This window comes from Anomaloglossus baeobatrachus, chromosome 3, assembly GCF_048569485.1.
Source record: "Anomaloglossus baeobatrachus isolate aAnoBae1 chromosome 3, aAnoBae1.hap1, whole genome shotgun sequence".
Taxonomy (NCBI): domain Eukaryota; kingdom Metazoa; phylum Chordata; class Amphibia; order Anura; family Aromobatidae; genus Anomaloglossus; species Anomaloglossus baeobatrachus.
Genome location: NC_134355.1, coordinates 185908401 through 185979154, shown reverse-complemented (window position 1 = coordinate 185979154; position 70754 = coordinate 185908401).

The following is a 70754-nucleotide window of genomic DNA, read 5'->3' as shown; positions in this document are numbered from 1 at the left end:
TCCTGGGTTAAGGCTAGGGTTAGGGTTAGAAAATGGGTTAGGAATACTGTTAAAGCAGGAGTTAGGGTCAGACCAGTGTCTTGAAATAGGGTTTGTCCTGCAGTTATTCGTAGGTTAAGCCAGAATTTAAGGTTTAGGTTAAGCCAGAGGTGAGGATTAGGGTTGGGTCCTAGGTTAAGGCTAGAGTTATGGTCAGACCGTGGGTTAGTAATAGATTTAAAACAGGAGTTAGGGTCAGACCATGAGCGAGAAATAGGGTTAGTCCAGCAGCTAAAGTTTAGTTTTCCCAGATTTTAAGGTTTAGTTTTGGGTTAGGCCAGAGGTGAGGATTAGGGTTAAGTCCTGGGTTAAGGTTAGGGATAAGGTTAGACCATGGGTTAGTAATAGAGTTAGAACAGGAGTTAGGGTCTGACCACGAGCTAGAAATATGGTTAGTTATACCATGGGTTAGGAATATAGTAAAATCAGGAGTTAGTTTAAAACTAGGGGCTAGAAATAGGATTAGTCCAGCAGTTTAACCTAGGTTAAGCCAGAATTTAAGGTTTAGGTTAAGTCAGAGGTGAAGATTAGGGTTGGGTCCTGAGTTAAGGCTAGGGTTAGGGTTAGACCATGGGTTAGATATAGAGTTAAAACAGGAGTTAGGGTCAGACCAGGAGCTAGAAATAGGGTTAGTCCAGCAGTTAAAGTTAGGTTATTCCAGTATTTAAGGTTTAGCTTAAGTCAGAGGTGAGGATCAGGGTTGGGTCCTGGGTTATGGCTAGGGTTAGGGTTAGATCATGGGTTAGGAATATGGTAAAAGCAGGAGTTAATTTAAAACTAGGGGCTAGAATTAGGGTTAGTCCAGCAGTTTAACCTAGGTTAAACCAGAATTTAAGGTTTAGGTTAAGCCAGAGGTGAGGGTTAGGGTTGGGTCCTGGGTTAAGGACCCAGGAGAAAAAAACGGAGGGAATTCTGCTTCTAAAAAACATCCCTAAACATTTTAGGGAATGTCATGACTGCAATTGGCGGTTACTCAGATTCAGAGGCATTGATAAAGTTTACCTTGGTGCGAGAGGGGGCGATCTCAGAAATGCCATATTTAATAAAGAGGCTAAATGGATCATAACTCTTGATACAGTAAAACTGCGGGGGCTGAATGATATGATCAGCTATAAGCCCTTTTTGATTTAAATGTCTTTGCTCACGGTCTGCAGTTGTTTAGTGGAGGTATTGGTTTGTGGCTGCGTACCAATTGCTGTTTTATATTCTGACATTCTTCTCTTTTTTATCTCTTTCCTATTTCTCTCTTATTATTAATTCATACTTTTTAGAGATGGCGGATTGTATCTGCATATAATGGAGACATTAGAACAGGAAGATATATATGGACTGATTGCGTTATCAAGATCTGGACAAATTGCAACTTAAGAGACTTTATGGACATTACTTTATGGATACCGTCCAACTTGCTATATATCTATTGCTGTAACTATTTTTCATGCTCGGTTCTTATTTGCCCTGTTGCATGCCCTCATTTAATATGGTGGCTATGGACTCCATCCTGTGCGCGCACGGGGCTCTGATCACTCCTCCCCCCTGTGTCTGGTGATCTAATGGTTGTCGGGTTGTGCGCATGCGCACTCCCGCTTCCTGAACGCCGGACGCAGTGGAGGATGGGCATCGGATTTCCGTGGCGTGCCACAATAGGATGGTAAGAATTGTTCATGCTGGTTATAAGCAGCCTTGGATGTCACCTCTGCACCTCCCGATGAAGGGATAAGCGAAACGCGTTGAGGTGCAGGGTGGTGTGTCAGGCTTGAACACGGGAGTGTTCCTGGTGGGTCATAGAACCTTTATATACTTTGGACTTAAGCCATCCTCCTTGCTGAAAGGACGGTTTCTCTCTTGCATTGCACATATTTGAGCAATGGCTCATGCTCACAGGACAGCCTTGTATTATAATCATTTGAGTCCTGTTTCATGCTCATAGGATAGCATATATGGTGATTCTGACATTATGTATGGGTCTCTATAAGTTCACAGTGCATTCTCATGACATGACATTCTGTTTGATTGTTACTTAATGTATTTCACTGCGCTGTTAACTGTATTATGTGAGACTGATATACTGATATACTGCAGTTATGTTGTTTTTGTGGGCTGTGCCATGTACCTATTTCAGCTTGTTCTGCACTGACACACTTCCCTGACTGGCTATGTATATGTTTTTAAGCACATTTTTGTACTATGTGTTGCACACTCTTTGTGTCCCTGAAAAAAACTTTTTATTAAATCGCATTTAAATAAATTTTCTAAAGATTTCTATAAAGAAAACATTGTTTGGTATTTAATTTAAATAGGATTATATGGACAATGATTATGGAGCTTCTATGTAGGTTGTTTTGTTGCTAATGGGGAACCTCCATGCTACATGCTTTATGGTTATCATGGACCTAGTTATTCAATTTTTCTTTGTGTATGTTTTTTTGGGGAATACAGGTCCGGCTATGGATTACCGTGGACGGGACGCGAATTGGGCAGCACAGGTCACTGATGTGTTCGGCAATGGCGGCAACCACACCAATCCCTCACCTCCAATGCAGTACCGTGAGCTTCAAGTAAAATTAAAAAATTTATTGTTTAAACGCAACAAAACCTGGTGGAATAAGGCTTCACTAGAACAGTACTTTGGGAGAGACATTGTCCCAAGAGGTTTACGTATTCAAACATTCACAGCATTTGTGGTCGAAGATGACACATTTAAGGGCAGATGGGAAGAGGCCTGTAAACTGTGCTCCCGCACAATGCTTGAGCTACTTATCGGCCTTGATAAGAAAAGGTTGGCTGAGCTTGAGATTGAGATTGAAAAAGTTAATGTGGAGTTAAAACAAAAGCTATCTGAGACAAACTTAGCGGAGATGGATAAAGAACTTGCGAAGGAATTTGAGCAGTGGGAGATGGACATTAAGCAGAAAAAGGCACATAAATTTAAAAGCGATATTGATGACTATCAAAATGGGAATGTATTTAAATGGCATCAGCATAGAAGTTTTAGATCAGGTTCTACTGTGCACTCCAAATCCCAATCTAATACGGACTCTATTTCCTCCGGCGAGGGTTCATCACAGTTTCGGGGACCCCCTAGTGGTCGCAATCGGAATAACTTCTTTGGCAATAGGATAGAAACCCGAAACTATACCAGAAAGAAGCAACGTCAGGATATGAATAAATCTTCCAACCAGACTGATACTTTGCAGGTAATAAATCTTACTGATAAAGTGTTGACTGAGGACCAACTCTCTGTTCTTGAATTAGGTCCCTCCTTTTCACCTGTCGCGGATTTTGATGTTTTCATTGCTATAAAAGATTTACATTTGTTTGGCCGTAAACTTATGTTTAAGAAATATTTTTTGAAAAAAGATTTGGGATCATACCCGGATCTATCGGCAGAGGACATGGAAGCAGTGAGAGCGTTGGAATCGTTACTGGCTGAACAGGAAGATACGACCATGTCTACCTTTCCTGCAACTATTAAAAAGAGATCCACTGTATTTCCTCCCTTGTCGGCCTGCCCGGTGATTGAGTTATTCACTAAATTGGTGACTCAAGAATTTAGGCGCTTACCACGTAAGCGCACACACGACAACTTGAGCCAAAAACAACGGGTGGCACTAAAAGAGCTTAAAAATATGGATGACGTCGTAATTAAGCAGGCCGACAAGGGGGGTAATGTGGTTCTCTGGTCCAAGGAGCAATATGAAATAGAGGCATTCCGCCAATTGAATGATGCCTCCTGCTACACGAAACTTGATGGGAATCCGTTAAGGAAATATCAGGGTGAACTATATGATCTGTTATTCCTTGCCTTTGAGAGGGACATCATACCCAAATCTGTCTTTGAAGGCCTCCTGACTGAACACCCGGTTATTCCAACGATATACTTTCTGCCGAAAGTGCACAAGAATATTGATTGTCCACCTGGCAGGCCAATCGTGTCCGGTAATGGTAGCCTATGTGAGCCTGCTTGCAGGTTCCTGGACTATTATTTACAACCCCTTGTTATTACCCTCCCGTCCTATATTCGGGACTCCAAGGAGTTCTTGAATCATCTGGAGGGTATTACATTCGAGTCTGACATCATCATGGTCACTGCTGACGTTGAGTCGCTATATACTTCTATAGCCCATGAGGATGGCATTGCTGCTGTGGATTTTTTTCTACGGTCCACTGAGCTGGATGTGCAGCTGATTGATCTCCTCCTGCTTCTACTTATATTTATTTTATCTCATAATTTCTTTTTATTTAAGGACCGTTTCTATCTCCAAGAGAGAGGAGTTGCGATGGGGGCGTCTTGTGCGCCCTCATACGCAAACCTCTTTCTTGGACTATGGGAATGGTCCATATCTTTTCCAGCATCTGAGATGGGCGCAGTTCACATGTGGTTGCGTTTCATCGATTATATTTTTTTGATTTGGCAGGGGGAGATCAATCAGTTGGATATTTTCATGCAGCGACTCAATGACAATATAAATAACATCAAGCTTACTTATGTCTTCAGCAGTGAACAAATCGAATATCTGGATGTACGAATATTGAAGGGGACGGACGGAACACTGTGCACAGACATTTTTCGTAAAACCACGGCTGTAAATTCACTTTTGAGTGCCAGATCATCACATCCAAAAAAGGTGATTAATTCCATTCCTACAGGGCAATTTTTGCGGGCCCGACGGGTATGTTCTGATAATGTCTTATTTGAGCAACAATCTGAGGATCTAAAAAGAAGGTTTAGGGCACGGAACTATCGAGAAAAACCTATACAGGAGGGATATGCCAGAGCAAGGGATACTCCACGTGATGCCCTGCTAAAAACCCACCCTAAAAAGAATGATGATATCGTTCGTTTCATCACTCCCTATCATGGACAATGGAGGGAGATGTTCTCCATTATCAAAAAATATTGGTCAGTGCTTCTCACTGACAATGATTTGTCTCTTATACTTACCTCTGGACCTGCAGTGACGCCAAAAAGATCTAAAACATTAAAAGATCAAATTGTGAAAAGTCTTTATATTCCAGCAGTCAGGAACACCTTTGGGACAAATAGGGGTCCCAGATGGGGGTCACGCTCTTGTGGGGACTGTGGGGCCTGCCCACAGATGGATCGAACGGGTGAATTTTGGGATTCCTCTAGAGAGAATACCTATAGAATTGTACACTCCATAAATTGTCGATCCACTGGGATTATTTATTGGGCAATATGCCCCTGCGGCCTCATTTATGTAGGCCTGACCACTCGGGAGTTCCGGGTACGCATCCTGGAACACATTCGTGATATCAGGAATGCGGCTAAAGTCACAAAACCGGAGGAAATTCTGCTTCTAAAAAACATCCCTAAACATTTTAGGGAATGTCATGACTGCAATTGGCGGTTACTCAGATTCAGAGGCATTGATAAAGTTTACCTTGGTGCAAGAGGGGGCGATCTCAGAAATGCCATATTTAAGAAAGAGGCTAAATGGATCATAACTCTTGATACAGTAAAACCGCGGGGGCTGAATGATATGATCAGCTATAAGCCCTTTTTGATTTAAATGTCTTTGCTCACAGTCTGCAGTTGTTTAGTGGAGGTATTGGTTTGTGGCTGCGTACCAATTGCCGTTTTATATTCTGACATTCTTCTCTTTTTTATCTCTTTTTTATCTCTTTCCTATTTCTCTCTTATTATTAATTCATACTTTTTAGAGATGGTGGCTTGTATCTGCATATAATGGAGACATTAGAACAGGAAGATATATATGGACCGATTGCGTTATCAAGATCTGGACAAATTTCAACTTAAGAGACTTTATGGACATTACTTTATGGATACCGTCCAACTTGCTATATATCTATTGCTGTAACTATTTTTCATGCTCGGTTCTTATTTGCCCTGTTGCATGCCCTCATTTAATATGGTGGCTATGGACTCCATCCTGTGCGCGCACGGGGCTCTGATCACTCCTCCCCCCTGTGTCTGGTGATCTAATGGTTGTCGGGTTGTGCGCATGCGCACTCCCGCTTCCTGAAAGCCGGACGCAGTGGAGGATGGGCATCGGATTTCCGGGGCGCGCCACAATAGGATGGTAAGAATTGTTCATTCTGGATATAAGCAGCCTTGGATGTCACCTCTGCACCTCCCGATGAAGCGATAAGCGAAACGCGTTGAGGTGCAGGGTGGTGTGTCAGGCTTGAACACGGGAGTGTTCCTGGTGGGTCATAGAACCTTTATATACTTTGGACTTATGCCATCCTCCTTGCTGAAAGGATGGTTTCTCTCTTGCATTGCACATATTTGAGCAATTGCTCATGCTCACAGGACAGCCTTGTATTATAATCATTTGAGTCCTGTTTCATGCTCATAGGACAGCATATATGGTGATTCTGACATTATGTATGGGTCTCTATAAGTTCACAGTGCATTCTCATGACATGACATTCTGTTTGATTGTTACTTAATGTATTTCACTGCGCTGTTAACTGTATTATGTGAGACTGATATACTGATATACTGCAGTTATGTTGTTTTTGTGGGCTGTGCCATGTACCTATTTCAGCTTGTTCTGCACTGACACACTTCCCTGACTGGCTATGTATATGTTTTTAAGCACATTTTTGTACTATGTGTTGCACACTCTTTGTGTCCCTGAAAAAAACTTTTTATTAAATCTCATTTAAATAAATTTTCTAAAGATTTCTATAAAGAAAACATTGTTTGGTATTTAATTTAAATAGGATTATATGGACAATGATTATGGAGCTTCTATGTAGGTTGTTTTGGGTCCTGGGTTAAGGCTAGGGTTAGGGTTAGAAAATGGGTTAGGAATACTGTTAAAGCAGGAGTTAGAGTCAGACCAGTGTCTTGAAATAGGGTTTGTCCTGCAGTTATTCGTAGGTTAAGCCAGAATTTAAGGTTTAGGTTAAGCCAGAGGTGAGGATTAGGGTTGGGTCCTAGGTTAAGGCTAGAGTTATGGTCAGACCGTGGGTTAGTAATAGATTTAAAACAGGAGTTAGGGTCAGACCATGAGCTAGAAATAGGGTCAGTCCAGCAGCTAAAGTTTAGTTTTCCCAGATTTTAAGGTTTAGTTTTGGGTTAGGCCAGAGGTGAGGATTAGGGTTAAGTCCTGGGTTAAGGCTAGGGTTAGGTTTAGACCATGAGCTAGAAATAGGGTTAGTCAAGCAGTTAAAGTTAGGTTATCCCAGATTTTAAGGTTTAGGTTTGGGTTAGGACAGAGGTGAGGAGTAGGGTTAAGTCCTGGGTTAAGGCTAGGGTTAGGGTTAGACGATGGGTTAGGATTAGAATTAAAACATGAGTTAGGGTCAGACCAGGAGCTAGAAATAGGGTTAGTCCAGCTGTTAAAGTTAAGTTTTCCCAGTAGTTAAGGTTTAGGTTAAGCCAGAGGTGAGGATTTGGGTTGGGTCCTGGGTTAAGGCTAGGGTTAGGGTTAGACCATGGGTTAGGAATAGAATTAAAGAGGAGCTAGGGTCAGACCAGAAGCTAGAAATAGGGTTATTTCAGCAGTTAAACTTAGGTTAAGCCAGAATTTAAGGTTTAGGTTAAGCCAAAGGTGAGGATTTGGGTTGGGTTCTAAATTAAGGCTAAGGTTAAGTTAGACCATGGGTTAGTAATAGAGTTAAAACATGAGTTAGGGTCAGACCACGAGCTAGAAATAGGGTTAGTCCTGCAGTTAAAGTTAGGTTATCCCAGAATTTAAGGTTTAGGTTAGGGTTAGGCCAGAGGTGAGGATTAAGGTTGAGTCCTGGGTTAAGGCTAGGGTTAGGGTTGGACCATGGTTTAGGAACAGACTAAAAACAGGAGTTAGGGTCAGACCAGGAGCTAGAAATATGGTTAGTCCAGCAGTTAAAGTTAGGTTATGTTACGGGGGGCTGTCTGATAATAACTTAAAGGAGTATCAGACAGTCAGGGTCCACCGTGCAAAGACTCTGCTGCAGACTATGGCAGAGTGCAATACCTCTGTTAACTCACAGAAGGATATAATAAGTAAGTAAAGCAATTCCTCCCTTACTTGGAGGGTGTGTGGAATGATCTCTGTTAATAATCCCAGAGACAAAGGCAATGTGTGCGAAATAGCACCTACCTAGGTCCGCTCTTCTAGTGGTGCAAAAGAGACGAACAGCAGCGTAAGCCGCACAAAGCTCCTACCTGCGTTCGCTCCACTAGTGTGTGAGGACACGAACCACTAGATATAGCACCTGCCTAGGTCCACTCTTCTAGTGGTGCAAAAGAGACGAACAGCAGCGTAAGCCGCACAAAGCTCCTACCTCTGTTCGCTCCCCTAGTGTGCGAGGATACGAACAACTGCCAGACGCAGTATAAGGAACGTTACCCTAGCGGCAACGTCCACCTACGAGTCGAACCACAAGGCCCAGCCAGACCATGTGCCTCAGGCACCTGCCTATGTCCGCTCCCCTAAGAGGTAAGGATACGGACAGCAGCCGAAGCTGTAAGGTATAAGAACGCTACCCTGCCGGTAGCGCTCACCTAGCATAGACAGAGGAATGCCTAGAGGAACGCGCACAGAGCGTCTACTCTTATGCATGAACCAAGAGGACTGAGCGCCATGCGGCGTGTGTCAGGGTCTTATATAGACTCTGTGCCTCATCCAAGATGGAGGACACCAGAGCCAATCCGCTGCCAGAACGACAGGAGTGACGTCATGCTGACCTATCACCGAGCAAGGCATCACAAGCACATGACCAGCGACCAACTGGCATAGAAGGTGTCAGAGACAGGTGACCTCGTGTCAGCGATGATGTCACCCGCACATGTGCAATGGCTCCAAGATAGGACCTAGTCTCCGGCGCTCGCACATGTGCAGTAGCAAGAAATCTGGACTTAGTCTCCAGCGCTCGCACATGTGCAGTAGCAAGAAATCTGGACATAGTCTCCAGTGCTCGCAGCAACCGTAACAGGTTATCCCAGATTTTAAGGTTTAGGTTTGGGTTAGGCCAGAGGTGAGGAGTAGGGTTAAGTCCTGGGTTAAGGCTAGGGTTAGGGTTAGACGATGGGTTAGGGTTAGAATTAAAACAGGAGTTAGGGTCAGACCAGGAGCTAGAAATAGGGTTAGTCCAGCAATTAAAGTTAAATTATCCCAGTAGTTAAGGTTTAGGATAAGCCAGAGGTGAGGATTAGGGTTGGGTCCTGGGTAAAGGCTAGGGTTAGGGTTAGACCATGGGTTAGGAATAGAGTTAAAAGAGGAGTTAGGGTCATACCAGGAGCTAGAGATAGGGTTAGTCCTGCAGTTAAAGTTAGGTTATCCCAGTATTTAAATTTTAGGTTAAGTCAGAGGTGAGGATTTGGGTTGGGTCCTGGGTTAAGGCTAGGGTTAGGGTTAGACCATGGGTTAGGAATAGAATTAAAGAGGAGCTAGGGTCAGACCAGGAGCTAGAAATAGGGTTATTTCAGCAGTTAAACTTAGGTTAAGCCAGAATTTAAGGTTTAGGTTAAGCCAGAGGTGAGGATTTGGGTTGGGTTCTAAATTAAGGCTAGGGATAAGGTTAGACCATGGGTTAGTAGTAGAGTTAAAACAGGAGTTTGGGTCATACCACGAGCTAGAAAAAGGGTTAGTCCAGCAGTTGAACTTAGGTTATTTCAGTATTTAAGGTTTAGGTTAAGTCAGAGGTGAATATATCTCTAGCCAATGGGTTGTCTAATCAAACATCAAAGGGGAATTAGCAATTATGAAGTACCGAATTCTTCAATTAAAATTTAACCTTTATTATTAAATTCATTAAAAGGTCCTCAACCAATAAAACCAGACAAACAATACATATAAAGTATGGCCCCTCCAGACAAGGAGACACGTGTAGGCCAATAATTCAGCTATTACCGCTATAGTGACTGAAATTATCTCACCAGATGACTAGATGCTTGTCAACATCAAGGTCCAAGAAAATAATTGGATTAATCTTATCAATTAATTCAAATACTGATTCGTTCAGACCATCCCATGGCAGAACCTTATAAGTAAAGAATATACCTCCCGACGCGATTCATTCTGAAAGAACTCTTCAGGGGAGCTTAAGAATCCATTCCGGGTCTCATAAAATCAAGAGCCCGTTATATCCAATAGGCATGCTGAAAAACATACAAAATTGCATACAAAACAGCAATAAGCGTCAGTATGTCAGCTAATTTACATAATCACATATAGAAAAACTCACCAGTGGACCCAGACTCATCACAGAGTCATATACACGGTGAATCCAAATCAGGTCCCATACAACATGGACCCAGCACCTGATCATGCTGAAACAAACAATGATGGAAGTGAGTGCCAGCATGTCTGGAGGATTCTCCATAACGCATGTCTGCAGAAAGTTAACTCACCATGTGGCAGGAGCGGTCGTGCTTCTTGCCCTGTCAAAAGAGCCACCGCTGACTGCCAGACTTTTAAATGCTCCCACACTGCAGGACCGTCTGACGCTATTTCCGCCTACCCGGTCACATGATCGCAGCCGGGTATCAGCGTCATGATGGTAAGCTGCAGAATTGTATCCGTCCAGCCGGTCACATGACCGCGGTCGGATGATTCGCGTCATAATGTTTACATCGTTACTGAGGTAACGGACTGTAGGAGCGTCTGATGCTATTTCCACCTAACTGGTCACATGATCGCGGCCGGATATCAGCGTTATGATGGTAAGCTGCAATAGCATACAGAATTGTATCCGCCCAGCCGGTCACATGACCACGACCGGATGATTCGCGTCATAATGTTTACATGGTTACTAGGGTGACGGACACCGTCCTCACTCCCATGCACCACGTGACACTATACCATACTGCCGGGACGGATACATCCAATATCACAGACACAACACAGAATGCAACAGCGTTCTTTCTTTGCTATCGCTGCAAACAACATCATAAAATAATCCTCCTCCTTCAGGTGACTATTAGATAGCCTGCAAAAAGTATTGTTTGTGCCAAATTACAAACTTATAAAATATAACCTGTGTATGGAACACCATTACCCCTCAAAAGAGTGGGTTTGACCAATAATTTCACAGGTTATTAGGTGACTGCATACTGTGTAACCAAAGATAATAGCCATATCACCACAACCACTAAGACACACTTGTGGAGAGCAATAGTTCCACATAAGAAGCTTGTCACCCATATGCTATTTCAGTTTAATATCAATTCAAAACAACAATATCAATCTCAAGGGGTCAGTTTACAAAGGACTCAAAATGTATAAATCACTCATTAACAGTGGCCACTGATAAGGTGTCAAGGGCACTGAAATGTCACCCCTCCAGGCACATCGACCATATCAAATCCTCTTGCAGAATAGAACCCACGAGGGAGGATAAAAGAGAAAAGAAATCCACCACCAAAGGGGGGGGGGAGTTAGTGGGACTATTTCCTTTCCCTTAAATCTATTTACTACTCATGTCTGGCCCTACCTATCATGTGGGGGTCGGCGCCATAATGAAGGACGGTGTGTAGGCGCCCCCACTCGGCCGACGTCTTACCCTCCTAGCTATAATTCAACTCCAACACCACTAGAGAAAGGGTGCAAAGGATAGTTTTTCATTCAAGCCCTTTGGATGGAGTGTCTTCAACCAATAAATCCATCTGGATTCCTGCTGTAATAGTCTCTTATCCCAGTCTCCTCCCCTTGGTGAAGGTTTGACATGATCGATGCCCTGAAATGCCAAAACAGTATGATCTCCATTATGTATGTTATTAATGTGCCTCGCTAATGGTGTATCATTGCCTAGTCTGATATCTCTCAGATGTTCTCCAATTCGTCGTCTTAGCTCCCTACGAGTCTTACCTACATATTCAAGATGACATATACAGGTCGCCTTATAGATTACACCACGCGTTTTACAATTTATGAAGGACCTAATATCATATTCCTTTCCGGTGACCTGACTGAGAAATTTATTTCCAACCATGATAGAGCCACAGGCCACACATCCACTACACCTGTAGCATCCCTTCAATGTTGGAACGGCCTCAAAATGGTTCTTTGGGGCCAGATAACTGTGGACCAGCCGGTCCTTCAGTGACTTTGCTCTCCTGTAGGTGATAGATGGTCCATCAGCAATCAAACCACCTATATCACCATCCATTTTTAGAATAGGCCAATATTTTACAAGGATATTTCTCACATCATCTGCCCCATTATCAAAGGTTGTTATAAACCTCATCACTTCCTTGTCATCATCCCTCGTCGATCTTTTTTGAGGATATAAGAGGTCTGTTCTTTTAACCTTCTTAATATCGGCAGCCGCTTTACTAATCACCTGTCTCGGATACCCTCTTTCTAAGAATCTTCTCTCAAGATCCTCAGACTGATTTTTGAAGTGCACCTCATCAGAGCAGTTTCTCCGAATTCTAGAGAACTGTCCTTTTGGAAAGCCTTTCTTCAGACTCAGTGGATGATTGCTTTCCCATTTTAGCAGCGAATTCGTTGCAGTGGGCTTACGGAAAGTACTCGTTGTAAAAGTACCCTCTGAGTCTTTCTCAATCAGCAAGTCCAGAAAAGATAGTCTGGACCTATTCATCTCAAAAGTGAAGAAGAGGCCCAGGTTATTGTTGTTCAAGTCATCCATGAACCTCCTCAATTCAACTTCACTGCCCTTCCACACCATGAAGATATCATCAATGAATCTGTACCAGATTCCGATGTGTTCATTAACAGACTCACGGTCTTCTCTGAAGACCACCGTTTCCTCCCACCAGCCCAGGAGCAAGTTTGCGTACGACGGGGCACAGGGGCTCCCCATCGCTGTGCCCCTGAGCTGGTGGAAGGTGTGGCCATCAAAGGAAAAAATGTTATGTGTCAGGCAGAATTTGAGGATATCCAGGACAAAGCGAGTATGTTCTTCACATTGTATTCCCCTGCCTTTGAGAAAATATTGAGTTGCCATCAATCCAAGGTCATGACGTATGGATGAATATAGAGATTCGACATTAATACCAACGAGAAAATCTTCTTCCTCAAAGCTAAGTCCTTCCAATTTTCTCAATAAGTCAGTCGTATCTGACAAGTAGGAGTCCAATCCTAAGACAAATGGCTTTAAGATATCAACGAATTCGCTGCTAAAATGGGAAAGCAATCATCCACTGAGTCTGAAGAAAGGCTTTCCAAAAGGACAGTTCTCTAGAATTCGGAGAAACTGCTCTGATGAGGTGCACTTCAAAAATCAGTCTGAGGATCTTGAGAGAAGATTCTTAGAAAGAGGGTATCCGAGACAGGTGATTAGTAAAGCGGCTGCCGATATTAAGAAGGTTAAAAGAACAGACCTCTTATATCCTCAAAAAAGATCGACGAGGGATGATGACAAGGAAGTGATGAGGTTTATAACAACCTTTGATAATGGGGCAGATGATGTGAGAAATATCCTTGTAAAATATTGGCCTATTCTAAAAATGGATGGTGATATAGGTGGTTTGATTGCTGATGGACCATCTATCACCTACAGGAGAGCAAAGTCACTGAAGGACCGGCTGGTCCACAGTTATCTGGCCCCAAAGAACCATTTTGAGGCCGTTCCAACATTGAAGGGATGCTACAGGTGTAGTGGATGTGTGGCCTGTGGCTCTATCATGGTTGGAAATAAATTTCTCAGTCAGGTCACCGGAAAGGAATATGATATTAGGTCCTTCATAAATTGTAAAACGCGTGGTGTAATCTATAAGGCGACCTGTATATGTCATCTTGAATATGTAGGTAAGACTCGTAGGGAGCTAAGACGACGAATTGGAGAACATCTGAGAGATATCAGACTAGGCAATGATACACCATTAGCGAGGCACATTAATAACATACATAATGGAGATCATACTGTTTTGGCATTTCAGGGCATCGATCATGTCAAACCTTCACCAAGGGGAGGAGTCTGGGATAAGAGACTATTACAGCAGGAATCCAGATGGATTTATTGGTTGAAGACACTCCATCCAAAGGGCTTGAATGAAAAACTATCCTTTGCACCCTTTCTCTAGTGGTGTTGGAGTTGAATTATAGCTAGGAGGGTAAGACGTCGGCCGAGTGGGGGCGCCTACACACCGTCCTTCATTATGGCGCCGACCCCCACATGATAGGTAGGGCCAGACATGAGTAGTAAATAGATTTAAGGGAAAGGATATAGTCCCACTAACTCCCCCCCCCCTTTGGTGGTGGATTTCTTTTCTCTTTTATCCTCCCTCGTGGGTTCTATTCTGCAAGGGGATTTGATATGGTCGATGTGCCTGGAGGGGTGACATTTCAGTGCCCTTGACACCTTATCAGTGGCCACTGTTAATGAGTGATTTATACATTTTGAGTCCTTTGTAAACTGACCCCTTGAGATTGATATTGTTGTTTTGAATTGATATTAAACTGAAATAGCATATGGGTGACATGCTTCTTATGTGGAACTATTGCTCTCCACAAGTGTGTCTTAGTGGTTGTGGTGATATGGCTATTATCTTTGGTTACACAGTATGCAGTCACCTAATAACCTGTGAAATTATTGGTCAAACCCACTCTTTTGAGGGGTAATGGTGTTCCATACACAGGTTATATTTTATAAGTTTGTAATTTGGCACAAACAATACTTTTTGCAGGCTATCTAATAGTCACCTGAAGGAGGAGGATTATTTTATGATGTTGTTTGCAGCGATAGCAAAGAAAGAACGCTGTTGCATTCTGTGTTGTGTCTGTGATATTGGATGTATCCGTCCCGGCAGTATGGTATAGTGTCACGTGGTGCATGGGAGTGAGGACGGTGTCCGTCACCCTAGTAACCATGTAAACATTATGACGCGAATCATCCGGTCGTGGTCATGTGACCGGCTGGGCGGATACAATTCTGTATGCTATTGCAGCTTACCATCATAACGCTGATATCCGGCCGCGATCATGTGACCAGTTAGGCGGAAATAGCATCAGACGCTCCTACAGTCCGTTACCTCAGTAACGATGTAAACATTATGACGCGAATCATCCGACCGCGGTCATGTGACCGGCTGGGCGGATACAATTCTGCAGCTTACCATCATGACGCTGATACCCGGCTGCGATCATGTGACCGGGTAGGCGGAAATAGCGTCAGACGGTCCTGCAGTGTGGGAGCATTTAAAAGTCTGGCAGTCAGCGGTGGCTCTTTTGACAGGGCAAGAAGCACGACCGCTCCTGCCACATGGTGAGTTAACTTTCTGCAGACATGCGTTATGGAGAATCCTCCAGACATGCTGGCACTCACTTCCATCATTGTTTGTTTCAGCATGATCAGGTGCTGGGTCCATGTTGTATGGGACCTGATTTGGATTCACCGTGTATATGACTCTGTGATGAGTCTGGGTCCACTGGTGAGTTTTTCTATATGTGATTATGTAAATTAGCTGACATACTGACGCTTATTGCTGTTTTGTATGCAATTTTGTATGTTTTTCAGCATGCCTATTGGATATAACGGGCTCTTGATTTTATGAGACCCGGAATGGATTCTTAAGCTCCCCTGAAGAGTTCTTTCAGAATGAAACGCGTCGGGAGGTGTATCCTGTACTTATAAGGTTCTGCCATGAGATGGTCTGAAGGAATCAGTATTTGAATTAAATGGTGAGATTAATCCAATTATTTTCTTGGACCTTGATGTTGATAAGCATCTAGTCATCTGGTGAGATAATTTCAGTCACTATAGCGGTAATAGCTGAATTATTGGCCTACACGTGTCTCCTTGTCTGGAGGGGCCATACTTTATATGTATTGTTTGTCTGGTTTTATTGGTTGAGGACCTTTTAATGAATTTAATAATAAAGGTTAAATTTTAATTGAAGAATTCGGTACTTCATAATCGCTAAGTCAGAGGTGAAGATTAGGGTTGGGTCCTGAGTTAAGGCTAGGGTTAGGGTTAGACCATGGGTTAGGTATAGAGTTAAAACAGGAGTTAGGGTCAGACCAGGAGCTAGAAATAGGGTTAGTCCAGCAGTTAAATTTAGGTTATTCCAGTATTTAAGGTTTAGCTTAAGTCAGAGGTGAGGATCAGGGTTGGGTCCTGGGTTATGGCTTGGGTTAGGGTTAGACCATGGGTTAGGAATTTAGTAAAAGCAGGAGTTTGTTTCAAACTAGGGGCTACAAATAGGGTTATTCCAGCAGTTTTACCTAGGTTAAGCCAGAATTTAAGGTTTAGGTTAAGCCAGAGGTGAGAATTAGGGTTGGGTCCTGGGTTAAAGCTAGAGTTTTGGTCAGACCGTGGGTTGGTAATAGATTTTAAGCAGGAGTTAGGGTCAGACCATGAACGAGAAATAGGGTTAGTCCAGCAGCTAAAGTTAGGTTATCCCAGATTTTAAGGTTTACTTTTGTATTAAGCCAGAGGTGAGGATTAGGGTTAAGTCCTGGGTTAAGGCTAGGGTTAGGGTTAGAACATGAGCTAGAAATAGGGTTAGTCCAGCAGCTAAAGTTAGGTTATCCCAGATTTTAAGGTTTAGTTTTGGGTTAGGCCAGAGGTGAGGATTAGGGTTAAGTCCTGGGTTAAGACTAGGGTTAGGGTTAGACCATGGGTTAGGAATAGAGTTAAAACAGGAGTTAGGGTCAGACCATGAGCTAGAAATAGGGTTAGTCCAGCAGTTTAAGTAAAGTTATCCCAGTATTTAAGGTTTAGGTTAAGCCAGAGGTGAGGATTAGGGTTGGGTCCTGGGTTAAGGCTAGGGTTAGGGTTAGACAATGGGTTAGGAATAGAGTTAAAAGAGGAGTTAGGGTCAGACCAGGAGCTAGAAATAGGGTTATTCCAGCAGTTAAACTTAGGTTAAGCCAGAGGTGAGGATTTGGGTTGGGTTCTAAATTAAGGCTAGGGTTAAGGTTAGACCATGGGTTAGTAATAGAATTAGAAGAGGAGTTAGGGTCAGACCACGAGCTAGAAATAGGGTTAGTCCAGCAATTAAAGTTAGGTTATTTCAGTATTTAAGGTTTAGGTTAAGTCAGAGGTTAAGATTAGGGTTGGCTCCTGGGTTAAGGCTAGGGTTAGGGTTAGACCATGCGTTAGGTAAAGAGTTAAAACAGGAGTTAATGTCAGACCAGGAGCTAGAAATAGGGTTAGTCCAGCAGTTAAAGTTAGGTTATTCCAGTGTTTAAGGTTTAGGTTAAGTCAGAGGTGAGGATCAGGGTTGGGTCCTGGGTTATGGCTAGGGTTAGGGTTAGATCATGGGTTAGGAATATAGTAAAAGCAGGAGTTAGTTTAAAACTAGGGGCTAGAAATAGCGTTAGTCCAGCAGTTTAACCTAGGTTAAGCCAGAATTTAAGGTTTAGGTTAAGCCAGAGGTGAGGGTTAGGGTTGGGTCCTGGGTTAAGGCTAGGGTTAGGGTTAGAAAATGGGTTAGGAATACTGTTAAAGCAGGAGTTAGGGTCACACCAGTGTCTTGAAATAGGGTTTGTCCTGCAGTTATTCGTAGGTTAAGCCAGAATTTAAGGTTTAGGTTAAGCCAGAGGTGAGGATTAGGGTTGGGTCCTAGGTTAAGGCTACAGATATGGTCAGACCGTGGGTTAGTAATAGATTTAAAACAGGAGTTAGGGTCAGACCATGAGTTAGAAATAGGGTTAGTCCAGCAGCTAAAGTTTAGTTTTCCCAGATTTTAAGGTTTAGTTTTGGGTTAGGCCAGAGGTGAGGATTAGGGTTAAGTCCTGGATGAAGGCTAGGGTTAGGTTTAGGATTAGAATTAAAACAGGAGTTAGGGTCAGACCAGGAGCTAGAAATAGGGTTAGTCCAGCTGTTAAAGTTAAGTTATCCCAGTAGTTAAGGTTTAGGTTAAGCCAGAGGTGAGGATTAGGGTTGGGTCCTGGGTTAAGGCTAGGGTTAGGGTTAGACCATGGGTTAGGAATAGAGTTAAAAGAGGAGTTAGGGTCATACCAGGAGCTAGAAATAGGGTTAGTCCTGCAGTTAAAGTTAAGTTATCCCAGTATTTAAATTTTAGGTTAAGTCAGAGGTGAGGATTTGGGTTGGGTCCTGGGTTACAGCTAGGGTTAGGGTTAGACCATGGGTTAGGAATAGAATTAAAGAGGAGCTAGGGTCAGACCAGGAGCTAGAAATAGGGTTATTTCAGCAGTTAAACTTAGGTTAAGCCAGAATTTAAGGTTTGGGTTAAGCGAGAGGTGAGGATTTGGGTTGGGTTCTAAATTAAGGCTACGGTTAAGATTAGACCATGGGTTAGTAATAGAGTTAAAACAGGAGTTAGGGTCAGACCACGAGCTAGAAAATGGATTAGTCCAGCAGTTAAAGTTAGGTTATTTCAGTATTTAAGGTTTAGGTTAAGTCAGCGGTGAAGATTAGGGTTGGGTCCTGAGTTAAGGTTAGGGTTAGGGTTAGACCATGGGTTAGGTATAGAGTTAAAACAGGAGTTAGGGTCAGACCAGGAGCTAGAAATAGGGTTAGTCCAGCAGTTAAAGTTAGGTTATTCCAGTATTTAAGGTTTGGCTTAAGTCAGAGGCGAGGATCAGGGTTGGGTCCTGGGTTATGGCTTGGGTTAAGGTTAGACCATGGGTTAGGAATATAGTAAAAGCAGGAGTTTGTTTCAAACTAGGGGCTAGAAATAGGGTTATTCCTGCAGTTTAACCTAGGTTATGCCAGAATTTAAGGTTTAGGTTAAGCCAGAGGTGAGGATTAGGGTTGGGTCATGGGTTAAGGCTAGGGTTAGGGTTACAAAATGGGTTAGGAATACTATTAAAGCAGGAGTTAGGGTCCGACCAGTGGCTTGAAATAGGGTTTCTCCTGCAGTTAATCGTAGGTAAGCCAGAATTTAAGGTTTTGGTTAAGCCAGAGGTGAGAATTAGGGTTGGGTCCTGGGTTAAAGCTAGAGTTATGGTCAGACCGTGGGTTAGTAATAGATTTAAAGCAGGAGTTAGGGTCAGACCATGAACGAGAAATAGGGTTAGTCCAGCAGCTAAAGTTAGGTTATCCCAGATTTTAAGGTTAAGTTTTGTGTTAGGCCAGAGGTGAGGATTAGGGTTAAGTCCTGGGTTAAGGCTAGGGTTAGGGTTAGACCATGAGCTAGAAATAGGGTTAGTCCAGCAGCTAAAGTTAGGTTATCCCAGATTTTAAGGTTTAGTTTTGGGTTAGGCCAGAAGTGAGGATTAGGGTTAAGTCCTGGGTTAAGGCTAGAGTTAGGGTTAGTCCATGGGTTAGGAATAGAGTTAAAACAAGAGTTAGGGTCAGACCAGGAGCTAGAAATAGGGTTAGTCCAGCAGTTAAAGTTAAGTTATCCCAGTATTTAAGGTTTAGGTTAAGCCAGAGGTGAGGATTAGTGTTGGGTCCTGGGTTAAGGCTAGGGTTAGGGTTAGACAATGGGTTAGGAATAGAGTTAAAAGAGGAGTTAGGGTCAGACCAGGAGCCAGAAATAGGGTTATTCCAGCAGTTAAACTTAGGTTAAGCCAGAGGTGAGGATTTGGGTTGGGTTCTAAATTAAGGCTAGGGTTAAGGTTAGACCATGGGTTAGTAATAAAGTTAGAACAGGAGTAAGGGTCAGAATACGATCTAGAAATAGGGTTAGTCCAGCAGTTAAACTTAGATTTTTTCAGTATTTAAGGTTTAGGTTAAGTCAGAGGTGAAGTTTAGGGTTGGGACCTGAGTTAAGACTAGGGTTAGGGTTAGACCATGGGTTAGGTATAGAGTTAAAACAGGAGTTAGGGTCAGACCAGGAGCTAGAAATAGGGTTAGTCCAGCAGGTAAAGTTAGGTTATTCCAGTATTTAAGGTTTAGGTTAAGTCAGAGGTGAGGATCAGGGTTGGGTCCTGGGTTATGGCTAGGGTTAGGGTTAGATCATGGGTTAGGAATATAGTAAAAGCAGGAGTTAGTTTAAAACTAGGGGCTAGAAATAGGGTTAGTCCAGCAGTTTAACCTAGGTTAAGAAAGAATTTAAGGTTTAGGTTAAGCCACAGGTGAGGGTTAGGGTTGGGTCCTGGGTTAAGGCTAGGGTTAGGGTTAGAAAATGGGTTAGGAATACTGTTAAAGCAGGAGTTAGGGTCCGACCAGTGTCTTTAAATAGGGTTTGTCCTGCAGTTATTCGTAGGTTAAGCCAGAATTTAAGGTTTAGGTTAAGCCAGAGGTGAGGATTAGGGTTGGGTCCTAGGTTAAGGCTAGAGTTATGGTCAGACCGTGGGTTAGTAATAGATTTAAAACAGGAGTTAGGGTCAGACCATGAGCTAGAAAAAGGGTTAGTCCAGCAGCTAAAGTTTAGTTTTCCCAGATTTTAAAGTTTAGTTTTGGGTTAGGCCAGAGGTGAGGATTAGGGTTAAGTCCTGGGTTAAGGCTAGGGTTAGGTTTAGACCATGAGCTAGAAATAGGGTTAGTCCAGCAGTTAAAGTTAGGTTATCCCAGAGTTTAAGGTTTAGTTTTGGGTTAGACCAGAGGTGAGGAATAGGGTTAAATCCTGGGTTGAGGCTAGGGTTAGGGTTAGACCATGGGTTAGGAATAGAGTTAAAACAGGAGTTAGGGTCAGACCAGGAGTTAGAAATAGGGTTAGTCCAGCAGTTAAAGTTAGGTTATTCCAGTATTTAAGGTTTAGGTTAAGTCAGAGGTGAGGATCAGGGTTGGGTCCTGGGTAATGGCTAGGGTTAGGGTTAGACCATGGGGTAGGAATAGAGTAAAAGCAGGAATTAGTTTAAAACTAGGGGCTAGAAATAGGGTTAGTCCAGCAGTTTCACCTAGGTTAAGCCAGAATTTAGGGTTTAGGTAAAGCCAGAGGTGAGGATTAGGGTTTTGTCCTGGGTTAAGGCTAGGGTTAGGGTTACAAAATGGGTTAGAAATACTGTTAAAGCAGGAGTTAGTGTCAGACCAGTGGCTTGAAATAAGGATTGTCCTGCAGTCAATCGTAGGTTAAGCCAGAATTTAAGGTTTAGGTTAAGCCAGAAGTGAGGATTAGGGTTGGGTCCTGGGTTAAGGCTAGAGTTATGGTCAGACCGTGGGTTAGTAGTAGATTTAAAACAGGAGTTAGGGTCAGACCAGGAGCTAGAAATAGGGTTAGAGCAGCAGTTAAAGTTAGGTAATCTCAGTATTTAGGGTTTAGGTTAAGCCAGGGGTGAGGATTAGGGTTGGGTCCTGGGTTAAGGCTAGGGTTAGGGTTAGACCATGGGTTAGGAATAGAGTTAAAACAGGAGTTAGGGTCAGACCAGGAGCTGGAAATAGGGTTAGTCCAGCAGTTAAAGTTAGGTTATCCCAGAATTTAAGGTTTAGGTTAAGTCAGAGGTGAGGATTAGGGTTGGGACCTAGGTTAAGGCTAGAGTAAGGGTTAGACCATGGGTTAGGAATAGAGTTAAAAAAGGAGTTAGGGTCAGAACATGAGCTAAACATTTGGTTAGTCCTGCAGTTAAAGTTAGGTTATCCCAGTATTTAAGGTTTAGGTTTTGGTTAGGCCAGAGGTGAGGATTAGGGTTGGGTCCTGGGTTAAGGCTAGGGTTGAGGTTAGACCATGGGTTAGGAATAGAGTTAAAACAGGAGTTAGGGTCAGACCAGGAGCTGGAAATAGAGTTAGTCCAGCAGTTAAAGTTAGGTTATCCCAGAATTTAAGGTTTAGGTTAAGTCAGAGGTGAGGATTAGGGTTAGGACCTGGGTTAAGGCTAGAGTAAGGGTTAAACCATAGGTTAGGAATAGAGTTAAAAAAGGAGTTAGGGTCAGACCACGAGCTAGAAATAGGGTTAGTCCTGCAGTTAAAGTTAGGTTATCCCAGTATTTAAGGTTTAGGTTTGGGTTAGGCCAGAGGTGAGGATTAGGGTTGGGTCCTGGGTTAAGGCTAGGGTTAGGGTTACAAAATGGGTTAGGAATACTATTAAAGCAGGAGTTAGGGTCCAACCAATGGCTTGAAATAGGGTTTCTCCTGTAATTAATCGTAGATAAGCCAGAATTTAAGGTTTTGGTTAAGCCAGAGGTGAGAATTAGGGTTGGGTCCTGGGTTAAAGCTAGAGTTATGGTCAGACCGTAGGTTAGTAATAGATTTAAAGCAGGAGTTAGGGTCAGACCATGAACGAGAAATAGGGTTAGTCCAGCAGCTAAAGTTAGGTTATCCCAGATTTTAAGGTTTAGTTTTGTGTTAGGCCAGAGGTGAGGATTAGGGTTAAGTCCTGGGTTAAGGCTAGGGTTAGGGTTAGACCATGAGCTAAAAATAGGGTTAGTCCAGCAGCTAAAGTTAGGTTATCCCAGATTTTAAGGTTTAGTTTTGGGTTAGGCCAGGGGTGAGGATTAGGGTTAAGTCCTGGGTTAAGGCTAGAGTTAGGGTTAGTCCATGGGTTAGGAATAGAGTTAAAACAGGAGTTAGGGTCAGACCAGGAGCTAGAAATAGGGTTAGTCCAGCAGTTAAAGTTAAGTTATCCCAGTATTTAAGGTTTAGGTTAAGCCAGAGGTGAGGATTAGGGTTGGGTCCTGGGTTAAGGCTAGGGTTAGGGTTAGACAATGGGTTAGGAATAGAGTTAAAAGAGGAGTTAGGGTCAGACCAGGAGCTAGAAATAGGGTTATTCCAGCAGTTAAACTTAGGTTAAGCCAGATCTGAGGATTTGGGTTGGGTTCTACATTAAGGCTATGGTTAAGGTTAGACCATGGGTTAGTAATAGAGTTAGAACAGGAGTAAGGGTCAGACCACGATCTAGAAGTAGGGTTAGTCCAGCAGTTAAACTTAGATTTTTTCAGTATTTAAGGTTTAGGTTAAGTCAGAGGTGAAGTTTAGGGTTGGGTCCTGAGTTAAGACTAGGGTTAGGGTTAGACCATGGGTTAGGTATAGAGTTAAAACAGGAGTTAGGGTCAGACCAGGAGCTAGAAATAGGGTTAGTCCAGCAGTTAAAGTTAGGTTATTCCAGTATTTAAGGTTTAGGTTAAGTCAGAGGTGAGGATCAGGGTTGGGTCCTGGGTAATGGCTAGGGTTAGGGTTAGACCATGGGGTAGGAATAGAGTAAAAGCAGGAGTTAGTTTAAAACTAGGGGCTAGAAATAGGGTTAGTCCAGCAGTTTAACCTAGGTTAAGCCAGAATTTAAGGTTTAGGTAAAGCCAGAGTTTAGGATTAGGGTTGGGTCCTGGGTTAAGGATAGGGTTAGGGTTACAAAATGGGTTAGAAATACTGTTAAAGCAGGAGTTAGTGTCAGACCAGTGGCTTGAAATAGGGTTTGTCCTTCAGTTAATCGTAGGTTAAGCCAGAATTTAAGGCTTAGGTTAAGCCAGAAGTGAGGATTAGGGATGGGTCCTGGGTTAAGGCTAGAGTTTTGGTCAGACCGTGGGTTAGTAGTAGATTTAAAACAGGAGTTAGGGTCAGACCAGGAGCTAGAAATAGGGTTAGAGCAGCAGTTAAAGTTAGGTTATCCCAGTATTTAGGGTTTAGGTTAAGCCAGGGGTGAGGATTAGGGTTGGGTCCTGGGTTAAGGCTAGGGTTAGGGTTAGACCATGGGTTAGGAATAGAGTTAAAACAGGAGTTAGGGTCAGACCAGGAGCTGGAAATAGGGTTAGTCCAGCAGTTAAAGTTAGGTTATCCCAGAATTTAAGGTTTAGGTTAAGTCAGAGGTGAGGATGAGGGTTGGGACCTGGGTTAAGGCTAGAGTAAGGGTTAGACCATGGGTTAGGAATAGAGTTAAAAAAGGAGTTTGGGTCAGAACACGAGCTAGAAATTTGGTTAGTCCTGCAGTTAACGTTAGGTTATCCAAGTATTTAAGGTTTAGGTTTGGGTTAGGCCAGATGTGAGGATTAGGGTTGGGTCCTGGGTTAAGGCTAGGGTTAGGGTTAGAAAAAGGGTTAGGAATAGAGTTAAAACAGGAGCTAGGGTCAGACCAGGAGCTGGAAATAGGGTTAGTCCAGCAGTTAAAGTTAAGTTATGCCAGTATTTAAGGTTTAGCTTAAGTCAGAGGCGAGGATCAGGGTTGGGTCCTGGGTTATGGCTTGGGTTAAGGTTAGACCATGGGTTAGGAATATAGTAAAAGCAGGAGTTTGTTTCAAACTAGGGGCTAGAAATAGGGTTATTCCTGCAGTTTAACCTAGGTTATGCCAGAATTTAAGGTTTAGGTTAAGTCAGAGGTGAGGATTAGGGTTGGGACCTGGGTTAAGGCTGGAGTAAGGGTTAGACCATGGGTTAGGAATAGAGTTAAAAAAGGAGTTAGGGTCAGAACACGAGCTAGAAATTTGGTTAGTCCTGCAGATAAAGTTAGGTTATCCCAGTATTTAAGGTTTAGGTTTGGGTTAGGCCAGAGGTGAGAATTAGGGTTGGGTCCGGGGTTAAGGCTAGGGTTAGGGTTAGACCATGGGTTAGGAATAGAGTTAAAACAGGAGTTAGGGTAAGACCAGGAGCTGGAAATAGGGTTAGTCCAGCAGTTAAAGTTAAGTTATCCCAGTATTTAAGTTTTTGGTTAAGCCAGAGGTGAGGATTAGGGTTGGGTCATGGGTTAAGGCTAGGGTTAGGGTTAGACAATGGGTTACGAATAGAGTTAAAAGAGGAGTTAGGGTCAGACCAGGAGCTAGAAATAGGGTTATTCCAGCAGTTAAACTTAGGTTAAGCCAGAGGTGAGGATTTGGGTTGGGTTCTAAATTAAGGCTAGGGTTAAGGTTAGACCATGGGTTAGTAATAGAGATAGAACAGGAGTTAGGGTCAGACCACGATCTAGAAATAGGGTTAGTCCAGCAGTTAAAGTTAGATTATTTCAATATTTAAGGTTTAGGTTAAGTCAGAGGTGAAGTTTAGGGTTGGGACCTGAGTTAAGACTAGGGTTAGGGTTAGACCATGGGTTAGGTATAGAGTTAAAACAGGAGTTAGGGTCAGACCAGGAGCTAGAAATAGGGTTAGTCCAGCAGTTAAAGTTAGGTTATTCCAGTATTTAAGGTTTAGGTTAAGTCAGAGGTGAGGATCAGGGTTGGGTCCTGGGTAATGGCTAGGGTTAGGGTTAGACCATGGGGTAGGAATAGAGTAAAAGCAGGAGTTAGTTTAAAACTAGGGGCTAGAAATAGGGTTAGTCCAGCAGTTTAACCTAGGTTAAGCCAGAATTTAAGGTTTAGGTAAAGCCAGAGTTTAGGATTAGGGTTGGGTCCTGGGTTAAGGATAGGGTTAGGGTTACAAAATGGGTTAGAAATACTGTTAAAGCAGGAGTTAGTGTCAGACCAGTGGCTTGAAATAGGGTTTGTCCTTCAGTTAATCGTAGGTTAAGCCAGAATTTAAGGCTTAGGTTAAGCCAGAAGTGAGGATTAGGGATGGGTCCTGGGTTAAGGCTAGAGTTTTGGTCAGACCGTGGGTTAGTAGTAGATTTAAAACAGGAGTTAGGGTCAGACCAGGAGCTAGAAATAGGGTTAGAGCAGCAGTTAAAGTTAGGTTATCCCAGTATTTAGGGTTTAGGTTAAGCCAGGGGTGAGGATTAGGGTTGGGTCCTGGGTTAAGGCTAGGGTTAGGGTTAGACCATGGGTTAGGAATAGAGTTAAAACAGGAGTTAGGGTCAGACCAGGAGCTGGAAATAGGGTTAGTCCAGCAGTTAAAGTTAGGTTATCCCAGAATTTAAGGTTTAGGTTAAGTCAGAGGTGAGGATGAGGGTTGGGACCTGGGTTAAGGCTAGAGTAAGGGTTAGACCATGGGTTAGGAATAGAGTTAAAAAAGGAGTTTGGGTCAGAACACGAGCTAGAAATTTGGTTAGTCCTGCAGTTAACGTTAGGTTATCCCAGTATTTAAGGTTTAGGTTTGGGTTAGGCCAGATGTGAGGATTAGGGTTGGGTCCTGGGTTAAGGCTAGGGTTAGGGTTAGAAAAAGGGTTAGGAATAGAGTTAAAACAGGAGCTAGGGTCAGACCAGGAGCTGGAAATAGGGTTAGTCCAGCAGTTAAAGTTAAGTTATGCCAGTATTTAAGGTTTAGCTTAAGTCAGAGGCGAGGATCAGGGTTGGGTCCTGGGTTATGGCTTGGGTTAAGGTTAGACCATGGGTTAGGAATATAGTAAAAGCAGGAGTTTGTTTCAAACTAGGGGCTAGAAATAGGGTTATTCCTGCAGTTTAACCTAGGTTATGCCAGAATTTAAGGTTTAGGTTAAGTCAGAGGTGAGGATTAGGGTTGGGACCTGGGTTAAGGCTGGAGTAAGGGTTAGACCATGGGTTAGGAATAGAGTTAAAAAAGGAGTTAGGGTCAGAACACGAGCTAGAAATTTGGTTAGTCCTGCAGATAAAGTTAGGTTATCCCAGTATTTAAGGTTTAGGTTTGGGTTAGGCCAGAGGTGAGAATTAGGGTTGGGTCCGGGGTTAAGGCTAGGGTTAGGGTTAGACCATGGGTTAGGAATAGAGTTAAAACAGGAGTTAGGGTAAGACCAGGAGCTGGAAATAGGGTTAGTCCAGCAGTTAAAGTTAAGTTATCCCAGTATTTAAGTTTTTGGTTAAGCCAGAGGTGAGGATTAGGGTTGGGTCATGGGTTAAGGCTAGGGTTAGGGTTAGACAATGGGTTACGAATAGAGTTAAAAGAGGAGTTAGGGTCAGACCAGGAGCTAGAAATAGGGTTATTCCAGCAGTTAAACTTAGGTTAAGCCAGAGGTGAGGATTTGGGTTGGGTTCTAAATTAAGGCTAGGGTTAAGCTTAGACCATGGGTTAGTAATAGAGATAGAACAGGAGTTAGGGTCAGACCACGATCTAGAAATAGGGTTAGTCCAGCAGTTAAAGTTAGATTATTTCAGTATTTAAGGTTTAGGTTAAGTCAGAGGTGAAGTTTAGGGTTGGGACCTGAGTTAAGACTAGGGTTAGGGTTAGACCATGGGTTAGGTATAGAGTTAAAACAGGAGTTAGGGTCAGACCAGGAGCTAGAAATAGGGTTAGTCCAGCAGTTAAAGTTAGGTTATTCCAGTATTTAAGGTTTAGGTTAAGTCAGAGGTGAGGATCAGGGTTGGGTCCTGGGTTATGGCTAGGGTTAGGGTTAGATCATGGGTTAGGAATATAGTAAAAGCAGGAGTTAGTTTAAAACTAGGGGCTAGAAATAGGGTTAGTCCAGCAGTTTAACCTAGGTTAAGAAAGAATTTAAGGTTTAGGTTAAGCCACAGGTGAGGGTTAGGGTTGGGTCCTGGGTTAAGGCTAGGGTTAGGGTTAGAAAATGGGTTAGGAATACTGTTAAAGCAGGAGTTAGGGTCCGACCAGTGTCTTTAAATAGGGTTTGTCCTGCAGTTATTCGTAGGTTAAGCCAGAATTTAAGGTTTAGGTTAAGCCAGAGGTGAGGATTAGGGTTGGGTCCTAAGTTAAGGCTAGAGTTATGGTCAGACCGTGGGTTAGTAATAGATTTAAAACAGGAGTTAGGGTCAGACCATGAGCTAGAAAAAGGGTTAGTCCAGCAGCTAAAGTTTAGTTTTCCCAGATTTTAAAGTTTAGTTTTGGGTTAGGCCAGAGGTGAGGATTAGGGTTAAGTCCTGGGTTAAGGCTAGGGTTAGGTTTAGACCATGAGCTAGAAATAGGGTTAGTCCAGCAGTTAAAGTTAGGTTATCCCAGAGTTTAAGGTTTAGTTTTGGGTTAGACCAGAGGTGAGGAATAGGGTTAAGTCCTGGGTTGAGGCTAGGGTTAGGGTTAGACCATGGGTTAGGAATAGAGTTAAAACAGGAGTTAGGGTCAGACCAGGAGTTAGAAATAGGGTTAGTCCAGCAGTTAAAGTTAGGTTATTCCAGTATTTAAGGTTTAGGTTAAGTCAGAGGTGAGGATCAGGGTTGGGTCCTGGGTAATGGCTAGCGTTAGGGTTAGACCATGGGGTAGGAATAGAGTAAAAGCAGGAATTAGTTTAAAACTAGGGGCTAGAAATAGGGTTAGTCCAGCAGTTTCACCTAGGTTAAGCCAGAATTTAGGGTTTAGGTATAGCCAGAGGTGAGGATTAGGGTTTTGTCCTGGGTTAAGGCTAGGGTTAGGGTTACAAAATGGGTTAGAAATACTGTTAAAGCAGGAGTTAGTGTCAGACCAGTGGCTTGAAATAAGGTTTGTCCTGCAGTCAATCGTAGGTTAAGCCAGAATTTAAGGTTTAGGTTAAGCCAGAAGTGAGGATTAGGGTTGGGTCCTGGGTTAAGGCTAGAGTTATGGTCAGACCGTGGGTTAGTAGTAGATTTAAAACAGGAGTTAGGGTCAGACCAGGAGCTAGAAATAGGGTTAGAGCAGCAGTTAAAGTTAGGTAATCTCAGTATTTAGGGTTTAGGTTAAGCCAGGGGTGAGGATTAGGGTTGGGTCCTGGGTTAAGGCTAGGGTTAGGGTTAGACCATGGGTTAGGAATAGAGTTAAAACAGGAGTTAGGGTCAGACCAGGAGCTGGAAATAGGGTTAGTCCAGCAGTTAAAGTTAGGTTATCCCAGAATTTAAGGTTTAGGTTAAGTCAGAGGTGAGGATTAGGGTTGGGACCTAGGTTAAGGCTAGAGTAAGGGTTAGACCATGGGTTAGGAATAGAGTTAAAAAAGGAGTTAGGGTCAGAACATGAGCTAAACATTTGGTTAGTCCTGCAGTTAAAGTTAGGTTATCCCAGTATTTAAGGTTTAGGTTTTGGTTAGGCCAGAGGTGAGGATTAGGGTTGGGTCCTGGGTTAAGGCTAGGGTTGAGGTTAGACCATGGGTTAGGAATAGAGTTAAAACAGGAGTTAGGGTCAGACCAGGAGTTAGAAATAGGGTTAGTCCAGCAGTTAAAGTTAGGTTATTCCAGTATTTAAGATTTAGGTTAAGTCAGAGGTGAGGATCAGGGTTGGGTCCTGGGTAATGGCTAGGGTTAGGGTTAGACCATGGGGTAGGAATAGAGTAAAAGCAGGAATTAGTTTAAAACTAGGGGCTAGAAATAGGGTTAGTCCAGCAGTTTCACCTAGGTTAAGCCAGAATTTAGGGTTTAGGTAAAGCCAGAGGTGAGGATTAGGGTTTTGTCCTGGGTTAAGGCTAGGGTTAGGGTTACAAAATGGGTTAGAAATACTGTTAAAGCAGGAGTTAGTGTCAGACCAGTGGCTTGAAATAAGGTTTGTCCTGCAGTCAATCGTAGGTTAAGCCAGAATTTAAGGTTTAGGTTAAGCCAGAAGTGAGGATTAGTGTTGGGTCCTGGGTTAAGGCTAGAGTTATGGTCAGACCGTGGGTTAGTAGTAGATTTAAAACAGGAGTTAGGGTCAGACCAGGAGCTAGAAATAGGGTTAGAGCAGCAGTTAAAGTTAGGTAATCTCAGTATTTAGGGTTTAGGTTAAGCCAGGGGTGAGGATTAGGGTTGGGTCCTGGGTTAAGGCTAGGGTTAGGGTTAGACCATGGGTTAGGAATAGAGTTAAAACAGGAGTTAGGGTCAGACCAGGAGCTGGAAATAGGGTTAGTCCAGCAGTTAAAGTTAGGTTATCCCAGAATTTAAGGTTTAGGTTAAGTCAGAGGTGAGGATTAGGGTTGGGACCTAGGTTAAGGCTAGAGTAAGGGTTAGACCATGGGTTAGGAATAGAGTTAAAAAAGGAGTTAGGGTCAGAACATGAGCTAAACATTTGGTTAGTCCTGCAGTTAAAGTTAGGTTATCCCAGTATTTAAGGTTTAGGTTTTGGTTAGGCCAGATGTGAGGATTAGGGTTGGGTCCTGGGTTAAGGCTAGGGTTAGGGTTAGAAAAAGGGTTAGGAATAGAGTTAAAACAGGAGCTAGTGTCAGACCAGGAGCTGGAAATAGGGTTAGTCCAGCAGTTAAAGTTAAGTTATCCCAGTATTTAAGGTTTAGCTTAAGTCAGAGGCGAGGATCAGGGTTGGGTCCTGGGTTATGGCTTGGGTTAAGGTTAGACCATGGGTTAGGAATATAGTAAAAGCAGGAGTTTGTTTCAAACTAGGGGCTAGAAATAGGGTTATTCCTGCAGTTTAACCTAGGTTATGCCAGAATTTAAGGTTTAGGTTAAGTCAGAGGTGAGGATTAGGGTTGGGACCTGGGTTAAGGCTGGAGTAAGGGTTAGACCATGGGTTAGGAATAGAGTTAAAAAAGGAGTTAGGGTCAGAACACGAGCTAGAAATTTGGTTAGTCCTGCAGATAAAGTTAGGTTATCCCAGTATTTAAGGTTTAGGTTAAGTCAGAGGTGAGGATCAGGGTTGGGTCCTGGGTTATGGCTAGGGTTAGGGTTAGATCATGGGTTAGGAATATAGTAAAAGCAGGAGTTAGTTTAAAACTAGGGGCTAGAAATAGGGTTAGTCCAGCAGTTTAACCTAGGTTAAGCCAGATTTTAAGGTTTAGGTTAAGCCAGAGGTGAGGGTTAGGGTTGGGTCCTGGGTTAAGGCTAGGGTTAGGGTTAAAAAAAGGGTTAGGAATACTGTTAAAGCAGGAGTTTTTAGTCAGACCAGTGTCTTGAAATAGGGTTTGTCCTGCAGTTATTCCTAGGTTAAGCCAGAATTTAAGGTTTAGGTTAAGCCAGAGGTGAGGATTAGGGTTGGGCCCTATGTTGAGGCTAGAGTTATGGTCAGACCGTGGGTTAGTAATAGATTTAAAACAGGAGTTAGGGTCAGACCATGAGCTAGAAGAAGGGTTAGTCCAGCAGCTAAAGTTTAGTTTTCCCAGATTTTAAAGTTTAGTTTTGGGTTAGGCCAGAGGTGAGGATTGAGGTTAAGTCCTGGGTTAAGGCTAGGGTTAGGTTTAGACCATGAGCTAGAAATAGGGTTAGTCCAGCAGTTAAAGGTAGGTTATCCCAGAGTTTAAGGGTTAGTTTTGGGTTAGACCAGAGGTGAGGAATAGGGTTAAGTCCTGGGTTGAGGCTAGGGTTAGGGTTAGACCATGGGTTAGGAATAGAGTTAAAACAGGAGTTAGGGTCAGACCAGGAGCTAGAAATAGGGTTAGTCCAGCAGTTAAAGTTAGGTATTTCCAGTATTTAAGGCTTAGGTTAAGTCAGAGGTGAGGATCAGGGTTGGGTCCTGGGTTATGGCTAGGGTTAGGGTTAGATCGTGGGTTAGGAATATAGTAAAAGCAGGAGTTAATTTAAAACTAGGGGCTAGAAATAGGGTTAGTCCAGCAGTTTAACCTAGGTTAAGCCAGAATTTAAGGTTTAGGTTAAGCCAGAGGTGAGGGTTAGGGTTGGGTCCTGGCTTAAGGCTAGGGTTATGGTTAGAAAATGGGTTAGGAATACTGTTAAAGCAGGAGTTAGGGTCAGACCAGTGTCTTGAAATAGGGTTTGTCCTGCAGTTATTCGTAGGTTAAGCCAGAATTTAAGGTTTAGGTTAAGCCAGAGGTGAGGATTAGGGTTGGGTCCTAGGTTAAGGCTAGAGTTATGGTCAGACCGTGGGTTAGTAATAGATTTAAAACAGGAGTTAAGGTCAGACCATGAGCTAGAAAAAGGGTTAGTCCAGCAGCTAAAGTTTAGTTTTCCCAGATTTTAAAGTTTAGTTTTGGGTTAGGCCAGAGGTGAGGATTAGGGTTAAGTCCTGGGTTAAGGCTAGGGTTAGGTTTAGACCATGAGCTAGAAATAGGGTAAGTCCAGCAGTTAATGGTAGGTTATCCCAGAGTTTAAGGTTTAGTTTTGGGTTAGACCAGAGGTGAGGAATAGGGTTAAGTCCTGGGTTGAGGCTAGGGTTAGGGTTAGACCATGGGTTAGGAATAGAGTTAAAACAGGAGTTAGGGTCAGACCAGGAGCTAGAAATAGGGTTAGTCCAGCAGTTAAAGTTAGGTTATTGCAGTATTTAAGGTTTAGGTTAAGTCAGAGGTGAGGATCAGGTTTGGGTCCTGGGTAATGGCTAGGGTTAGGGTTAGACCATGGGGTAGGAATAGAGTAAAAGCAGGAGTTAGTTTAAAACTAGGGGCTAGAAATAGGGTTAGTCCAGCAGTTTATCCTAGGTTAAGCCAGAATTTAAGGTTTAGGTAAAGCCAGAGGTGAGGATTAGGGTTGGGTCCTGGGTTAAGGCTAGGGTTAGGGTTACAAAATGGGTTAGAAATACTGTTAAAGCAGGAGGTAGTGTCAGACCAGTGGCTTGAAATAGGGTTTGTCCTGCAGTTAATCGTAGGTTAAGCCAGAATTTAAGGTTTAGGTTAAGCCAGAAGTGAGGATTAGGGTTGGGTCCTGGGTTAAGGCTAGAGTTATGGTCAGACCGTGGGTTAGTAGTAGATTTAAAACAGGAGTTAGGGTCAGACCAGGAGCTAGAAATAGGGTTAGATCAGCAGTTAAAGTTAGGTTATCCCAGTATTTAGGGTTTAGGTTAAGCCAGGGGTGAGGATTAGGGTTGGGTCCTGGGTTAAGGCTAGGGTTAGGGTTAGACCATGGGTTAGGAATAGAGTTAAAACAGGAGTTAGGGTAAGACCAGGAGCTGGAAATAGGGTTAGTCCAGCAGTTAAAGTTAGGTTATCTCAGAAATTAAGGTTTAGGTTAAGTCAGAGGTGAGGATTAGGGTTGGGACCTGGGTTAAGGCTAGAGTAAGGGTTAGACCATGGGTTACGAATAGAGTTAAAAAAGGAGCTAGGGTCAGAACACGAGCTAGACATTTGGTCAGTCCTGCAGTTAAAGTTAGGTTATCCCAGTATTTAAGGTTTAGGTTTTGGTTAGGCCAGAGGTGAGGATTAGGGTTGGGTCCTGGGTTAAGGCTAGGGTTAGGGTTAGACCATGGGTTAGGAATAGAGTTAAAACAGGAGTTAGGGTCAGACCAGGAGCTAGAAATAGGGTTAGACCAGCAGTTAAAGTTAGGTTATCCCATAATTTAAGGTTTAAGTTTGGGTTAGGCGAAAGGTGAGGATTAGGGATGAGTCCTGGGTTAGAACTAGGGTTAGGGTTACACCATGACTTAGCAATAGAGTTAAAGCAGGAGTTAGGGTCAGACCAGTGGCTAGAAATAGGGTTAGTTCAGCAGTTAAACTTAGGTTAAGCCACAATTTAAGGTTTCGGTTAAGCCAGAGGTGAGGATTAGGGTTGGGTCCTGGGTTAAGGCTAGGGTTAGGGTTAGACCATGGGTTCGGAATAGAGTAAAAACAGGAGTTAGTTTAAAATTAAGGGCTAGAAATAGGGTTAGTCCAGCAGTTAAACCTAGGTTTAGCCAGAATTTAAGGTTTAGGTTAAGTTAGAGGTGAGGATTAGGGTTGGGTCCTGAGTTAAGGCTAGGATTAGGGTTACACCAGGGGTTAGGAATAGAGTTAAAGTAGGAGTTACGGTCAGACCAGGGGATAGAAATAGGGTTAGTGCAGCAGTTAAACTAAGGTTAAGCCAGAATTAAAGATTTAGGTTAAGCCAGAGGTGAGGATTAGGGTTGGGTCATGGGTTAAAGGCTAGGGTTAGGGTTGGACCATGGGTTAGTAAAAGAGTTAAAACAGGAGTTAGGGTCAGACCAGGAGCTAGAAATATGGTTAGTCCAGCAGTTAAATTTAGGTTATCCCAGATTTAAAGGTTTAGGTTTGGGTTAGGCCAGAGATGAGGAATAGGGTTGAGTCCTGTATTAAGGCTAGGGTTAGGGTTAGACCATGGGTTTGGAATAGAGTTAAAACAGGAGTTAGGGACATACCACAAGCTAGAAATAGAGTTAGTCCAGCAGTTAAAGTTAGGTTATCCCAGTACTTAAAGTTTAGGTTAAGTCAGAGGTGAGGATTAGGGTTGGGTCCTGGGTTAAGGCTAGGGTTAGAGTTAGACCATGGGTTAGGAATAAATTTTAAACAGGAGATAGGGTCAGACCAGGAGCTAGAAATAGAATTAGTCTTGCAGTTAAAGTTAGGTTATCCCAGAATTTAAGGTTTAAGTTTGGGTTAGGCCAGAGGTGAGGATTAGGGTTGAGTCCTGGGTTAAGGCTAGGGTTAGGTTTACACCATGGGTTATTAATAGAGTTAAAACAGGAGTTAAGGTCAGACCAGGAGCTAGAAATTGGGTTGGTCCAGCAGTTAAACTTAGGTTAAGTCAGAGTTTAAGGTTTAGGTTAAGCTAGAGGTGAGGATTTGGGTTCAGTCCTAAATTAAGGCTAGGGTTAAGGTTGGATTATGGGTTAGTAAAATAGTTAAAACTGGAGTTAGGGTCAGACCATGAGCTAGAAATAAGGTTAGTCCAGCAGTTAAAGTTAAGTTATCCCAGTATTTAAGTTTTAGGTTAAGTCAGAGGTGAGGATTATTGTTGGGTCCTGGGTTAAGGCTAGGGATAGGGTTAGACCATGGTTTAGGAAAAGAGTTAAAACTGGAGTTAGGGTCAGAACACGAGCTAGAAATAGGGTTAGTCCAGCAGTTAAAGTTAGGACATCCCAGAATTTAAGGTATCGGTTTGGGAAAGGCCAGAGCTGAGGATTAGGGTTGGGTCCTGGGTTAAGGCTAGGGTTAGGGTTAGACCATGTGTTAGGAATAGATTTTAAACAGGAGTTAGGGTCAGACCAGGAGCTAGAAATAGAGTTAGTCTTGCATTTAACGTTAGGTTATACCAGAATTTAAGGTTTAAGTTTGGGTTAGACCAGAGGTGAGGATTAGGGTTGAGTCCTGGTTAAGGCTAGGGTTAGGGTTGGACCATGGGTTAGTAATAGAGTTAAAGCAGGAGTTAGGGTCAGACCAGGAGCTAGAAATAGGGTTAGTCCAGCAGTTAAAGTTAGGTTATCCCAGAATTTAAGGTTTAGGTTTGGGTTAGGCCAGAGATGAGGATTAAGGTTGAGTCCTGGGTTAAGGTTAGGGTTAGACCATGGGTTAAGAATAGAGTTGAAACAGGAGTTAGAGTCAGACCACGAGCTAGAAATAGAGTTAGTCCAGCAGTTAACGTTAGGTTATGCCAGTATTGAAGGTTTAGGTTAAGTCAGATGTGAGGATTAGGGTTGGGTCCTGGGTTAAGGCTAGGGTTAGGTTTACACCATAGGTTAGGAATAGAGTTAAAGTAGGAGTTAGGGTCAGACCAGGAGCTAGAAATAGGGTTATTCCAGCAGTTAAACTTAGGTTAAGCCACAATTTAAGGTTTAAGTTAAACCAGAGGTGAGGATTTGCGTTGGGTACTAAATTAAGGCTAGGGTTAAGGTTAGATTATGAATTAGTAATAGAGTTAAAACAGGAGTTAGGGTCAGACCATGAGCTAGAAATAGGGTTAGTCCAGCAGTTAAAGTTAGGTTATCCCAGTATTGAAGGTTTAGGTTAAGTCAGAGGTGAGAATTAGGGTTGGGTCCAGGGTTAAGGCTAGGGTTCGGGTTAGACCATGGGTTAGGAATAGAGTTAAAACAGGAGTTAGAGTCAGACCAGGAGCTAGAAATAGAGTTAGTCTTGCAGTTAAAGTTAGGATATCCCAGAATTTAAGGTTTAGGTTTGGGTTAGGCCAGAGGTGAGGATTAGGGTTGGGTCCTGGGTTAAGGCTAGGGTAAGGGTTAGACTATGGGTTAGGAATAGAGTTAAAACAGGAGTTAGGGTCAGACCAGAAGCTAGAAATAAGGATAGTCCAGCAGTTAATCTTAGGTTAAGCCAGAATTTAAGGTTTAGGTTAAGCCAGAGGTGAGGATTTGGGTTGGGTCCTAAATTAAGGCTAGGGTTAAGGTTAGATTATGGGTTAGTAATGGAGTTAAAATAGGAGTTAGGGTCAGACCACGAGCTAGAAATAGGGTTAGTCCTGCAGTTAAAGTTAGGTTATCCTAGAGTTTAAAGTTTAGGTTTGGGTTAGGCCAGAGGTGAGGATTAAGGTTGAGTCCTGGGTTAAGGCTAGGGTAAGGGTTAGACCATGGGTTAGTAATAGAGTTAAAACAGGAGTTAGCGTAAGACCAGGAGCTAGAAATAGGGTTAGTCCAGCAGTTAAATTTAGCTTATCCCAGAATTTAAGGTTTAGGTTTGGGTTACATAGTTACATAGTTACATAGTTACTTAGGTTGAAAAAATACCTAGGTCCATCTAGTTCAACCTTCCTCCACCAGTTCTACATTTAGTCCCTAAGTCATTTATAACCAACAATGTTTTGTGTACTGAGGAAATCATCCAGCCCTTTTTTAAAAGCTGTTATAGTATCTGCCATTACTACCTCTTGTGGTAGGGCATTCCACAGTCTGACTGCTCTAAGTGTAAAGAACCCTTTCCTATTTAGCTGTTGGAATCGCTTTTCTTCCACTCGCAGTGAGTGCCCCCTGGTACTTAGTACTGTCTTTGGAAGAAATAAGTCATGTGCCAGTCCTTTATATTGACCACACATGTATTTATACATATAAATGAGATCTCCTCTGAGACGTCTTTTTTCTAAGCTAAACATATCTAACTTTTTCAACCTGTCATCATATGGGATGCCTTCCATTCCTTGTAATAGTCTAGTTGCCCGCCTTTGAACTGACTCTAACTTCTGAATGTCCTTTTTAAAATGTGGAGGCCAAAACTGGATCCCGTATTCCAGATGTGGCCTTACAAGTGATTTATAGAGGGGTAACATTACGTTGGGATCACGGGATCTAATCTCTCTTTTTATACACGCTAAAATCTTGTTTGCTTTAGCAGCTGCTGCTTGACATTGAGTGCTGCTGCTCAGCTTATTTGTAATGAGAATACCCAAGTCCTTCTCCTGTTCTGTAGTCCCAAGTTTACTTCCATTTAATGTATACGCAGCTATATTATTACTCCGTCCTAGGTGCATTACTTTACATTTATCAACATTAAATCTCATTTGCCAAGTATCTGCCCATTCTGACATCTTATCCAGATCTTTTTGTAATATTGTACTATCCAGGTCAGTTTTTAATATCCTACATAGTTTGGTGTCATCAGCAAAGACTGACACTGTACTATCAATCCCATCCACAAGGTCATTAATAAAGAGATTAAAAAGATTCGGTCCAAGCACAGATCCCTGCGGCACCCCACTGCTGACTATAGCCCACTTAGAGAATGTACCATTTATGACTACTCTTTGTTTCCTATCTTTTAGCCAATTCCTTACCCAGTTGCATATTGTGTCCCCTAGTCCTTGCTTCTGGAGCTTTAGTATAAGGCTATTATGTGGTACAGTATCAAATGCCTTTGCAAAGTCCAAATAAATCACATCAGCTGCATTACCAATATCCAGGTTTGAACTTACCCCCTCATAGAACCCCAACAGGTTGGTTAGACACGACTTATCTTTCATGAATCCAAGCTGTTTGTCAGTTATCATATTATTTTCTACAATATATTTTTGCATGTCATCCCTTAAAATGCCCTCAAAAACTTTGCATACTACTGATGTCAGGCTTACTGGATGGTAGTTGCCTGGATCTACCCTCTTACCTTTCTTAAATATCGGTACCACATCAGCAATCCTCCAATCCTGAGGCACCAACCCTGTTACAAGTGAGTCTAAAAAGATGAGATACAGCGGTCTGTCGATTACGGAGCTCAATTCCCTCAATATTCGTGGATGAATGCCATCTGGCCCTGGGGATTTGTCAATGTTTAATTTACTCAGACGTAGGCGTACTTCATCTTGTGTTAAATTAATTATATCGGGTGGTGGACTTTGATTTTTTACTTGTTGAATGATCCCTGGTACAGTCAGTTCCTTGCTGCATTTAGATGAGAAATGCCTATTTAATATCTCAGTCTTTTGTTTGTCCTCTATAACTAACTTGTTATTATATTTTAAGGGGCCGATACTATCCTTTGTTTTCCTTTTGGCATTAATGTATTTATAAAAGATTTTGGGATTTATTTTAATGTCATTGGCGATTTTTGTTAGTCCAGAGGTGAGGATTAGGGTTGAGTCCTTGGTTAAGGCTAGGGTTAGGGTTAGACCATGGGTTAGGAATAGAGTAAAAACAGGAGTTAGTTTAAAATTAAAAGCTAGAAATTGGGTTTGTCCAGCACTTTAACCTAGGTTTAGCTAGAATTTAAGGTTTAGGTTAAGTTAGAGGTGAGGATTAAGGTTGGGTCCTGGGTTAAGGCTAGGATTGGGGTTATACCATGGGTTACGAATAGAGTTAAAGCAGGAGTTAGGGTCAGACCAGGGGCTAGAAATAGGGTTAGTGCAGCAGTTAAACTTAGGTTAAGCCAGAATTAAAGGTTTAGGTTAAACCAGAGGTGAGGATTAGGGTTGGGTCCTGGGTTAAGGCTATGGTTAGGTTTGGAGCATGGGTTAGTAATAGAGTTAAAACAGGAGTTAGGGTCAGACCAGGAGCTAGAAATAGGGTTAGTCCAGCAGTTAAAGTTAGGTTATCCCAGAATTTAAGGTTTAGGTTTGGGTTAGGCCAGAGATGAGGATTAGGATTGAGTCCCGGGTTAAGGTTAGGGTTAGGGTTAGACCATGGGTTAGGAATAGAGTTAAAACAGGAGTTAGGGTCAGACCACGAGCTAGAAATAGAGTTATGCAACAAAATTATAAAGGTGCACAACATCTCAAAAAATTAACTCATTAGTTATTAAGCCTCTCCTTAAGGAGATGAGACACAACAAAGAGAACTGGAGAATATATGGCTGAGGTAAAAAGAATTTGTTTTATTGATTTATAATTAATACCAGTAGAAATAGATACGGAAAAAACCACATGCAATTAAAAAACAAGGTGCTGTAGATGGATAGAAAGGGCGAGAGGGAAAGGGAAGGAAAATCCCACCCTATCCTGATCCAACAAGAGGCAGACACATCAGTATAGATATCGGGGATATATGGGGGGTACAATACATAACACTATAAATATATAAATAGATATAAGTAAGGAATTATAAATAAAGGGGACAGGACTATTGCACATATCGGCTAATTAAATTCATTATACTGCCCTGAGTCCCAGCCATCAATTAGGCAGAGTGTAGAATGACTATTGCCCCAAAAGGCAAGGTATAAAGTATAGTCTCACCCATAAAGAGGTAGCCCCACCGATGTGTCTCTCGCTGCCTTAAACCTCCAAATAGAAATAGAGTTAGTCCAGCAGTTAAAGTTCAGTTATCCCAGTATTGAAGGTTAAGGTTAGGTAAGAGGTGAGGATTAGGGCTGGGTCCTGGGTTAAGGCTAGGGTTGGGGTTAGACCATGAGTTAGGAATAGAGTTGAAACTGGAGTTAGGGTAAGACCAGGAGCTAGAAATAGAGTTAGTCTTGCAGTTAAAAATAGGTTATCCCAGAAGTTAAGGTTTAGGTTTGGGTTAGGTCAGAGGTGAGGATTAGGGTTAAGGCTAGGGTTAGGTTTACACCATGGGTTAGGATTAGAGTTAAAGCAGGAGTTAGGGTCAGACCAGGGGCTAGAAATAGGGTCATTCCAGCAGTTAAACTTAGGTTAAGCCAGAATTTAAGGTTAGATTAAGAGCGAGGTGATGATTAGGGATGAGTCCTGGGTTAAGGCTAGGGTTAGGGTGAGACCATGCGTTAGGAATAGAGTAAAAACAGGAGTTAGTTTAAAATTAAGGGCTAGAAATAGGGTTAGTGCAGCAGTTAAACTTAGGTTAATCCAGAATTAAAGATTTAGGTTAAGCCAGAGGTGAGGATTAGGGTTGGGTCATGGGTTAAGGCTAGGGTTAGGGTTGGAACATGGGTTAGTAATAGAGTTAAAACAGGAGTTAGGGTCAGACCAGGAGCTATGAATAGGGTTAGTCCAGCAGTTAAAGTTAGGTTATCCCAGAATTAAAGGTTTAGGTTTGGGTTAGGCCAGAGATGAGGATTAGGGTTGTGTCCTGGATTAAGGTTAGGGTTAAGGTTAGACCATGGGTTAGGAATAGAGTTAAAACAGAAGTTAGGGTCAGACCACGAGCTAGAAATAGAGTTAGTTCAGCAGTTAAAGTTAGGTTATCCCAATACCTCAAGTTTAGGTTAAGTCACAGGTGAGGATTAGGGTTGGGTCCTGGGTTAAGGCTAGGGTTAGAGTTAGACCATGGGTTAGGAATAGATTTTAAACAGGAATAAGGGTCAGACCAGGAGCTATAAATAGAGATAGTCTTGCAGTTAAAGTTAGGTTATCCCAGAATTTAAGGTTTAAGTTTGGGTTAGGCCAGAGGTGAGGATTAGGGTTGAGTCCTGGGTTAAGGTTAGGGTTAGGGTTAGACCATGGGTTAGGAATAGAGTTAAACAGGAGTTAGGGTCAGACCAGGAGCTAAAAATAGGGTTAGTCCAGCAGTTAAAGTTAGGTTATCCCAGAATTTAAGGTTTAGGTTTGGGTTAGGCCAGAGGTGAGGATTAGGGTTGAGTGCTTGGTTAAGGCTAGGGTTAGGGTTACACCATGGTTTAGGAATAGAGTTAAAGCAGGAGTTAGGGTCAGACAAGGGGTAGAAATAGAATTAGTCCAATAGTTAAACTTAGGTTTAGCCACAATTTAAGGTATAGGTTAAGCCAGTGGTGATGATTAGGGATGAGTCCTGGGTTAAGGCTAGGGTTAGGGTTAGACCATGGGTTCGGAATAGAGTAAAAACAGGAGTTAGTTTAAAATTAAGGGCTAGAAAAAGGGTTAGTCCAGCAGTTAAACCTAGGTTTAGCCAGAATTTAAAATTTAGGTTAAGTCAGATATGAGGATTAGGGTTGCGACCTGGGTTAAGGCTAGAGTAAGGGTTAGACCATGGGTTAGGAATAGAGTTAAAAAAGGAGTTAGGGTCAGACCACGAGCTAGAAATAGGGTTAGTCCAGCAGTTAAAGTTAGGTTATCCCAGAATTTAAGGTTTAGTTTTGGGTTAGGCGAGATTTGAGGATTAGGGATGATTCCTGGGTTAAGGCTAGGGTTAGGGTTACACCATGGCTTAGGAATAGAGTTAAACCAGGAGCTAGGGTCAGACCAGGGGCTAGAAATAGGGTTAGTTCAGCAGTTAAACTTAGGTTAAGCCACAATTTAAGGTTTCGGTTAAGCCAGAGGGGAGGATTAGGGTTGGGTCCTGGGTTAAGGCTAGGGTTAGGGTTAGACCATGGGTACAAAATAGAGTAAAAACAAGAGTTAGTTTAAAATTAAGGGCTAGAAATAGGGTTAGTCCATCAGTTAAACCTAGGTTTAGCTAGAATTTAAGGTTTAGGTTAAGTTAGAAGTGAGGATTAGGGTTGGGTCCTGAGTTAAAGCAAGGATTTGGGTTACACCATGGGGTAGGAATAGAGTTAAAGCAGGAGTTAGGGTCAGACCAGGGGCTAGAAATAGGGTTAGTGCAGCAGTTAAACTAAGGTTAAGCCAGAATTAAAGATTTAGGTTAAGCCAGAGGTGAGGATTAGGGTTGGGTCATGGGTCAAATGCTAGGGTTAGGGTGGGACCATGGGTACGGAATAGATTAAAATAAGGAGTTAGTTTAAAATTAAGGGCTAGAAATAGGGTTAGTCCATCAGTTAAACCTAGGTTTAGCCAGAATTTAAGGTTTAGGTTAAGTTAGAGGTGAGGATTAGGGTTGGGTCCTGAGTTAAGGCTAGGATTAGGGTTACACCATTGGTTAGGAATAGAGATATAGCAGGAGTTAGGGTCAGACCAGGGGCTAGAAATAGGGTTAGTGCAGCAGTTAAACTAAGGTTAAGCCAGAATTAAAGATTTAGGTTAAGCCAGAGGTGAGGATTAGGGGTGGGTCATGGGTTAAAGACTAGGGTTAGTGTTGGACCATGGGTTAGTAATAGAGTTAAAAAAGGAGTTAGGGTCAGACCAGGAGCTAGGAATAGGGTTAGTCCAGCAGTTAAAGTTAGGCTATCCCAGAATTAAAGGTTTAGGTTTGGGTTAGGCCTGAGATGAGGATTAGGGTTGAGTCCTGGATTAAGGTTAGGGTTAGGGTTAGACCATGGGTTAGGAATAGAGTTAAAGCAGGAGTTAAGGTCAGACCAGGAGCTAGAAATAGGGTTAGTCCAGCAGTTAAACTTAGGTTAAGCCAGAATGTAAGGTTTAGGTTAAGCCAGAGGTGAGGATTTGGGTTGGGTCCTAAATTTAGGCTAGGGTTAAGGTTGGATTATGGGTTAGCAAAAGAGATAAAACAGGAACTAAGGTTAGACCACGAACTAGAAATAGGGTTAGTCCAGCAGTTAAAGTTAGGTTATCCCAGAATTGAAGGTTTAGGTTAAGTCAGAGGTGAGGAATAGGGTTGGGTCCTGGGTTAAGGCTAGGGTTATAGTTAGACCATGGGTTAGGAATAGAGTTAAAACAGGAGTTAGGGTCAGACCAGGAGCTAGAAATAGAGTTAGTCTTGCAGTTAAAGTTAGGTTATCCCAGCATTTAAGGTTTAGGTTTGGGTTAGGCCAGAGGTGAGGATTAAGGTTGAGTCCTGGGATAAGGCTAGGGTTAGGGTTGGACCATGTTTTAGGAATAGAGTAAAAAAAGGAGTTAGGGTCAGACCAGGAGCTAGAAATAAGGTTAGTCCAGCAGTTAAAGTTAAGTTATCCCAGTATTTAAGTTTTAGGTTAAGTCAGAGGTGAGGATTAGGGTTGGGTCCTGGGTTAAGGTTCGGGTTAGGGTTAGACCATGGTTAAGGAATAGAGTTAAAACAGGAGTTAGGGTCAGACCACGAGCTAGAAATAGGGTTAGTCCAACAGTTAAAGTTTGGTTATCCCACAATTTAAGGTTTAGGTTTGGGTTAGGCCAGAAGTGAGGATTACGGTTGGGTCCTGGGTTAAGGCTAGGGTTAGGGTTAGACCATGGGTAAGGAATAGAGTTAAAACAGGAGTTAGGGTCAGACCACGAGCTAGAAATAGGGTTAGTCCAACAGTTAAAGTTAGGTTTTCCCACAATTTAAGGTTTAGGTTTGGGTTAGGCCAGAGGTGAGGATTAGGGTAAGGTCCTGGGTTAAGGCTATGGTTAGGGTTAGACCATGGGTAAGGAATAAAGTTAAAACAGGAGTTAGGGTCAGACCACGAGCTAGAAATAGAGTTAGTCCAGCAGTTAAAGTTAGGTTAAGCTAGAATTTAAGGTTTAGGTTTGGGTTAGGCCAGAGTTGAGGATTAGGGTTGGGTCCTGGGTTAAGGCTAGGGTAAGGGTTAGACCATGGGTTAGGAATAGAGTTAAAACAGGAGTTAAGGTGAGACCAGGAGTTAGAAATAAGGTTAGTCTAGCAGTTAATCTTAGGTTATGCCAGAATTTAAGATATAGGTTAAGCCAGAGGTGAGGATTTGGGTTGGGTCCTAAATTAAGGCTAGGGTTAAGGTTAGATTATGGGTTAGTAATAGAGTTAAAACAGGAGTTAGGGTCAGACCACGAGCTAGAAATAGGGTTAGTCCTGCAGCTAAAATTAGGTTATCCCAGAATTTAAAGTTTAGGTTTGGGTTAGGGCAGAATTGAGGTTTAAGGTTGAGTCCTTGATTAAGGCTAGGGTTAGGGTTGTACCATGATTTAGGAATAGAGTAAAAAACAGGAGTTAGGATCAGACCAGGATCTAGAAATAGGGTTAGTCCAGCAGTTAAAGTTAAGTTATCCCAGTATTTAAGTTTTAGGTTAAGTCAGAGGTAAAGATTGGGATTGGGTCCTGGGTTAAGGCTAGGGTTAGGGTTAGACCATGGGTTAGTTATAGAATAAAAACTGGAGTTAGTTTAAAACTAGGGGCTAGAAATAGGGTTAGTCCAGTAGTTTATCCTAGGTTAAGCCAGAATTTAAGGTTTAGGTTAAGACACAGGTGAGGATTAGGGTTGGGTCTTTGTTTAAGGCTAGGGTTAGGGTTAGAACATGGGTTAGTAATAGAGTTAAAACAGGAGTTAGGGTCAGACCACGAGCTAGAAATAGGTTTATTCCAGCAGTTAAAGTTAGAATATCCCAGAGTTTAAGATTTAGGTTTGTTTTAGGCCAGAGGTGAGGATTAGTGTTAAGTCCTAGGTTAAGGCTAGGGTTAGGGTTAGACCATGGGTTAGGAATAGAGTTAAAATAGGAGTTAGGGTCAGACCAGGAGCTGAAAATAGGGTTAGTCCAGCAGTTAAAGTTAGGTTAAGTAAGAATTTAAGATTTAGGTTAAACCAGAGGTGAGGATTAGGGTTGGGTCCTGGGTTGAGGCTAGGGTTAGACCATGGAGTAGTAATAGAGTTAAAACAGGAGTTAGGGTCAGACCAGGAGCTAGAAATAGGGTTAGTCCAGCAATTAAAGTTAGCTTATCCCAGAATTTAGGGTTTAGGTTTGGGTTAGGCCAGAGGTGAGGATTAGGGTTGAGTCCTGGGTTAAGGCTACGGTTAGGGTTACACCATGGGTTAGGAATAGAGTTAAAGCATGATTTAGGGTCAGACCATGGGCAAGAAATAGGGTTAGTCCAGCAGTTTAACCTAGGTTAAGCCAAAATTTAAGGTTTAGGTTAAGCCAGAGGTGAGAATTAGGGTTGGGTCCTGGTTAAGGCTAGGGTTAGAGTTAGACCATGAGTTAGGAATAGAGTTAAAACAGGAGTTAGGGTCAGACCAGAAGCTAGAAATAGGGTTATTCCAGCAGTTAAAGTTAGGTTATCCCAGAATTTAAGATTTAGGTTAGGCTAGAGGTGAAGATTAGGGATGAGTCTTAGGTTAAGGCTAGGGTTAGGGTTAGACCATGGGTTAGGAATAGAGTAAAAAGAGGAGTTAGTTTAGAACTAGGGGCTAGAAATAGGGTTAGTCCAGCAGTTTAACCTAGGTTAAGCCGGAATTTAAGGTTTAGATTAAGCCAGAGGTGAGGATTAGAGTTGGGTCCTGGGTTAAGGCTTAAGGCTAGGGTTAGGGTTAGACCATGGGTTAGGAATAGAGTTAAAACAGGAGTTGGGTCAGACCAGGAGCTAGAAATAGGGTTAGTCTAGCAGTTAAAGTTAGGTTATTTCAGTATTTAAGGTTTAGGTTAATTCAGAGGTGAGAATTAGGGTTGGGTCCTGGGTTCAGGCTTAGGTTAGGGTTACACCATGGGTTAGGGATAGAGTTAAAGCAAGAGTTAATTTCAGACCAGGAGCTAGAAATAGCGTTAGTCTAGCAGTTAAACTTAGGTTAAGCAAGAATTTAAGGTTTAGGTTAAGCCAGAGGTGAGGATTGGGGTTGGGTCCTGGGTTAAGGCTGAGGTTAGGGTTAGACCATAGGTTAGGAATAGAGTTAAAACAGGAGTTAGGGTCAGACCAGGAGCTAGAAATAGGGTTAGATTACCTTTTAAAGTTAAGTTATCCAGTATTTAAGGTTTAGGTTAAGACAGAGGTGGGAATTAGGGTTGGGTCCTGGGTTAAGGCTTGTGTTAGGGTTACACCATGGGTTAGGAGTAGAGTTAAAGCAGGATTTAGGGTGAGACCAGGGGCTTGAAATAGGGTTAGTCCAGCAGTTAAACTTAGGTTAAGCCAGAATTTAAGGTTTAGGTTAAGCCAGAGATGAGGATTAGAGTTGGGTCCTGGGTTAAGTCTAGGGTTAGGGTTAGACCATGGGTTAGGAATAGAGTTAAAACAGGAGTTAGGGTCAGACCAGGAGCTAGAAATAGGGTTAGTCCAGCAGTTAAAGTTAGGTTTTCCCAGTATTTAAGTTTTGGGTTAAGTCAGAGGTGAGGATTAGGGTTGAATCCTGGGTTAAGGCTTGGGTTAGGGTTAGACCATAGGTTAGGAATAGAGTTAAAATAGGAGTTAGAGTCAGACCGGGAGCTAGAAATAGGTTTTGTCCAGCAGTTAAAGTTAAGTTATCCCAGTATTTAAGGTTTAGGTTAAGTCAGAGGTGAGGATTAGGGTTGGGTCCTGGGTTAATGCTAGGGTAATGGTTAGACCATGCTCTAGAAATAGAGTTAAAACATGAGTTAGGGTCAGATCACGAGCTATAAATAGGGTTAGTCCAGCAGTTTAACCTAGGTTATTCCAGTATTTAAGGTTTAGGTTAAGTCAGATGTGAGGATTAGGGTTGGGTCCGGGGTTAAAACTAGGGTTAGGGTTAGACCATGAGTTAGTAATAGAATTAAAACAGGAGTTAGAGTCAGACCAGGAGCTAGAAATAGGGTTAGTCTAGCAGTTAAAGTTAGGTTATCAGAGTATTTAAGGTTTAGGTTAAGCTAGAGGTGAGGATTAGGGTTGGGTCCTGGGTTAAGACTGGGGTTAGGGTTAGACCATAGGTAAGAATAGAGTTAAAACAGGAGTTATAGTCAGAACTGGAGCTAGAAACATGGTTAGTCCAGCAGTTAAAGTTAGGTTATCCCAGTATTTAAGGTTTAGGTTAAGTCAGAGGTGAGGATTAGGGTTGGGTCCTGGGTTAAGGATAGGGTTAGGGTTAGACCATGGGTTAGGAATAGAGTTAAAACAGGAGTTAGGAATAGACCAGGAGCTAGAAATATTGTTAGATTAGCTTTTAAAGTTAAGTTATCCAGTATTTAAGGTTTAGGATAAGACAGAGGTTAGAATTAGGGTTTGGTCCTGGGTTAAGGCTAGGGTTAGGGTTACACCATGGGTTAGGCGTACAGTTAAACAGGAGTTAGGAACAGACAAGGGGCTTGAAATAGGGTTAGTTCAGCAGTTAAACTTAGGTTAACCAGAATTTAAAGTTTAGGTTAAGCCAGAGGTGAAGATTAGGGTTGGGTCCTGGGTTAAGGCTGGAGTTATGGTTAGACCGTGGGTTAGAAATAGATATAAAACAGGATTTATGGTCAGACCATGAGCTAGAAGTAGGGTTAGTCCAGCAGCTAAAGTTAGGTTATCCCAGAATTTAAGGTTTAGGTTTGGGTTAGGCCAGAGGTGAGGATTAGGGTTAAGTCCTGGGTTAAGGCAAGGGTAAGGTTAGACATTGGGTTAAAAATAGAGTAAAAACAGGAGTTAGTTTAAAACTAAATGCTAGAAATAGGGTTAGTCCAGCTGTTTAACCTAGGTTAAGCCAGAATTTAAGGTTTAGATTAAGCCAGAGGTGAGGATTAGAGTTGGGTCCTGGGGTAAGTCTAGGGTTAGGGTTAGACCATGGGTTAGGAATAGAGTTAAAACAGGATTTAGGGTCAGACCAGGAGCTAGAAATAGGGTTAGTCCAGCAGTTAAAGTTAGGTTTTCCCAGTATTTAAGGTTTGGGTTAAGTCAGAGGTGAGGATTAGGGTTGGGTCCTGGGTTAAGGCTTGGGTTAGAGTTGGACCATAGGTTAGTAATAGAGTTAAAAAAGGAGTTAGGGTCAGCCCGGGAGCTAGAAATAGGTTTTGTCCAGCAGTTAAAGTTAGGTTATCCCAGTATTTAAGGTTTAGGTTAAGTCAGAGGTGAGGATTAGGGTTGGGTCCTGGGTTAATGCTAGGGTTAGGGTTAGACCATGGGCTAGGAACAGAGTTAAAACAGATGTTTGGGTCAGATCACGAACTAGAAATAGGGTTAGTCCATCAGCTTAACCTAGGTTATCCTAGTATTTAAGATTTAGGTTAAGTCAGATGTGAGGATTAAGGTTGGGTCCGGGGTTAAAACTAGGGTTAGGGTTAGACCATGGGTTAAGAATAGAGTTAAAACAGAAATTAGGGTCAGATCACGAGCTAGAAATAGGGTTAGTCCATCAGCTTAACCTAGGTTATCCTAGTATTTAAGGTTTAGGTTAAGTCAGATGTGAGGATTAGGGTTGGGTCCAGGGTTAAAACTAGGGTTAGGGTTAGACCATGGGTTAGGAATAGAGTTAAAACAGGAGTTACAGTCAGACCAGGGGCTAGAAATTTGGTTAATCCAGCAGTTAAACTTAGGTTAAGCCAGAATTTAAGGTGTAGGTTAAGCCAGAGGTGAGGATTAGGGTTGGGTCCTGGGTTAAGGCTAGGGTTAGGGTTAGACCATGGGTTAATAATTTAGTTAAAACAGGAGTTAGGGTCAGACTACGATCTAGAAATAGGGTTAGTTTAGCAGTTAAAGTTAGGTTATCCCTGAATTTAAGGTTTAGGTTTTGGGTAGGCTAGAGGTGAGGATTAGGGTTGGGTCCTGGATTAAGTCTAGGGTTAAGGTTAGACCATGGGTTAGTAATAGATTAAAAACAGGAGTTAGTTTAAAACTAGTGGCTAGAAATAGGGTTAGTCCAGCAGTTTACCTAGGTTAAGCCAGAATTTAAGGTTTAGGTTAAGTCAGAGGTGAGTATTAGGGTGGCGTCCTGGGTTAAGGCTAGGGTTAAGGTTAGACCATGCGTTAGTAATAGAGTTAAAACAGGAGTTAATTTCAGACCAGGGGCTAGAAATAGGGTTAGTCTAGCAGTTAAACTTAGGCTAATCCAAAATTTAAGGTTTAGGTTAAGCCAGAGGTGAGGATTAGGGTTGGGTCCTGGGTTAAGGCTAGGGTTAGGGTTAGACCATTGGTTGGTAATAGAGTTAAAAAGGAGTTAATTTAGAACTAGGGGCTAGAAATAGGGTTAGTCCAGCAGTTAAAGTTAGGTTATCCCAGAATTTAAGGTTTAGGTATGGGTTAGGCCAGAGGTAAAGATTAGGGTTGAGTCATGGGTTAAGGCTAGGGTTAGGGTTAGACCATGGGTTAGGAAGAGAGTAAAAACAGGAGTTAGGGTCAGACCAGGAGCTAGAAATAGGGTTAGTTAAGCAGTTAAAGTTAGTTTATCCCAGAATTTAAGGTTTAGGTCTGGGTTTTGCCAGAGGTGAGGATTAGAGTTGGGTCCTGGGTTAAGGCTAGGGTTAGGGTTAGACCATTGGTTGGTAATAGAGTTAAAAAGGAGTTAATTTAGAACTAGGGGCTAGAAATAGGGTTAGTCCAGCAGTTAAAGTTAGGTTATCCCAGAATTTAAGGTTTAGGCATGGGTTAGGCCAGAGGTAAAGATTAGGGTTGAGTCATGGGTTAAGGCTAGGGTTAGGGTTAGACCATGGGTTAGGAATAGAGCTAAAACAGGAGTTAGGGTCAGACTAGGAGCTAGAAATAGGGGTAGTCCAGCAGTTAAAGTTAGGTTATCCCACTATTTAAGGTTTAGGTTAGGTCAGAGGTTAGCATTAGGGTTGGGTCCTGGGTTAAGTCTAGAGTTAGCGTTAGACCATGGGTTAGGAATAGAGTTAAAAAAGGAGTTAGTGTCAGACCAGGAGTTAGAAATAGGGTTAGTTAAGCAGTTAAAGTTAGGTTATCCCAGAATTTAAGGTTTAGGTCTGGGTTAGGCCAGAGGTGAGGATTAGGGTTGAGTCCTGGGGTAAGGTTAGGGTTAGGGTTAGACCATGGGATAGGAATACAGTTAAAACATTAGTTAGGATCAGACCAGGAGCTAGAAATAGGGTTCGTCCAGCAGTTAAAGTTAGGTTAAGCCAGAATTTAAGGTTTAGGTTAAGCCATAGGTGAGGATTAGGGTTGGGTCATGGGTTAAGGCTAGGGTTAGGGTTAGACCATGGGTTAGTAATAGAGTAAAAACAGGAAATAGGGTCAGACCACGAGCTAGAAATAGGGTTAGTCCAGCAGTTAAAGTTAGGTTATCCCAGAATTTAAGGTTTAGGTTTGGGTTAGGCCAGAGGTGAGGATTAGGGTTGAGTCCTGGGTTAAGGTTGTTAGGGTTAGACCATGGGTTAGGAATAGAGTAAAAACAGGAGTTAGTTTAAACCTAAGGGCTAGAAATAGGGTTAGTCCAGCAGTTTAACCTAGGTTAAGCCAGAATATAAGGTTTAGATTAACCCAGAGGTGAGGATTAGGGTTGGGTCCTGGGTTAATGCTAGAGTTAGGGTTAGACCACGTGTTAGGAATAAAGTTAAAACAGGAGTTAGGGTCAGACCAGGAGCTAGAAGTAGGGTTAGTCCAGCAGTTAAAGTTAGGTTATCTCAGTATTTAAGGTTTAGGTTAAATCAGAGGTGATGATTAGGGTTGGGTTGTGAGTTAAGGCTAGGGTTAGGGTTAGACCGTGGGTTAAGAATAAAGTTAAAACAGGAGTTAGGGTCAGACCAGGAGCTGGAAATAGGGTTAGTCCAGCAGTTAAACTTAGGTTAAGCCAGAATTTAGGATTTAGGTTAAGCCAGTGGTGAGGATTAGGGTTGAGTCCTGGGTTAAGGCTAGGGTTAGTTTTAGACCATGTGTTAGGAATAGAGTAAAAACAGGAGTTAGTTTAAAACTAGAGGATAGAAATTGGGTTAGTCCAGCAGTTTAACCTAGGTTAAGCCAGAATTTAAGGTTTAGATTAAGCAAGAGGTGAGAATTAGAGTTGGGTCCTGGGTTAAGGCTAGGGTTAGGGTTACACCAAGGGTTAGGAATAGAGTTAAAGCAGCAGTTGGGGTCAGACCAGGGGCTAGAAATAGGGTTAGTCCAGCAGTTAAACTTAGGTTAAGCAAGAATTTAAGTTTTAGGTTAAGCCAGAGGTGAGGAATAGGGTTGGGTACAGGGCAAAGGTTAGGTTAGACCATGGGTTAGTTATAGAGTTAAAACAGGAGTTAGGGTCAGACCACGAGCTAGAAATAGGGTTAGTACTGCAGTTAAAGTTAGGTTATCCCAGAATTTAAGGTTTAGGTTAGGGTTAGGCCAGAGGTGAGGATTAAGGTTGAGTCCTGGGTTAAGGCTAGGGTTAGGGTTAGACCGTGGGTTAGGAATAGAATAAAAACAGGAGTTAATTTAAAACTAGGGGATAAAAATTGGGTTAATCCAGCAGTTTAACCTAGGTTAAGCCAGAATTTAAAGTTTAGATTAAGCAAGGGGTGAGGGTTAGAGTTGGGTCCTGAGTTAAGGCTATAGTTAGGATTAGATCACGGGTTGGGAATAGGGTTAAATTAGGAGTTAGGGTCAGACCACAAGCTAGAAATAGGGTTAGTCCAGCAGTTAAATTTAGGTTATCCCAGAATTTAAGGTTAAGGTTTGGGTTAGGGCAGAGGTGAGGATTAGGGTTGAGTCCTGAGTTAAGGTTAGGGTTAGGGTTAGACTATGAGTTACGAATAAAGTTAAAACAGGAGTTAGGGTCAAACCAGGAGCTAGAAATAGGGTTAGTCCAGCAGTTAAAGTTAGGTTAAGCCATAATTTAAGGTTTAGGTTAAGCCATAGGTGTGGATTTGGGTTGGGTCATGGGTTAAGGCTAGGGTTAGGATTAGATCATGGGTTAGGAAAAGAGTTAAAACAGGAGATAGGGTCAGACCAGGAGCTAGAAATAGGGTTAGTCCAGCAGTTAAAGTTAGGGTATCCAGAATTTAAGGTTAAGGTTTGGGTTTGGACAGAGGTGGGGATTAGGGTTGAGTCCTGGGTTAAGGTTAGGGTTAGGGTTAGACCATGGGTTAGGAGTAGAGTAAAAAAAGGGGTTAGTTTAAAACTAGGGGCTAGAAATATGGTTAGTCCAGCAGTTTAACCTAGGCTAAGCCAGAATTGAAGGTTTAGGTTAAGCCAGAGGTGAGGATTAGGGTTGTGTCCTGGGTTGAGGCTAGGGTTAGGTTAAGGTTAGACCATGGGTTATGAATAGAGTTAAAACAGGAGTTTGGGTCAGACCAGGAGCTAGAAATAGGGTTAGTCCAGCAGTTAAACTTAGGTTAAGCCAGAATTTAAGGTTTAGGTTAACCCAGTGGTGAGGATTAGGGTTGGGTCTTGGGTTAAGGCTAAGGTTAGGGTTATACCATGGGATAGGAATAGAGTAAAAACAGGAGTTAGTTTAAAACTAGGGGATAGAAATTAGGTTAGTCCAGCAGTTTAACCTAGGTTAAGCCAGAATTTAAGGTTTAGATTAAGCAAGAGGTGAGGATTAGAGTTGGGTCCTGAGTTAAGGCTATCGTAAAGGTTAGACTATGGGTTTTGATTAGAGTAAAAACAGGAGTTAGGGTCAGACCAGGAGCTAGAAATAGGGTTAGTCTAGCAGTTAGAGTTAGGTTATCCCAGTATTTAAGGTTTAGGTTAAGTCAGAGGTGAGGATTAGGGTTGGGTCCTGGGTTAAGGCTAGGGTTAATGTTAGACCATGGGTTAGGAATAGAGTAAAAACAGGAGTTAGTTTAAAACTAGGGGCTAGAAATAGGGTTAGTCCAGCAGTTTAACCTAGGTTAGGCTAAATTTTAAGGTTTAGATTAAGCAAGAGGTGAGGATTAGGGTTGAGTCCTGGGGTAAGGCTAGGGATAGGGTTAGACCTTGGGTTAGGAATAGAGTTAAGAGGAGTTAGGGTCAGACCAGGTTCTAGAAATAGGGTTAGTCCAGCAGTTAAAGTTAGGTTATCCCAGAATTTAGGGTTTAGGTTAGGTCAGGGGTGAGGATTAGGGTTGGGTCCTGGGTTAAGGCTAAGGTTAGGGTTACACCAAGGGTTAGGAATAGAGTTAAAGCAGGAGTTAGGGTCAGACCAAGGGCTAGAAATAGGGTTAGTCCAGCAGTTAAAATTAGGTTAAGCAAGAATTTAAGGTTTAGGTTAAGTCAGAGGTGAGGAATAGGATTGGGTACAGGGTTAAGGCTAGGGTTAGACCATGGGTTAGGAATAGAGTTAAAACTGGAGTTAGGCTCAGACCAGAGCTAGAAAAAGGGTTATTCCAGCAGTTAAAGATAGGTTATTCCAGTATTTAAGGTTTAGGTTAGGTCAGAGGTGATGATTAGGGTTGGGTCGTGGGTTAAGGCTAGGGTTAGGGTTAGACCGTGGTTTGGGAATAGAGTTTAAACAAGAATTGGTGTCAGACTAGGAGCTAGAAATAGAGTTAGTTCCGTAGTTAAACTTAGGTTAAGCCAGAATTTAAGGTTTCGGTTAAGCCAGTGGTGAGGAATAGGGCTGGGTCTTGGGTTAAGGCTAGGGTTAGAGTTAGAACGTGGGTTAGTAATAGAGTTAAAACAGGAGTTAGGGTCAGACCACGAGCTAGAAAAAAGGTTAGTCCAGCAGATAAAGTTAGGTTATCCCAGAATTTAAGGTTTAGGTTCGGGTTAGGCCAGAGGTGAGGATTAGAGTTGAGTCCTGGGTTAAGGCTAGGGTTAGCGTTAGACCATGGGTTAGGAATAGAGTAAAGACAGGAGTTAGTTTAGAACTAGGGGATAGAAACTGGGTTAGTCCAGCAGTTAAACCTAGGTTAAGCCAGAATTTAAAGTTTAGATTAAGCAAGAGGTGAAGGTTAGAGATGGGTCCTGGGTTAAGGCTAGGTTTAGGGTTACATCATGGGTTAGGAATAGAGTTGAGCGCGGTTTGCGGTTCGAGGTTCTCCAGTTCGCGGCTCGAGTGATTTTGGGGGCTGTTCTAGATCGAACTAGAACTCGAGCTTTTTGCTAAAGCTCGATAGTTCTAGATACGTTCGAGAACGGTTCTAGCAGCAAAAAGACCAGCTAATTCCTAGCTGGCTTTCCGCTGTAGTAGTGTAAGTCACTCTGTGACTCCCACAATTATAACATTTCAGTGTATAGTGTGCGGGAACAGCGCATTCAGATCACTGCTGTATGGATAATGGCGATCTCCATTTTTTTTTGTCCTTGTCTTCCTTCCCAAAGCGCGCGCGTATAGTGGGGCGGGCCAGCATGTCAGCCAATCCCAGACACACACACAGCTAAGTGGACTTTTAGCCAGAGAAGCAACAGCATGTGTCATAGGATGTCCATGTTACATGTCCCTGCAGTATAAAACTGGACATTTTGCTCCAGCACGCCATTATCTGCCTTCTGCGTCCTTGGTGTCAGTCATCACTGGCGCAGCTCCTATCGCCGATACTGCTGTGTACGCTCTATACACAGCGCTGTACAGCATAGGGATAGCACTTTCTATCAGTCCTTTTAAGGGCTCATACCGGCATGGTCAGAGCCATAGGTGACAGGTCCGTGAAAACAGAGTTTAACAGCTACACAAGATGACAGCGTCTGTGTAGCTAAGGTCAGGGATTTCCTCGCTGCATTTCCCCATTAGGAGGGATAGAAAGGCAGGCTTCCTTTCCTCTACCCAGAGACCCACAACCCTGCCACTGTACCCTCCTGCCCTTTGCACACTCCAACTCATTGTTACTAAGCCATTATACTAGCAAACACTGAGTGAACTTAGTGGCATCCTAAACGTGGCTATTGGACTTCTGTATAGTCCCACTAGTGCAAAGATATTTGCAGCACCTCTGCCTGCATTGCACACTCAAACTCATTGTTACTAAGCCATTATACTAGCAAACACTGAGTGAACTTATTATTTATTTATTTATTCATACTAAATTGTTTGTATATATTTAATTTATTTATATGTATTTATTATTTCTGGTTTATTTTCCTATGTATATTTATTGCTCAAAATATTTATATGGCCATTGGTGCTAAAGGAAAGAAAAAAAAAAAAAAAAAGTAGAAAGAAAAAGGGACAGAAAAAACATCATATAACATAGCGTAAATCAGAACGATAATTGAGTCCTTTAGGGTGCCGGGTATCCAGCCGCAGTATCCACTTAGCTTCAGTATAGAGAAGTTCACGGAACCAATCACCTCCTCTCAAAGGTTTTTTCACTTTCTCAATACCTACAACATTCATAGTAGAAAAGTCTCCATTATGAAGATCAAGAAAATGTCTGGTGAGGCCAGAAACAGATCTTTTATATTTCGGGGGATTCAAAGAGGAGGTTGGAAGTGGAATGTGGGTATGCTCAGATATTCTTTTCCTGAGAGGCCTGGAAGTGCAGCCTATGTAATCTTTCAGACATATAGTACAGGAAGCTTTGTATATGACATATGTGGTAGAGCAGTTTATAAAAGCAGAAATATTGTGGATGATGTCACCCACTGGAAAAGATAATGTTTTCTTCATGAATTTGCAAAGTCCACACCGAGGCAGGGCACACTTATAGGAGCCTTTTGTGCTGGGCCAGGTCTCAGTTCTATTTTGGGAGATAAATAGGCTTGGAGATATCATATTGCCTATGGTCTTAGCCTTTCTGGCCACCACATTGACACCATTGGATAGTATTTGAGCTAACGCCGGATCCTGATGAAGAAGAGGGATATAACGTAGAAAAACTTCTTTTATTCTAGAAAAATCAGCACTATGAGGGGTGGAGAAAACGATGGAACAATTCCGATTATCAGATGCGTTCTTATTAAAAAGTAGTTCACTGCGTGTTTTCTTTCCAGCGGTTTTTTCAGCACGGAAAAGGATCTTATTCTTATAGCCTCTGCATCGTAGCCGCTTTTTCATGGTTTCCAATTCAGAGAAATAAGCAGTATCTGTGGAACAGAGGCGGCGTGCTCTGAGAAATTCACCAAGGGGTAGATTGTTTATAGTATGTTTGGTATGATTACTATTTTCATGCAGAATGGTATTCCCACTGAGCGGTTTCCTGTATAAGGAGGTATTGATGCAACCAGTTTCAGGGTCACCAGTGAGGTATACATCCAAAAATGGAGTAGAATTTTCAGAAAATACCACAGTAAAGCTTAAATTCATGTGGTTTGAATTCAAATAGGAGAGAAAGGTATCAGGTAGGTTGGTTAGGGGTGCGTTTTTCTTGCGTTTCCAGATCATTATGAGATCGTCTATGTATCTCGCATACCAAAAGATTTGGTCCATAAAAGGATTGTCAGGCGTATGTATGTACATGGCTTCCCAAGAAATCATGTATAAATTAGCTAAAACGCAAGAAAAACTAGCACCCATAGGGCAACCATTGACTTGTAAAAAGAATTTCTGGTTAAAGCTGAAGAAATTATGTTTCAAGAGAAACTCACAAATAAGGATGACATAGTCTTTAAATATGTCACTCAGGTTAGTCAGCTGACTTAAGTGGTGAGATAGAGATTTGAGGGCTAATGTATGTGGAATACATGAGTATAGCGATGCAACATCACTCGTGACCCAGAACAGATCATCATTCCAAGTGAGGTCAGGAAGAGTTTGTAAAATGTGCTTGGAATCTCTGATGTAGCCAGCAGAATCCTTAACTAGGGGCTGTAAGATGTTATCCAGCCAGTCTGAAATCCGACTGGTGAGAGAATTGGTGCTGGCTACAATAGGTCGTAAGGGTGGTGGAAAGAGGCCCTTATGGATTTTGGGAAGTCCTTGGAAAATTGGACACACAGGAGTGTCATTAGTCAGGTAGTCGCATGTATGTTTGTCAAAGATGCCTAAAGACAGTCCTTGTTCAAGGATAGTATTCAATTTCTTGGAAAAAACTTCCGTGGGATCAGAAGTAAGCCGTTTATAAGTGGCAGCATCCTCCAACATATTCATGATTTCCCTTTCATACAGTGAACTGTCGAGAATAACCACTGAGCCACCCTTGTCTGCTGCTCTTATGGTAATGTAAGGATTTTTGCTCAAATCTTTAAGAGCTTTGCACTCTTGGATGGTAAGATTATTGGGGGACACAGGACTTGAAGAAATAATATTTTTAATCTCAGTTTCCATTAGATCCTGGTATGTGTCCATAATGGGGACACTTGAGGCCACTGGATAAAAGTCCTTATTGGCAGTTTTGAAAGGAGGAATGTGGAGTTCAGGATTATTAGAATTGTCCATTTCAGACATAATTTTCGTGGAGACATGCTCCTTAAGACTCATGTGTAGTGGAAAGGAGGGTACTTCAATGGTAGTATTAGAGGTGGAAGGAATATCTGCATGGCTCTGTTCAGATGAAAAAAAAATGTTTTTTAACCGTGAGGTTTCTGATAAAGATATTGATGTCCTTGATGGTCTGAAACAAATCAGCCCGAGATGTAGGGGCAAAATTCAGACCTTTCTTGAGGACTTGCAGTTGACAAGAGCTGATGGAGCATGCAGATAAGTTTATAACAGAAAACTCAGTATGATTAGGTATATTTAATATCTCTGATGCCGGTTTCTGTTGGTGCGTCGAGGAGTGAATTTTACCGCACCTCTGGTGCTTCCTTCCTCCTCTGTGGCCATTCCGTTTTTTGATTTCTTATAAGTCGCACCCTCAGCAATATTTGAGCTTTTATCCGAGTCCAGTGAACTGCCACTGCCACCTGTAGTGTCCAGATCGGTGGAGGTAAAAATTACAGATCTTTCCCTAGGATTGTTATCTTTGCGGTATTTTAAGATAGATTTCCTTGATGTGCTCCAAAAATAAACTTGGTTGGTATTATAATCATTGGTGTCCCTCTTATATTTCCTTTGTTTGGTTTGGATGAGGTTATCCTCAATTCTATGAATATTGGTGAGGAATTTATCGTGATATACTTCTTGCCTTCTATCTTACATGGCTTATGATTAAGGACTGCTTTTAAATTCCCCTTTTTGTGTCCGAAACGCGTCAAGCTGCATGGCAAGCCGCATGGCGTTTTTGGAAAGATCTGTGACCCTTTATTAATTTTAACTTTTTTCAAATAAAGCATGAAGGTTTTTATCTATTCGCATTGGTGCTGAGTCCCACTTTTCTTTGCTATAGTCCCACTAGTGCAAAGATATTTGCAGCACGTCTGCCTGCATTGCACACTCAAACTCATTGTTACTAAGCCATTATACTAGCAAACACTGAGTGAACTTAGTAGCATCCTAAACGTGGCTATTGGACTTCTGTATTGTCCCACTAGTGCAAAGATATTTGCAGCACGTCTGCCTGCATTGCACACTGCAACTCATTGTTACTAAGCCATTATACTAGCAAACACTGAGTGAACTTAGTGGCATCCTAAACGTGGCTATTGGACTTCTGTATAGTCCCATTAGTGCAAAGATATTTGCAGCACGTCTGCCTGCATTGCACACTCCAACTCATTGTTACTAAGCCATTATACTAGCAAACACTGAGTGAACTTAGTGGCATCCTAAACGTGGCTATTGGACTTCTGTATAGTCCCACTAGTGCAAAGATATTTGCAGCATGTCTGCCTGCATTGCACACTCCAACTCATTGTTACTAAGCCATTATACTAGCAAACACTGAGTGAACTTAGTGGCATCCTAAACGTGGCTATTGGACTTCTGTATAGTCCCACTAGTGCAAAGATATTTGCAGCACGTCTGCCTGCATTGCACACTCCAACTCATTGTTACTAAGCCATTATAATAGCAAAAACTGCTGCAACTTAGTGGCATACAAAAAGTGGCTGTTGGACTCCATTTGTGCCCCACAGGTGCCAAGCTATTTACAGCACCTCTGCATTACACCCTCCTGCTCTGTTTTTAAAAGCTATAATAATAGCAAAAACTGCTGCAACTTAGTGGCATACAAAAAGTGGCTGTTGGACTCCATTTGTGCCCCACAGGTGCCAAGCTATTTACAGCACCTCTGCATTACACCCTCCTGCTCTGTTTTTAATAAGCTATATTGATAGCAAAAAATACTGCCATTTAATGGCATCATAGAACTGCCTGTTGGACTTCTATTAGTGTCCCACTGGTGCAAATCTATTTGCAGCACCTCTGCATGACACCCTCATGCTCATTTTGCTACGCTAATTTTCTAGCAAACTCAGGGAATTCATTGCTGCATTTGATAATTCGGAGGGATAGAAAGTGATGCTTCCTTTAGCTTTTCCTTCTGTTCATAGACAGCATCTCCAAGTCCACACCCGAAGAGCAATTTCTCCTCCACGTCTAAGTGTGGAGAGGCAGCTAGTGCGCATGCGTGTGCCGATTTACCCCAGCTGCAGCCTAACTACAGTGTTTTTCCTAGTGAGTATGCTCAGCCTGACTGTGCCATTCCTGAGGCTAAGTCTTCATTTCGGGATACAGCGCATGCTCCCACACTTAGTGAGAAAAGCCTCTTTGCACAGGTACTTGCATTCTGTGCCGGGTCTAAGTCCTGTTTTGTGCCTAGACACCATGCTAAAGCTTATAGTCTTTTTTCAGAGACTGTATTTCATGCAACTGAGCATGCTCAGGCACTTACTGCATCAGAGACTAGGTCCGGTAATTAACTCTTTGGCCCTGCCCCTGATGTGGGGGGCCCATATAGACCACAGGGCATCAGGTGTCCTGGCGATGTGGCCAGGCCACTCCCAAATGGCTTGCATAGGCCCGCCCCTATGACTTGTCACCTCATTATTGATGGTCAGACGATGACTGGTGAGGTGTTTGTGTCGTGGCAGCCATGAGGTCATTATTGAAGTTTCGGTTCCAAATAGGACGCTAGTTATGCCACTCATGACGTGTCACTCTGCTTTTGTCTCCAGGAGGTGCATTGTGGTCCACCCTGGTTTGGGGCGTACCAAGGTTATAAAACGGGCTGGAGCCAACAAGGAGGTGCGCAGTCTTCTATTATGCTCCGAAAGAGCACACCTCCATGTGTTGAACCCATTGCGGCTTTAGGCCAGAGGTAGGCAGGGATAGGGCGTCGATGCAGGCCGCCACCACAGTTGGTAACGCAGAACAGTTAAGACCTGCTCCTGTCCTACAAGTCCTGCTTGTGCAGCCCAGTGGCATTAACAGGCCTGCTGATGCACTTGCTGTCCACAGGTGTGGCCCCAATGCACACGGTCAGTGTACTGAATGGCCCGTGTAATGTTAACAGGGAGTTCCTGGGCTGGGTGGGCGTGTGGACCCTGTGACGCTAACAGGGCTCCCAGTCTCCAGATCCGAGTGGCGTCTAACTCGGTTCAGGCAACTATTACTTTCATAGCCACACAGATCTGTATCCTCCATCTAACCTTCCAGTTGCCAACCTCTCCTTTTCCATCTGGGAGCACGGTGGACATTGACTGCTAATGGGGATATATACCTTTATCTTTCTTTTCTTATTAATTTTCGTTATATAGCGGTAACATAGTATATACCACCTTATCCAAATCTGCCAGTCCCACTGTAACAGTTGGTGTTTCATCAGCAAATGTTACTTTTGCTTAATCAACAAACCCACGGACAAAAACCTTTTTCCCCTTTCCAACACACCTGTTCCCCTTTCCACCAGCATCTGTCCTTTTTGAACTCATTTGGTATATGACTAAAAGTGCAACTATGCAGGGACACCGTACTCAATGCCATCTCAGCACAGCAGCCAGACCTCGGTCCCTCAGATGTGGACAAATAAAAGACCATTTCCTCCTATCCATGACAAAGCGTTGAGATTCACTCTGTGCAGCACTGGTGTTTACTGGAAAAGCAGATCTAAGAATCCGTACCACCTTCTGCAGATACTCCTGTATACGTGCGTCCCTTTCTATGGCAGGAATTATTTCGCCAAATTTTGTCTTGTACCGGGGATCTAACAGTGTGGAAACCCAGTAGTTAGCATTACTTCGAATTCGTACAATCCAAGGGTCATGTTGTAGGTAGTGCAGAAAGAAGGCGCTCATGTGTCTTGTGCATCCAGGAGGACCAAGTCCTTGGTGTGTTGGTGGCAGAGAGGTGAGAATCGTGCCTCCTTCCTCTGCCCTCTCCCCCAACCTCGCACAACCAAAATGTGAGCAAGCTCTCACTCATCTGCTGAGTCTTCCATGCCCATCGCCAGTTCGTCCTCCATTTCTTCATGGGCTCCTGCACCTTCCTCAACAATTTTTGCAGATACTATGCGCCCTTGTTAATCCCTCTCCCCCGCCGTCCCTTGACTTCCACCTAGGTGCCGCACACCGTCTGGACCTCGTAGATCTTATTATCCCTTCTGCATATGACTCCTCCTGTACTTCCTCCCCTTCCTCTTGGACGAACACCTGACTCCGAATAATGCATACAGTGTGCTCCATCTTGTAGATGACCAGAATTGTCACGCTGAGAATGGCATCGCCAGTGCTAAAGATCTTCGTCGATATTTGTAAACTGTGTAGAAGGGTGCATAGGTCCTTGATCTGACACCACTCCAGCAGCGTGATCTGCACCACCTCTGGATCAAGTTAACCCAGGGTATACGTCATACCGTATTTCAGCAGGGCTCTGCGGTGCTGCCACAGACGCTGCAACATGTGCAGATTCAAATTCCTGCGTGTCGGAACATCGCATTTCAGGCGTTTAACCGCCAGACCCTAAGACTTCAGGAGCGATGAAAGTTGTTGAGCTGCTGGGTGCGAAGGATGAAAGTGAGCACATAGCAGCGTGCCCGCTGCACAAGGCCATGTAGGCCGAGATGGTATTTTAAAAATTGCTGGAGAATCAGGTTCAACACGTGAGCCATACAAGGCAAGTGTGTCACATTGCCCTGAAGAAGGGTCGCAGACTGGTTTGCATCATTGTCGCGCCCGACCTTCCCTGGCTGCTGGTTGAGTGGAGACAACCATTGATGAAACTCGGTCTCACTCTCCAGAGCTAACCGTCCACAATTCCTCAGCGGTGCCTCACATTTCCCCTACATTTCAAAGTAAACATTTGACCGCCTGATGGCCTTGAGCTCTGCTGCCAGCATAGTAAGGAGGTGTGTGGGATTCCTTGGGCGCAGTTACAAGGAAGGGTGGACTGACCACACAGGGTTTAGGCTGAGGTGGAGGACCCACACGAGGTTGAGGAGGCAGAAGCAGTGGAGGAACTTGTACATACAGAGGAAGGATTGACACACAAGTCGTGGGGACGGCAAGACTTGTACAGCAAACCCTTCTCCATCTCTCACCATAGTTACCCAGTGCCCAGTCAGCAACATGTAACTCCCCTGTCCATGCTTACTGGTCCAAGTATCTGTGGTGAAATGCACCCTGTCACACACAGAGTTTCTCAAGGAATCGGTGAGGTTGTGTGCAACCTGCTGTGGTAGCGCGGGCACGCCTTTCTTGGAGAAGGAGTGATGACTGGCCATCGGCTCTTGGGGCACTGCAATGGGCATAAGGTCTCGAAAATACTCGGTCTCAAAAGGGTGTAAAGGCAGCCTTTCTGTTGCCAACAAGTTGCAGATGATGAAACTCAACCTCTTAGTCATGTCATGCCCTTCAAAAATCATGTAAAACACAGCAAGGGGACTCCAACCACAGTCTCCCTCGTTTCCACTAATTGGGCCACACACACCCCACTTGACTGGCATCACTTGACCCCCCTTTTTAAAATGAAAAAGATGCTTTGCATGAAGCACTCTCAAAAATACGCATGCCTTTCACGTCCCCTGGATGACCCAGGGGAAGAAAAGTCCTCTGAAAGCCATGACTTGTTCATCTTAGTTCTTTTTTCAAAAGCGAGGGGACTCCAACCACAGTCTCCCTCGTTTCCACTAATTGGGCCACACACATCCCACTTGACTGGCATCACTTGACCCCCCTTTTGAAAATGAAAAAGATGCTTTGCAATAAACACTCTCAAAAATACGCGTGCCTTTCACGTCCCCTGGATTACCCAGGGGAAGAAAAGTCCTCTGAGAGCCATGACTTGTTCATCTTGGTTCTTTTTTCAAAAGCGAGGGGACTCCAACCACAGACTCCCTCATTTCCACTAATTGGGCCACACACACCCCACTTGACTGGCATCACTTGACCCCCCTTTTCAAAATGAAAAAGATGCTTTGCATGAAGCACTCTCAAAAATACGCGTGCCTTTCACGTCCCCTGGATGACCCAGGGGAAGAAAAGTCCTCTGAGAGCCATGACTTGTTCATCTTGGTTCTTTTTTCTAAAGCGAGGGGACTCCAACCACAGTCTCCCTCGTTTCCACTAATTGGGCCACACACACCCCACTTGACTGGCATCACTTGACCCCCCTTTTCAAAATGAAAAAGATGCTTTGCATGAAGCACTCTCAAAAATATGCGTGCCGTTTAAGTCCCCTGGATGACCCAGGGGAAGAAAAGTCCTCTGAGAGCCATGACTTATTCATCTTGGTTCTTTTTTCAAAAGCGAGGGGACTCCAACCACAGTCTCCCTCGTTTCCACTAATTGGGCTACACACACCCCACTTGACTGGCATCACTTGACCCCCCTTTTCAAAATGAAAAAGATGCCTTGCATGAAGCACTCTCAAAAATATGCGTGCCTTTCGCCTCCCCTGGCTGACCCAGGGGAAGAAAAGTCCTCTGAGAGCCATGTCCACATTGTCAGTGGACAGACACGTGTGCTTATCTGCCAGCAGACCCCCAGCAGCACTGAAGACAGGTTCCGAGAGAACGCTGGCTGCAGGACACGACAAGATCCCCAAGGCGTACGTGGCAAGCTCAGTCAATTTATCCAGATTGGAAGCCTAAAATGAGCAGGGCTCAAGTTGCACAGTAATGGCATCGACGTTTCCTTGCATATACTCATATATCTGTGTGTCCTCCTCTTTTTCCTTGTCCAGCTCTTTTGTTTTCGCATGAGTATATTTCCTTGTCACTTTCCCATGTGTTTGTGTTGTGTTGTGAGTTGTTTGTCACCTTTTGGACACCTTTGAGGGTGTTTTCTAGGTGTTTTGATGTGTTTGTGAAGGCCTGCCATTTTTTCCTATGCAGTTCGAGTTCGGTTCGTCGAACGTTCGACGAACCGAACTCGAACGAGACCTGCGTTCGGCGAACCGAACTCGAGCCGAACCGGGACGGGTTCGCTCATCTCTAGTTAGGAATAGAGTTAAAGCAGGAGTTAGGGTCAGACCAGGAGCTAGAAATAAGACTAGTTTAGCAGTTAAAGTTAGGTTAAGCCAGAATTTAAGGTTAAGGTTTGGGTTAGACCAGAGATGAGGATTAGGGTTGAGTCCTGGGTTAAGGTTAGGGTTAGGGTTAGACCATTAGTTAGGAATAGAGTAAAAACAGGAGTTAGTTTAAAACTCCTGGGTCCTGGGTTAAGGCTAGGGTTAGGGTTAGTAATAGATTTAAAACAAGAGTTATGGTCAGACCACAAGCTGGAAATAGGGTTAGTCCAGCAGTTAAACTTAGGTTAAGCCAGAATTTAAGGTTTAGGTTAAGCCAGTGGTGAGGATTAGGGTTGGGTCTTGGGTTAAGGCTAGGGTTAGGGTTAGACCATGGGTTAGGAATAGAGTAAAAACAGCAGTTAGTTTAAAACTAGGGGATAGAAATTGGGTTAGTCCAGCAGTTTAACCTAGGTTAAGCCAGAATTTAAGGTTTAGATTAAGCAAGAGGTGAGGATTAGAGTTGGGTCCTGAGTTAAGGCTATCGTTAGGGTTATACTATGGGTTAGGATTAGAGTTAAAACAGTAGTTAGGGTCAGACCAGGAGCTAGAAATAGGGTTAGTCTTGCAGTTAAAGTTAGGTTTTCCCAGTATTTAAGGTTTAGGTTAAGTCAGAGGTGAGGATTAGGGTTGGGTGCTGGGTTAAGGCTAGGGTTAGGGTTAGACCATGGGTTAAAATAGAGTAAAAACAGGAGTTAGTTTAAAACTAGGTGCTAGAAATAGGGTTAGTCCAGCAGTTTAACCTAAGTTAAGTCAGAATTTAAGGTTTCGGTTAAGCCAGAGGTGAGGATTAGGGTTGGGTCCTGGGTTAAGGCTAGGGTTAGGGTTACACAATGGGTTAGGAATAGAGTTAAAGCAGGAGTTAGGCTCAGACCAGGAGCTAGAAATAGGGTTAGTGCAGTATTTAAAGTTAGGTTATCCCAGAATTTAAGGTTTAGGTTTGGGTTAGGCCAGAGGTGAGGATTAGGGTTGAGTCCTGGGTTAAGGTTAGGGTTAGGCTTAGACCATGGGTTAGGAATACAGTAAAAACAGGAGTTAGTTTAAAACTAAGGGCTAGAATTAGGGTTAGTCCAGCAACTAAACCTAGGTTAAGCCAGAATTGAAGGTTTAGGTTAAGCCAGAGGTGAGGATTAGTGTTGGGTCCTGGGTTAAGGCTAGGTTTGAGGATAGATTATGGGTTAGTAATAGTGTTAAAACAGGAGTTAGGGTCAGACCACAAGCTAGAAATAGGGTTAGTCCAGAAGTTAAAGTTAGGTTATCCAAGAATTTAAGGTTAAGGTTTGGGTTAGGCCAGAGGTGAGGATTAGGGTTGAGTCCTGGGTTAAGGTTAGGGTTGAACCATGGGTTAGAAATAGAGTTAAAAAAGGAGTTAGGGCCAGACCAGGAGCTAGAAATAGAGTTATTCCAGCATTTAAAGATAGGTTTTTCCAGTATTTAAGGTTAAGGTTAAATCAGAGGTGATGATTGGGGTTTGGTCATGGGTTAAGGCTAGGGTTAGGGTTAAACCATGGGTTATAAATAGAGTTAAAACAGGAGTTAGGGTCAGACCAGGAGCTAGAAATAGGGTTTGTCCTGCAGTTAAACTTAGGTTAAGCCAGAAATTAAGGTTTAGGTTAAGCCAGTGGTGAGGATTAATGTATGGTCTTGGGTTAAGGCTAGGGTTAGGGTTAGACCATGGGTTAGGAATAGAGTAAAAACAGGAGTTGTTTAAAACTAGGGGATAGAAATAGGGTTAGTCCAGCAGTTTAACCTAGGTTATGCCAGAATTTAAGGTTTAGGTTAAGCCAGAGGTGAGGATTAGGGTTGGGTCCTGGGTTAAGGCTAGGGTTAGGGTTACACGATGGGTTAGGATTAGAGTTAAAACAGGAGTTAGGGTCAGAACAGGAGCTAGAAATAGGGTTAGTCTAGCAGTTAAAGTTAGGTTATCCCAGTATTTAAGGTTTAGGTTAAGTCAGAGGTGAGGATTAGGGTTGGATCCTGGGTTAAGGCTAGGTTTAAATCATGGGTTAGGAATAGAGTAAAACAGGAGATAGTTTAAAACTAGGGGGTGGAAATAGGGTTAGTCCAGCAGTTTAACCTAGGTTAAGCCAGAATTTAAGGTTTCGGTTAAGCCAGAGGTGAGGATTAGGGTTGGGTCCTGGGTTAAGGCTAGGGTTAGGGTTACACCATGGATTAGGAATAGAGTTAAAGCAGGAGTTAGGCTCAGACCAGGAGCTAGAAACAGGGTTAGTCCAGCAGTTAAAGTTAGGTTAACCCAGAATTTAAGGTTTAGGTTTGGGTTAGGCCAGAGGTGAGGATTAGGGTTAAGTCCTGGGTTAAGGTTAGGGTTAGGCTTAGACTATGGGTTAGGAATACAGTAAAAACAGGAGTTAGTTTAAAACTAGGGGCTAGAATTAGGGTTAGTCCAGCAGTTTAACCTAGGTTAAGCCAGAATTGAAGGTTTAGGTTAAGCCAGAGGTGAGGATTAGTGTTGGGTCCTGGGTTAAGGCTAGGGTTGAGGTTAGACCATGGCTTAGTAATAGAGTTAAAACAGGAGTTAGGGTCAGACCACAAGCTAGAAATAGGGTTAGTCCAGCAGTTAAAGTTAGGTTATCCCAGAATTTAAGGTTTAGGTTTGGGTTAGGCCAGAGGTGAGGATTAGGGTTGAGTCCTGGGTTAAGGTTAGGGTTAGGGTTAGACCATGGGTTACGAATAGACTTAAAACAGGAGTTAAGGTCAGACCAGGAATTAGAAATAAATTTAGTCCAGCAGTTAAAGTTAGGTTATTCCAGTATTTAAGGTTTAGGTTAAATAAGAGGTGATGATTAGGGTTTGGTCATGGGTTAAGGCTAGGGTTAGGGTTAGACCATGGGTTATAAATAGTGTTAAAACAGGAGTTAGGGTCAGACCAGGAGCTAGAATTAGGGTTAGTCCAACAGTTTAACCTAGGTTAAGGTAGAATTGAACTTTTAGGTTAAGCCATAGGTGAGGACTAGGGTTGGGTCCTGGGTTAAGGCTAGAGTTATGGTCAGACCGTGGGTTAGTAATAGATTTAAAACAGGAGTTAGGGACAGACCATGAGCTAGAAATAGGGTTAGTCCAGCAGCTAAAGTTTAGATTTCCCAGATTTTTAGGTTTAGTTTTGGGTTAGGCCAGAGGTGAGGATTAGGGTTAAGTCCTGGGTTGAGGCTAGGGTTAGGGTTAGACCATGGGTTAGGAATAGAGTTAAAAGAGGAGTTAGGGTCAGTCCAGGAGCTAGAAATAGGGTTAGTCCAGCAGTTAAAGTTAGGTTATCCCAGATTTTAAGGTTTATGTTTGGGTTAGGACAGAGGTGAGGAGTAGGGTTAAGTCCTGGGTTAAGGCTAGGGTTAGGGTTAGACGATGGGTTAGGATTAGAAGTAAAACAGGAGTTAGGGTCAGACCAGGAGCTAGAAATAGGGTTAGTCCAGCAGTTAAAGTTAAGTTATCCCAGTAGTTAAGGTTTAGGTTAAGCTAGAGGTGAGGATTAGGGTTGGGTCCTGGGTTAAGGCTAGGGTTAGGGTTAGACCATGGGTTAGGAATAGAGTTTAAAGAGGAGTTAGGGCCATACCAGGAGCTAAAAATAGGGTTAGTCCTGCAGTTAAAGTTAGGTTATCCCAGTATTTAAATTTTAGGTTAAGTCAGAGGTGAGGGTTTGGGTTGGGTCCTGGGTTAAGGCTAGGGTTAGGGTTAGACCATGGGTTAGGAATAGAATTAAAGAGGAGCTAGGGTCAGACCAGGAGCTAGATATAGGGTTATTTAAGCAGTTAAACTTAGGTTAAGCCAGAGGTGAGGATTTGGGTTGGGATCTAAATTAAGGCTAGGGTAAGGTTAGACCATGGGTTAGTAATAAAGTTAAAACAGGAGTTAGGGTCAGACTACGAGCTAGAAATAGGGTTAGTCCAGCAGTTTAACCTAGGTTAAGTCAGAATTTAAGGTTTAGATTAAGCCAGAGGTGAGGATTAGGGATGGGTCATGGGTTAAGGCTAGGGTTAGGGTTACAAAATGGGTTAGGAATACTGTTAAAGCAGGAGTTAGGGTCAGACCAGTGGCTTGAAATAGGGTTTGTCCTGCAGTTAATCGTAGGTTAAGCCAGAATTTAAGGTTTTGGTTAAGCCAGAGGTGAGAATTAGGGTTGGGTCCTGGGTTAAAGCTAGAGTTATGGTCAGACCATGGGTTAGTAATAGATTTAAAGCAGGAGTTAGGGTCAGACCATGAACGAGAAATAGGGTTAGTCCAGCAGCTAAAGTTAGGTTATCTCAGATTTTAAGGTTTAGTTTTGTGTTAGACCAGAGGTTAGGATTAGGGTTAAGTCCTGGGTTAAGTCTAGGGTTAGGGTTAGACCATGAGCTAGAAATAGGGTTAGTCCAGCAGCTAATGTTAGGTTATCCCAGATTTTAAGGTTTAGTTTTGGGTTAGGCCAGAGGTAAGGATTAGGGTTAAGTCCTGGGTAAAGGCTAGGGTTAGGGTTATACCATGGGTTAGGAATAGAGTTAAAACAGGAGTTAGGGTCAGACCAGGAGCTTGAAATAGGGTTAGTCCAGCAGTTAAAGTTAAGTTATCCCAGTATTTAAGGTTTAGGTTAAGCCAGAGGTGAGGATTAGGGTTGGGTCCTGGGTTAAGGCTAGGGTTAGGGTAAGACAATGGGTTGGGAATAGAGTTAAAAGAGGAGTTAGGGTCAGACCAGGAGCTAGAAATAGGGTTATTCCAGCAGTTAAACTTAGGTTAAGCCAGAGGTGAGGATTTGGGTTGGGTTCTAAATAAAGGCTAGGGTTAAGGTTAGACCAAGGGTTAGTAACAGAGTTAGAACAGGAGTTAGGGTCAGACCACGAGCTAGAAATAGGGTTAGTCCAGCAGTTAAAGTTAGGTTATTCCAGTATTTAAGGTTTAGGTTATGTCAGAGGTGAAGATTAGGGTTGGGTCCTGAGTTAAGGCTAGGGTTAGGGTTAGACCATGGGTTAGGTATAGAGTTAAAACAGGAGTTAGGGTCAGACCAGGAGCTAGAAATAGGGTTAGTCCAGCAGTTAAAGTTAGGTTATCCCAGAGGTTAAGGTTTAGATTTGGGTTAGGACAGAGGTGAGGAGTAGGGTTAATTCCTGGGTTAAGGCTAGGGTTAGGGTTAGACAATGGGTTAGGATTAGAATTAAAACAGGAGTTAGGGTCAGACCAGGAGCTAGAAATAGGGTTAGTCCAGCAGTTAAAGTTAAGTTATCCCAGTAGTTAAGGTTTAGGTTAAGCCAGAGGTGAGGATTAGGGTTGGGTCCTGGGCAAAGGCTAGGGTTAGGGTTAGACCATGGGTTAGGAATAGAATTAAAGAGGAGCTAGGGTCAAACCAGGAGCTAGAAATAGTGTTATTTCAGCAGTTAAACTTAGGTTAAGCCAGAATTTAAGGTTTAGGTTAAGCCAGAGGTGAGGATTTGGGTTGGGTTCTAAATTAAGGCTAGGGTTAAGGTTTTACCATGGGTTAGTAATAGAGTTAAAACAGTAGTTAGGGTCAGACAACGAGCTAGAAATAGGGTTAGTCCTGCAGTTAAAGTTAGGTTATCCCAGAATTTAAGGTTTACGTTAGGGTTAGGCCAGAGGTGAGGATTAAGGTTGAGTTCTGGGTTAAGGCTAGGGTTAGGGTTGGACCATGGTTTAGGAATAGAGTAAAAACAGGATTTAGGGTCAGACCAGGAGCTAGAAATAGGGTTAGTCCAGCAGTTAAAGTTAGGTTATCCCAGTATTTAGGGTTTAGGTTAAGCCAGGGGTGAGGATTAGGGTTGGGTCCTGGGTTAAGGCTAGGGTTAGGGTTAGACCATGGGTTAGGAATAGAGTTAAAATAGGAGTTAGGGTCAGACCAGGAGCTGGAAATAGGGTTAGTCCAGCAGTTAAAGTTAGGTTATCCCAGAATTTAAGGATTAGGTAAGTCAGAGGTGAGGATTCGGGTTGGGACCTGGGTTAAGGCTAGAGTAAGGGTTAGACCATGGGTTAGGAATGGAGCTAAAAAAGGAGTTAGGGTCAGAACACGAGCTAGAAATTTGGTTAGTCCTGCAGTTAAAGTTAGGTTATCCCAGTATTTAAGGTTTAGGTTTGGGTTAGGCCAGAGGTGAGGATTAGGGTTGGGTCCTGGGTTAAGGCTAGGGTTAGAGTTAGACCATGGGTTAGGAATACATTTAAAACCGGAGTTAGGGTCAGACCAGGAGCTAGAAATAGGGTTAGTCCAGCAGTTAAAGTTAGGTTATCCCAGAATTTAAGGTTTAAGTTTGGGTTAGGTGAAAGGTGAGGATTAGGGATGAGTCCTGGGTTAAGGCTAGGGTTAGGGTTACACCATGGCTTCGGAATAGAGTTAAAGCAGGAGTTAGGGTCAGACCAGGGACTAGAAATAGGGTTAGTTCAGCAGTTAAATTTAGGTTAAGCCACAATTTATAGTTTCGGTTAAGCCAGAGGTGAGGATTAGGGTTGGGTCCTAGGTTAAGGCTAGGGTTAGGGTTAGACCATGGGTTAGGAATAGAGTAAAAACAGGAGTTAGTTTAAAATTAAGGGCTAGAAATAGGGTTAGTCCAGCAGTTAAACCTAGGTTTAGCCAGAATTTAAGGTTTAGGTTAAGTTAGAGGTGAGGATTAGGGTTGGGTCCTGAGTTAAGGCTATGATTAGGGTTACACCATGGGTTAGGAATAGAGTTAAAGCAGGATTTAGGGTCAGACCAGGGGCTAGAAATAGGGTTAGTGCAGCAGTTAAACTAAGGTTAAGCCAGAATTAAAGATTTAGGTTAAGCCAGAGGTGACGATTAGGGTTGGGTCATGGGTTAAAGGCTAGGGTTAGGGTTGGACCATGGGTTAGTAATAGAGTTAAAACAGGAGTTAAGGTCAGACCAGGAGCTAGAAATATGGTTAGTCCAGCAGTTAAAGTTAGGTTATCCCAGAATTAAAGGTTTAGGTTTGGGTTAGGCCAGAGATGAGGATTAGGGTTAGACCGTGGTTTGGGAATAGAGTTTAAACAGAAGTTGGTGTCAGACTAGGAGCTAGAAATAGGGTTAGTTCAGTAGTTAAACTTAGGTTAAGCCAGAATTTAAGGTTTTGGTTAAGCCATTGGTGAGGATTGGGGTTGAATCCTGGATTAAGGTTAGGGTTAGGGTTAGACCATGGGTTAGGAATAGAGTTAAAACAGGAGTTAGGGTCAGACCACGAGCTAGAAATAGAGTTAGTCCAGCAGATAAAGTTAGGTTATCCCAGTACTTAAAGTTTAGGTTAAGTCAGAGGTGAGGATTAGGGTTGGGTCCTGGGTTAAGGCTAGGGTTAGAGTTAGACTATGGGTTAGGAGTACATTTTAAACAGGAGTTAGGGTCAGACCAGGAGCTAGAAATAGAATTAGTGTTGCAGTTAAAGTTAGGTTGTCCCAGAATTTAAGGTTTAAGTTTGGGTGAGGCCAGAGGTGAGGATTAGGGTTGAGTCCTGGGTTAAGGCTAGGGTTAGGTTTACACCATGGTTTATTAATAGAGTTAAAACAGGAGTTAAGGTCAGACCAGGAGCTAGAAATAGGGTTACTCCAGCAGTTAAACTTCGGTTAAGTCAGAGTTTAAGGTTTAGGCTAAGCCAGAGGTGAGGATTTGCGTTCGGTCCTAAATTAAGGCTAGGGTTAATGTTGGATTATGGGTTAGTAAAAGAGTTACAACTGGAGTTAGGGTCAGACCACGAGCTAGAAATATAGTTAGTCCAGCAGTTAAAGTTAGGTTATCCCAGTATTGAAGGTTTAGGTTAAGTCAGAGGTGAGGATTAGGGTTGAGTCCTGGGTTAAGGCTAGGGTTAAAGTTAGACCATGGGTTAGGAATAGAGTTAAAACAGGAGTTAGGGTCAGACCACGAGCTAGAAATAGGGTTAGTCCTGCAGTTAAAGTTAGGTTATCCCAGAATTTAAAGTTTAG